Source organism: Coregonus clupeaformis, chromosome 23 (assembly GCF_020615455.1).
Source record: "Coregonus clupeaformis isolate EN_2021a chromosome 23, ASM2061545v1, whole genome shotgun sequence".
Taxonomy (NCBI): domain Eukaryota; kingdom Metazoa; phylum Chordata; class Actinopteri; order Salmoniformes; family Salmonidae; genus Coregonus; species Coregonus clupeaformis.
In genome coordinates this window covers 30,825,696-30,897,784 of record NC_059214.1, presented here as the reverse complement: position 1 = coordinate 30,897,784, position 72,089 = coordinate 30,825,696, and the positions used below count along the sequence as shown (strand labels likewise).

The 72,089-nt window shown below is 44.6% G+C and overlaps 1 protein-coding gene across 4 annotated transcripts; it reads right to left on the bottom strand.

Moving 5' to 3' along the window:
• Positions 1-25,904: 25,904 nt before the first annotated feature.
• LOC121536857 (immunoglobulin superfamily member 3) lies at positions 25,905-43,584 on the bottom strand. Of its 4 annotated transcripts, none has more exons than XM_041844459.2 (13): positions 43,494-43,584; positions 43,045-43,345; positions 42,840-42,956; positions 41,992-42,193; positions 32,846-33,220; positions 32,224-32,640; positions 31,567-31,977; positions 30,298-30,687; positions 28,947-29,321; positions 28,449-28,841; positions 27,493-27,918; positions 26,480-26,908; positions 25,905-26,378 (listed from the first exon to the last, which is right to left on the bottom strand). In XM_041844459.2, exons 4-13 carry the CDS (start codon positions 42,023-42,025, stop codon positions 26,176-26,178), a joined length of 3,453 nt encoding a protein of 1,150 aa, XP_041700393.2. In that variant the 5' UTR covers positions 42,026-42,193; positions 42,840-42,956; positions 43,045-43,345; positions 43,494-43,584; the 3' UTR covers positions 25,905-26,175. The 4 variants fall into 4 exon arrangements, with proteins under 4 accessions (XP_041700393.2, XP_041700394.2, XP_041700391.2 ...); XM_041844460.2 differs by having other exon boundaries at positions 43,222-43,345; XM_041844457.2 differs by lacking the exons at positions 41,992-42,193; positions 42,840-42,956; positions 43,045-43,345; positions 43,494-43,584 and adding an exon at positions 36,415-36,866.
• Positions 43,585-72,089: the final 28,505 nt, after the last annotated feature.

Here is a 72,089-nt window from a genome sequence, read left to right as displayed (position 1 = left end):
CACCTGAGACAGCAATTCCCAGCACCATAAACAAAACACCAAATTATAGAATTTCTCGTGGAAGAATGGTGTCACATCTCTCCAATAGAGTTCCGGACACTTGTTGAATCTATGCCAAGGTGCATTGAAGCTGTTCTGGCTCGTGGTGGCCGAATGCGCTATAAAGACACTTTATGTTGGTGTTTCCTTTATTTTGGCAGTTACCTGTATATGTTACAGTATGTAATAACATATTAGAGATAAAATATGTAGATGTGTTATGCATGCATGTGCGCACTGAAGTTACCTCTGAAACTATACTATCAATGTTGAACAGTAATACCACAGCTGTAATTGAGATGATATTAGAGCGAGAATAGTCCTAACTGTTAGTGAGACAGCGCTAATATGGTTTTTAAAATAGCTACCACTGCAAGGAGGAAGTTGCTATGGCAGCACGGCAACCACGCTTGACAAAATGTGTATATTTAGAAAGTGTGAACCCAAATAGAAACCAACCATTACAATGTATTCCTGACAGAGAGTATGGGAACGTATTTAGGGATATAATGTGTGTGTATGCACTCTATGTGTCTGAGTTAGTGTGTGTGAGAGACAAATAATGACAGTGTGTGTAGTCTACAGTATATGTATGTGGAACTGTGTGTGAGTGAAAGATAATGACAGGGTGTGTGTGTGTGGGTGTGTGTGTGTGTGTCCATGCGTGAGCATCATATCAGGGGCTGGGGTAGTGAGAGATCCAGTGTTTGTCAGCTAATTAGAAACATGTGTTAGTGAGACGGGGGTTTAACGAGCAAGCGTCTCACACACACACATACATACACACACACTGCGAGGATGATGGGAGTTGATGACTGTGGCGGAGCGTCTGTCTGGCAGAGCTGCATGGTGACAGAGAGGAGGGGTGACAGCAGCTAAACTATGCTAATGAAGACATCAGCTCTCTACCTGAGTCTCGGGCAGCTGCCAAAACTCACACGTTACAGAAGAAGCCCGAGACACACACAGAGAACATAATGTCTGCTGCTTGGAGAGGGAGGTTGAGATAGTGTTGGAGTGAGAGGGCTTCAAGACTGTGTCTCTCAGCCAGGTACATGTGTGGAGGCAGAGTGGGAGGAAAATGACAGCCTCTCTCTTTGTGTGATGGTTTGATCTAATTTCATTTGTTTCTTGGCTTGTAGTTTTATTCGTTTACCGCGGGAGGTGACTTGAGGTCGCAGCAGTCAAGCACAGTGAGCCATTGAAAATCTGAAGAAGAAAAGTTCATTGCACATTTCACTCATCACACAAGTAAAGTTTTCTATCCATCATCAGTTATTATGGTAATTCTGAGGGCTCGTGGATATAGGAGGGAAAAAAGCATCACATTTCCTCACTCTAGAATTTCTCGCAGGGCTAAAATGTGATGGTGTTGACTCACAAAGTCAGAAGCTCATGTGGCGAAACATGTTTTACAGAGATGCTTACTTTTCCTCACATGAAGAGAGAGTGGGGGGAGAAGGTGGACATACAAACTGACATGTAAAAGAAAGACCCACACAGAGAAACACACACATAGAAGAGAAGGTTGACATAGAGATAAAGTTGTACATAAAGAGAATAGACAACAATCAGGGAAAAACAAGCATACTAACATACAGATACTGACTGTAGAGAGATGGCAGGAGACGACACAGACAGATAGAGATGAATATGAGGAGGAGCACAGATAAAAGAACACAGATACACACAGACATGCTGTACACAAACATGTAGAAAGACACAGACAGGCATTGTGAGAAGTGGCTTGCTGTTTTTACCCATCCGCAGTAAGAAAATAATGCACTATAGACATTAGACAGCACTGCCATTCCCTCGCCTCGCCTCGCCTCGCCTCTCCTCTCCTCTCCTCTCCTCTCCTCTCCTCTCCTCTCCTCTCCTCTCCTCTCCTCTCCTCTCCTCTCCTCTCCTCGCCTCTCCTATCCTCTCTCTTCTTCCCTCTCCTCTCCTCGCCTCGCCTCGCCTCTTCTCTCTCTTGTTCCCTCGCCTCTCCTCTCTCTTCTTCCCTCTCCTCGCCTCGCCTCTCCTCGCCTCTCCTCTCCTCTCTCTTCTTCCCTCTCCTCGCCTCGCCTCTCCTCGCCTCTCCTCTCCTCTCTCTTCTTCCCTCTCCTCGCCTCACCTCTCCTCGCCTCGCCTCTCCTCTCCTCTCTCTTCTTCCCTCTCCTCGCCTCGCCTCTCCTCTCCTCTCTCTTCTTCACTCTCTCACAAAAGGTGAACAGCAGCAACAGGGTGCAGTGTGGGTAATGACACATCGACTGTGATATTTCTCTCCTCTCTGTCTGTCCCCTTCTTCTCTCGCAGGAGAAAAAAACTTTAGGGCCAAACTGATGGACTGTCAGATGTGAGTTTAGTCTGTAAGAGGTGTTGGATGATGCATTGATAAATTAGGGTCTGCCGTCACTGAGAGTGACTGATCGAATTCTCCCAAAAGGTTTGGGCTGTATTGGCACTTGTGTTGGGAGATAAAACTGACTGAGCTAATGTTTTTGGGTCTGGATGACATTTTCCCTTCCTCTGATCCCGGAGCTAAGAGGTAGATGGAAGCCTAGTCAAAGCCAATATTGGATACGCCAAACAGCGTGCAAACAAACAGAACCAGCTTAACTGCTGCTCTCTCATTGCCATCAGAGTTCAGTCTGGAATCACCACATAGTTCTGCCAAACAGAAAATCCAGCAGTCCAACTGCCAAAAGTTAGAGCTGGTTGCAGAGTTGTGTTGCCTTGGCGATGTTTGTGTCACCCCGTTCCCCAGCGAGTTGTCATCTGTTCCCCATCATGAGAGGCACGTCTTAGTCCCAGTGCATTAGTAGCGTATGTCGCCTCGTCAGTTATTCATAAAGATGTAGAATCTTATTTTGATCATCCTGTTGCATGAGAACTTTCCTGCGATTAAGTGTATTTGCTGTATAAAAAGTCTTCTGAAGTTTGTCATTTCCATTTGGAAATTTCAGACTTGATTTTCCCTTACAAAAAAATTATTAACCCCTACAAAAATGTCCATTCATTTTAATCCACATAATACTTTTAATTTCCAGTTGCTGCAGGATTCTTTTCATGCAGTTGCAAACTGGCTCAAATTAAGATCCTACATCTGTACTGGTTGCATGTCGCTGTCTCTAGTATTTGTTTGATAGGGACGCCCAATAATTTATTAAAGAGACACTAAATAATTCTGCAGGGAACGATGACAGTTATGATAGTGTGTGTGTGTGTGTGTGTGTGTGTGTGTGTGTGTGTGTGTGTGTGTGTGTGTGTGTGTAAGTGTGGGCTCCCAGAGTGCTCTCTAACAGTCACATACAAGCATCAACAGCATGTTGTTTATGCTGTTAAGCCTGTGAGACCAGACTGTGTTTGTCCTTAAAATCTAGATTCTGTGTCGTGTGTATGCAGAACGGGGACAGCAATAGACTTACTTATTTAGCAAAGTGGCCCGTGGAGAATAGAATAGAAAACACAAAAATAAAAACCATTAGAAATGTGGACACTGTACTGCAAAGGGGGCTAACATTACTTACAGATATACAGTATGAATACATGAACACACCAAAACATGTCACCTGTCCAATGACTGGACAAAAGGAGGATTATAGAAGAGGATAAAGCAGAAGAGATTGTATCACTAGAGAGAAGTAGGAATGGGTGAGCGTTCACATCCATCTTCCTCGTGTTTGTGAAAAGAGAGAGCACAGCTTATCAAGTTTATCTGGTTTGAGACGTATTGTTTTATTCATGCAACTCCTGGCACAAACTAAATTGCATACCGCATGTACGATAAAGATCACAAGTCTAATTCTATTCCCACGCATGCAGCAATACAGGGCTTTATGAAATCCATATTCGTGTTTCTCTCTCAGTGGCAACGGACAGCGTCTTTCAAAAATTATTACAGAAGTGGCATCAACAAAAACCCAGCTCATGCACACGCACTCATGCAGGATGGCAGGATGGCAGGCAGGATGGCAGGCAGGCAGGATGGCAGGCAGGATGGCAGGATGGCAGGCAGGCAGGATGGCAGGCAGGCAGGATTGCAGTCGGGCAGGATGACAGGCAAGCAGGCACACAAAAGCTAGCCTTCAGGCAGTGATGCAACAGCAAGGATGAGGAACTGAATACGTCTATTCACAAACAGTGGGTTGCCACAGACAGGAAATACTATACATTTACTATATTTTACTCTGACAGGTGTACGTTAATGAGTCAGTACCAGCTGACTTCAGGATTTAATACAATAGCCCTTCGCTACATTCGACTTGCCCTACTAAAATAGAATATTTAGCCCCATTGATGGACAGAGTTCCTAAGAGCTCCCTTGTCAGTGAAGAGAACAGACTATTACTCCACATTGCACCATTTAGGATGTTTTTGTTTTGGGCTTTTCAGCTTTCTCTAGCAGCAGGCAGTGTCTCGGGGGATCAACGTCAGGACTGAGAGAGAGAGAGAGACAGACAGACTGTACAGTCCTGAGTGTAGGCTGTGTGTTAGAAAGATGGATTCCAGAAAGTAAAAGAGGGGGATGGAGAAAAAGTAATGAGAGAGAGAAGCTGAGCGAGAGACGGAGAGAGGCAGGGAATCACGGAAAATAAACAGGCTATAGATCAATAACAGTCGCTCAAACCTAACTCCTAGATTTAATGCTACACGCTACTCAAACTACTACTAATTGGTGTTGCTTGAAAGTGTGTGTGTGTATGTGTGTATCACAGAGTGAGAGGTTGATGCTCATATGCTCATAATTTCCTTTCCAAATGTAGGATTTTAATAGTGTGTTAAAACACTGCTTACACAGACAGAAGACCATGACAGCCAGGCAGAAAGACCCCCCACCACACACATACACACCACAGTAACACCACCTCTTAACTAGGCTACTATGTGTATGTGTTTGTGTCTATCTGTAACTCTGTAACTGACAGTAGGGGTGTGTGGGTAAAATCACTGGGGAAGCCAAGCCAGAAAAAAAAGCCATATTACAACCTATGTGTTGTGATAATTGCATTGTTTGCTCTATAACCTGTGAGTTCATATGCCTTGTGACCGTGATATATAGGCCTAAGGCCGACACAATAAGAAGACACAGTTGCAGAATAAATTCAACCACACATTTGTTTCATCACAAAACCAGAGAGCAACCTCTGTCCGGTGAAGTCCACAAAGCATATTGCATGTAACAAACAGTTACATGACCTACAGCATGGTCAAGCACGTTAATGTTTCCGAACTTTTCAGACCACGAAACAACTATTGATTTAGAACCATGGATAATTACTGCAAGTCGCAGAGAAAACAGACAGGAGCTGCCTCCACTATTCCAGCACCATTTCAACTTCAACATTTCAACATCCTCAAATCGCCTATGCTTAGTTTAATACAATGACAACTAAAGGATACCAAAAACAATTTAGTCCAATCAATGTAAGCTAAATATGATGTGGCTGTCCGTGGTACTGATTTATGTAGCTGCGTTTATCTAGCTACGTACTGAACTTCCATCCTCTCAGGCCAGGGGCACAATGTATGAATTTATGGTTGGATCAGAATCACCACTATAATCACTGGCCAGTACGGAGAATTATGTAAAACCACAAGTCCAAATCTCCATCCATGGCTAATTTAGGAAAGGGACCATTTTAGCTAGCTAGTGTCGTATCGAGTGAGTGGTGGCAATTATTGCTGATGAACAAAGGAGTCCGCTCATACTGAACGTTGATCATAAGGTTTATTCAGATCACAAGCTTCAGCATAAGTGACAGGTGACATGACACCCGGAGAACGGCGCCTCAGATTGGAATGGCCGTTCTGCCCTTTCTGTAGTCTAGCCCCTATTTATAAACAATGCAAAAAGATGCTCCCTCTTCTGGCCAATCACCAGTCTCCCCTGTCTACAACACACTTCCTGTCTGTTGTATGTGGCGTTACACTAAAACATTCCCTCTTGATACTAAAATCAACAGTCTTTCAGTTCCACTTAAAAAACATTTAACACCATCATAATCTCAATACACTACATTCCCCCCTTTCGAGACAAACTAAAAGTCTCGAAAACAAACAGAATAGGATTATGACAAGTAACAATTTATCTTATTGAGTATCTTTAACATTAAACCAAAAACATTCTCCTCTAGAGTGTAAATACCTTTCTATGAAATATGAACAACTGTTTATGAAGTGTGAATACATTACTATGACATATGAACAAATCTTTATGGAGTGTAAGAGCGAAAAACTGTCCGGCAACCTTCCATCCATCAATCAAGACAGTAAAATTCTCTCACGGTCCCTCTGCCCCAGGCAACCACCTCGGTACTCCTGATAAACTCATAAACCATGTAAATGCATTTGAAACTATGATGCAATTAAATACACATGTAAGCCCCTGCAAACAAAATCCTATCCAAAAACATCCACTCTAAGGCTGGTCAACCCATTGGACCCTAAAGTGGAACTCTCCCTGCCTAAATTCCCTGTCCCTAATCATTCACGAAATAAACAAAAACATCTAAGATCCTCACATGTATTCAATAACATCAAACATCATTCTACAAAAATTAATACCTAAGAATATGACACAATTATGTATTACACATGTCTATATTTCATTGCAGACACTGGAATGTAGTCCACTACACTTCATCTCCCCGTAGTCTCCTCTTCCAATGGATTGTTGATGATGGAATCGGAATCTCTCCACACCTTTCTTGTTTCATCTCCTCCAGTCATATTGTCCCTTCATATTGTCCTTGTTTGAGTATTTCAATCTCCACATGTCCCCCAAATGCTTCTGAAAGAAAAGGAAAGACCAAACAGTATCTTTTGCAAAACACTTTCAAATTGACCATCAATATCAACTAAGAATATAAAAATGATATATAAATGATGTATGAATCACATTAACCTCTTCCCCCCTTGATTCATAAAATCATACCAACATCACCCTAATATTGAAAAAAAAATTAATAAATTGAAAAATCATCAAATAATCAAAAATGATATTTATCCATTCAGTTCCACTTGCCCATCTTCATCCAGATCAGGAACAGTCAACACCGGCATCTGAGTGTTGTCTCCAGGCATCACTCTCCAACCTATCTCAATATCATAGCTTTCTCAAAGGTCAGTAACAAATTACAAACATCACACACAGTGCTATCAAAGCTGCCATTAAATGTAACCCATCACTGCCCCTACTGGCCTACCTGATCTTGCAACCAAGTCTTCTCAAATCTCCCAAACGCATCCCTTATATTCTTCAATGCATATATAACTATCTGAACTATCTGGACTCAAAGTATAACTACACTGCTCAAAAAAATAAAGGGAACACTTAAACAACACAATGTAACTCCAAGTCAATCACACTTCTGTGAAATCAAACTATCCACTTAGGAAGCAACACTGATTGACAATAAATTTCACATGCTGTTGTGCAAATGGAATAGACAACAGGTGGAAATTATAGGCAATTAGCAAGACACCCCCAATAAAGGAGTGGTTTTGCAGTTGGTGACCACAGACCACTTCTCAGTTCCTATGCTTCCTGGCTGAGGTTTTGGTCACTTTTGAATGCTGGCGGTGCTTTCACTCTAGTGGTAGCATGAGACGGAGTCTACAACCCACACAAGTGGCTCAGGTAGTGCAGCTCATCCAGTATGGCACATCAATGCGAGCTGTGGCAAGAAGGTTTGCTGTGTCTGTCAGCGTAGTGTCCAGAGCATGGAGGCGCTACCAGGAGACAGGCCAGTACATCAGGAGACGTGGAGGAGGCCGTAGGAGGGCAACAACCCAGCAGCAGGACAGCTACCGCCGCCTTTGTGCAAGGAGGAGCAGGAGGAGCACTGCCAGAGCCCTGCAAAATGACCTCCAGCAGGCCACAAATGTGCATGTGTCTGCTCAAACGGTCAGAAACAGACTCCATGAGGGTGGTATGAGGGCCCGACGTCCACAGGTGGGGGTTGTGCTTACAGCCCAACACCGTGCAGGACGTTTGGCATTTGCCAGAGAACACCAAGATTGGCAAATTCGCCACTGGCGCCCTGTGCTCTTCACAGATGAAAGCAGGTTTACACTGAGCACATGTGACAGACATGACAGAGTCTGGAGACGCCGTGGAGAACGTTCTGCTGCCTGCAACATTCTCCAGCATGACCGGTTTGGCGGTGTGTCAGTCATGGTGTGGGGTGGCATTTCTTTGGGGGGCCGCACAGCCCTCCATTTGCTCGCCAGAGGTAGCCTGACTGCCATTAGGTACCGAGATGAGATCCTCAGACCCCTTGTTAGACCATATGCTGGTGCGGTTGGCCCTGGGTTCCTCCTAATGCAAGACAATGCTAGACCTCATGTGGCTGGAGTGTGTCAGCAGTTCCTGCAAGAGGAAGGCATTGATGCTATGGACCGCCCGTTCCCCAGACCTGAATCCAATTGAGCACATCTGGGACATCATGTCTCGCTCCATCCACCAACGCCATGTTGCACCACAGACTGTCCAGGAGTTGGTGGATGCTTTAGTCCAGGTCTGGGAGCAGATCCGTCAGGAGACCATCCGCCACCTCATCAGGAGCATGCCCAGGCGTTGTGGGGAGGTCATACAGGTACGTGGAGGCCACACACACTACTGAGCCTCATTTTGACTTGTTTAAAATCACATCAAAGTTGGATCAGCCTGTAGTGTGGTTTTCCACTTTAATTTTGAGGGTGACTCCAAATACAGACCTCCATGGGTTGATACATTTGATTTCCATTGATAATTTTTGTGTGATTTTGTTGTCAGCACATTCAACTATGTAAAGAAAAAAGTTTTTAATAAGATTATTTCATTCATTCAGATCTAGGATGTGTTATTTTAGTGTTCCCTTTATTTTTTTGAGCAGTGTATTATCATCAATAGGATCTTCCCAAATGTTACACCATACCATGGAAAAAGTCCCCCCTTCTCCCTTAGATTCATCCTTCAATGATAGACTTGAAGACTATGACATGTAGCCATGTCTCTTTTCATCCAATTTCAAATATAGCTTCAGATTTCTGTGTCCGGTGCTACCCCTCTTATAATGATAGAAACCTCATATGGAAGCTTCAACGTTGACATGTAACAACATCCTGTCCATCCATAGGGTAAGAATATATATGCTTTATCACCACAAACCTTCCAAATATCTCTAAAATTCCCCATAGTGTGACACTCTGGCTCCGGGACTTTTGTATTTGAGCCAGGGTGTATTTTGTTTTGTTGGGTTTTGGTTTGGTTATGTTGGGTTTTTGTTCCGTTTCGGTCAGTGTACCGTGGACTTCATTGAGTCGTCTTTTGTTTTGTAGTTCGATAACGTTTAATTAATAAAGTCATGTTTCTTGGACACGCTGCGCCTTGGTCATACTTAGACGACATAGACGACCGTGACAGAAAAACCCACCATAATAGGACCAAGCAGCGTGTCAAGCGGCAACAGGACCCAGCTCCAAAGGATTCATGGACATGGGGGGAGATACTGGCTGGAAAGGGTCCTTGGGCACAACCGGGAGAATATCGCCGCCCTCGTGAAGAGCTGGAGGCAGCTAAAGCCGAGAGGAGGCGGTATGAGGAGGCAGCACGGAGTCAAGGCTGGAAGCCCGTGGGTACTACCCAAAAATTTCTTGGGGGGGGGCTTAAAGGGAGTGTGGCGAAGTCAGGTAGGAGACCTGCGCCTACTCCCTGGACTTACCGTGGAGAGCGAGAGTACGGGCAGACACCGTGTTACGCAGTAGAGCGCATGGTGTCTCCTGTACGCAGGCATAGCCCGGTTCGGTACATTCCAGCTCCACGTATCGGCCGGGTTAGAGTGAGCGTTGAGCCAGATGTCATGAAGCCGGCCCAACGCATCCGGCTACCAGTGCGTCTCCTCGGGCCGGGCGTACATGGCACCAGCCTTACGCATGGTGTTCCCGGTTCGCCCACATAGGCCGGTGCGGGTTATTCCACCTCCCCGTACTGGTCGGGCGACGGGGAGCATCAACCCGGGTAAGGTTGGGCAGGCTCAGTGCTCAAGGGGGCCAGTAAGCCTGCACGGTCCGGTATTTCCGGCGCCACCTCCCCGCTCCAGCCCAGTACCACCAGTGCCTACACCACGCACCAAGCCTCCTGTGTGTTCCCCGAGTCCTGTGCGTCCTGTTGCTGCTCTCCGCACTAGGCCTTATGTGCGTCCCCAGGGTCCAGCATGCCCTGTTCCTTCTCCCCGCACTAGGCTTTATGTGCGTTCCCAGGGTCCAGCATGCCCTGTTGCTTCTCCCCGCACTAGCCCTGAGATGCGTGTCCTCAGCCCGGTACCTCCAGTTCCGGCACCACGCACCAGGCCTACGGTGCGCCTCAGACGGCCAGAGTCTGCCGTCTGCCCAACGGGGCCTGAACTGCCCGTCTGCCCAAAGGCGCTTGAACTGGCCGTCTGGACTGAGCCTGCAAAGCCGCCCGTCTGCCATGAGCCTTCAGAGCCGTCCGCCAGACCGGAGCCGCTAGAGCCTTCCGCCAGACAGGATCGCGACCTTCCGCAACAGGATCAGCCAGAGCCTTCCGCCAGCCATGAGCAGCCAGATCCGTCCGCCAGCCATGAGCAGCCAGATCCGTCAGCCAGCCATGAGCAGCCAGATCCTTCAGCCAGCCATGAGCAGCCAGATCCGTCAGCCAGCCATGAGCAGCCAGATCCGTCGGCCAGCCATGAGCAGCCAGATCCGTCAGCCAGCCATGAGCAGCCAGATCCGTCAGCCAGCCATGAGCAGCCAGATCCTTCAGCCAGCCATGAGCCGTCCAGCCAGGATCCGCCAGAGCCGTCCAGCCAGGATCCGCCAGAGCCAGCCAGCCAGGATCCGCCATTGAGTCCGGTGCTGTCCCTTAGCCCGGTGCTGCCCCTTATCCTGGTGCTGCCCCCTTAGTCCGGTGCTGCCCCTTAGTCCGGTGCTGCCCCTTAGTCCGGTGCTGCCCCCTTAGTCCGGTGCCGCCCCTTAATCCAGTGGGGTTTAGTTGGGGGGTGGTCATGTGGAGGAGGCTACGGAAGCGGATAGTGACTAAGGTGGGGTGGGGACCACGACCAGGGCCAGAACCGCCACCGTGGACAGACGCCCACCCAGACCCTCCCCTAGACTGTATGCTGGTGCGCCCGGAGTTCGCACCTTTAGGGGGGGGTACTGTGACACTCTGGCTCCGGGACTTTTGTATTTGAGCCAGGGTGTATTTTGTTTTGTTGGGTTTTGGTTTGGTTATGTTGGGTTTTTGTTCCGTTTCGGTCAGTGTACCGTGGACTTCATTGAGTCGTCTTTTGTTTTGTAGTTCGATAACGTTTAATTAATAAAGTCATGTTTCTTGGACACGCTGCGCCTTGGTCATACTTAGACGACATAGACGACCGTGACACATAGTCACATTGTCAGGCAAAAGCTAATCTTTTAACCATCAAAGTCTTGCTGTTCCTACTAACTGGTACATAAAAAGTAACATATTTCTCATTACTACCCTTAAGGTCATGCATACCCAAAGTTATCATATAGCATCACAATCTGATATTCCCATAAACATACCCCTTACCTCATATGTTTTATTAGAACAAAAACAACTTTTAGCCCTCAATGGTTACACCTCAAATGCTTCAGTTACGCTGTTACCTGATTTTTCTTTACCATTCAACAAATTCACACAAGTTAATTCACTTAACCCAATAACACCTAAACATAGGCTTAAACAAATGTTTTGACAACGACATTATTTTATCTGTTACTGATTATTGTTGCTGATACCACAGTCATGACAACGCATAAGATTGACACATACTTGATAGAGGTCGAGCAACCGTCTCTAACATGTTTGACTGGAATTCTCAACAGACATGGACCCTCAAGATTCCTCACTGATCTTACAGAATGAGTTACTGGAACCAAAGATTCCTACCTGCCTATCTATCTCTAATTTTCACAACAGAAGAATCAAACCCATCCATTTAGTTTCTCTCTTCCCTAACGAGCGGTACTGATCAGATACCTCTCCCTGTCTGTCATTAAAATCAAAGACCTCATCCTGTACCTCCATGATGAATCTATATTCTCTCTACTACTATCTGTTCTCCTATTTTAACCCTATTCATACTATCATTGATAGCACTCTCCATCCGTAACATAAACCCCTGAGTCTTTCTTGCTACCCCCTTTAATTTCAGAAAAGTTGTTGTCGGTGTCATACTTCCTACATTTGCCATTGCCATCGTATCATTAATCCCTTCCAAAGTTACCATTAAAGTAGTTGATTTAGTTGATGTATCAACCTTAATTACTTCTAGTGCGAAAGTTCCCGTTATCCTCTGTGTATTATTTATTGTTGGAGTGACTACTGTAATCTACTCCTCCTGAACTCCCTCAATGACTGTGGAGGCTACAACAGACCTCAACTCTTCCATTATAAACGTTACTTTATGAATTACATAGCCTTTTAACCAATAATTCTTAACCGGAACAAATTCTAATGCTTGCACTAGATAAGTATACTTCTTTTCCATAATTATCTCTCCATGTGGGAGGAACGTCCCCATCCTAACCCCAATAAGTATTTTTCCCCTAAAATTGGTGAGCTATTGGTTCCCTTATAATCAAATGCGATATATTTATGGCTTTAATAACTATCAATGTTGAAAGAGTTAAATTGCTTCTCACTGTTGTTTTAATAGACTGAAGTGTTAATGTCCTTAGTTACTTCTAGTTTCCCCAAAGAAAAGTTGTCTTTGCTTGTACTTCCATCTATCACCACTAGTGTCACTTTTTCCCAACTCTCAGTCCTATCTCTAATCCCTGACTTTCAAACTTTTGATTATAAAAAATACACCTATAATTACCTTGATCTCCCTGCTGGGAACTGTAACTATAGATACTCAATCACCCTCAATCTTCTCTTATCATTCAGCAACACATACTTTCTCAATCCATCTGCTCCTAACAGATCTAAACTCCTACCATATCTTCCCACTAAACTTTAAAATGTCCTTCACTACTGTTCTCTCTCTCTTACTACTAACTTTGAAACTTAGCTTACTGTCTTAGAGTTCCTTCAACCTAGTTCTCCTAACTTATTTTAATCTAATCTTTTCCTCCTAACTTTAAAAACCTTTTCCACTGATTTATTCACAAAATCCCTTTACCACCAAATTTTTAGAATATGTGATTGGGAAAGTCCCCACCTGCTTCTGACTTTTTTACACAGACTTGGCAAATGACTAAACACCTTTTAGCCTAGCCTGAAATCACTTGGTGTAAGAATGTAACCCAGAATAACAGTCACCCCTTTTAACTTTATTTTTCAGACAGATTGTCTAATAGGCAGTCTAATAGATTATCATCCTTCCTATGATATGATCTTTTTAAGCAAATACGATTCCCAAAAACCCTACTTTTTAAAATCTTCTACCAGACAGCCGTTTAGTGTACATCCTATTGTACAATTCAATTTACACAATGCATCTCTTTCCAATAATGCAATAGGTATATGCTCTAATATTAGTATCTTAAGAGTAATTAACTGTTTTACTACCTCAAATCCCTATCCTAATTAGTTAATTGTACATAGTGAGATGTTTAACCTCTTTAGGCTGAACACAGATAAGTTTTTCCACTATTCACCATTATTTCTCATAGTCCTCTGGTTTTACTTCAATTGTTAGCTATTTTCTCTTCTTCTCTAATCGATGCTATCAGCTGACACCCCCCTTCCGGATCTTCTAGGCACTCTAGAATCTTTAGGGTTCACCTGGAGAACAGGTGATCTTGACTGACCCCTGTATCTTCCTTAAAAATGTTCTGTTGTTTCCTCCTGACTTGTTGCACTCACAGGTAAAGTACCCAATCTGTCCACAATTATAACAGTCTTCTGAAAGTTGCTGGAAGTGTAGCTGAAATCTTCCTCCTCCTTCTATTTCTTCTCATCCTCTTCCTCTCCAATTCTGTGTCTGTCCAGAAACTGGCTGTGGATATGGAACATTTGGTACCCCCCTTGGCTGGTACAATTGTATTTGATATTGTTCAGTTGAAGCTGTAACAGTGATTGTTGATTTGGTTCACTCTGATTCTTCATAACCAAAACTTATTTTCTCCTTCTCCTTCTCCAATTCTTGGGATCCTTTTCTCAGCAGTTTCTCCTCTTCTGTATCTTCAGCTGTGTTACTTCTTCTAAACTATTTGCTTTATCCAGGCATGATAAACATCGGTCTATATCTCTATTTCTTCTTTGCTAGTCATTGTAGGATAAAATCCTCTTGAACATAAAGCACCTTTAATCTCCAAATCTTCATCGCTTTCTTCATCTTTGCTTTCATCAGAGATCAAATCTCGTGTATCCTTCTTCCTTCAACTTCCATCAGAGATCAAATCTCTAGTATCCTTCTTCTTTCCTCTCTTGCCAACTTCCTTCTGATCACAGAGTCATATCCACCCATGACCTCTTCATCATCCTCATCTTCTTTAAGTTCCATCCTCCTTAACCTCCCTCTTTTCTTCCAGACATCTCATTTTCTTCCTTCTGGAGTTTTGATTCATCTTCATCGTCGTTTCTGCTTGTCCTCTATCTATTATTCGTTCATCTCCATCTCTGATGCAACAATCACCCTCCTGGATGATCCCTGGAAGCTGAGGATAAACATCCCTAAGCTCTACTCCCCTTAGCCTTATCTCTATAGCTTTGTTTATCTTATCGCTGGAATCTTTTATCAGTTTTTGTTTGAGAATGAAGGGCAACTTTTGTTTCACTTGCCGGATAACCTCGCAATACCCTTAACTAAAGGATTACTATGTTCCACTATATCAACCGGTGTAATAACTTTCATAGCCTTGATGTCGTTTTTCCCCATTGTAACTACTCTTTTATATTCCTTTATCGTGTATTATCTTATTTTAGACTATATAGCCTATGGCTTCCCCCCTGTAATTATTTTTTAAATAAATCAATTAAAAATCATGAATAATTAAAACCAATTTTTATTCCTATATCCTATGTCACCAATGTAACAAATTAGTGTTGGCTATCTTACCACAACCCATCAAATGCAAGTAAATGTAAGTTAGTCAACTTCAAAGCAATCCCAAAAACAAAGCCTGTAACCCCTTGCTCTATAACCCCTTGCCCTATAAGCACCTAATTATCTTAAATTTACAGAATAATGTCACTCCTTGATTCCCAACACATCTGTAATTAACCCAAGTGATGCACATAGCCTCCAAAATGCAATTTTTAATGAAATAGTATTTGCCAAGCCTATGTGAAATTGTCAAAACATCAAAGAAGATTTTGTAAGGGATGATTTTGTGAACTAGCCTGATATCTGATCCTCTGCCTGCGTCACACCTTGTCACGTGACGCACGTCAGCACTTCCTGTATCTCCTCTCTCCTCTGGTTCCTCTCAGATGACAAAAGAACAGAGACACAGGAAAAGATTTTAGTAGTTAATGCAATCACTGAGTTATTTCAAGCATATTCAATATTCCTTCGTTCATATTCGCTTCAAGACTTAATTTAATTCATTACGTATTTTATTTTAATCCGTCATTTAACTCAGGACTAAATAGATCGCTCAAAAACATTTTTATTTAATTTTAATCCGTCATTTAATTTAATTCATTATACTTCGCCAACATATATTTAATTTATAAATTCAATAGGTCACAAAACAAGTTTCATCTTTAACCATCCGCCGTTTAAACTAGAATACTCGTGTCAAAATATATCTTCTCTTTGTTTCCTCGTCTGTGTCTATTTCTCTCCCTGCGACACGCAGGCCCCACAGAGATATGACCCTGTACCCACAATCCCCTTTGTTGTAGTTTTAGCATCCCCTCGTGGTGTAGTTTAGTGCCGTAAACCAAAACGTGTCCTAATCTCGTGCCATAAACTCCCCCTTTCTGTAGTGTAGTGTCGCAAAATTAAACGCATGCGCAAATGCATTCAATGATACGATTCCCGGACAATAGAACGATAGCATTACGCTACAGCTTCACTATTTTATACCCTATACTCACACAATTACACATAACAGAGCTCACATTTGCGTAGAACTTTAAATTCTACACACACATACATATTTTAAGAGGCTTAGTCCATCGCAATGGGACCTCTAAGGATACATTAGCATGTAGCACACAACACAATTAGCCTTAGCCTTAAGCTAACTGCGGCCTACCACGCCCTAAGTAACCTTGCATTGTGCCCAAATCATTATCATATATCTCCGTCTAACTTTATGCTGCCTTGAGCCATGAATATCATATCGAGCGGTTACCCCCAACATATCTCCCGTCGGCTATAAGAGGAGTATAACATAAATACAATCGTTCACGTCATAGTTCCCAGAACCAACCTGACAAAGTCTAATACGTCGCCCAGGATTTGTAGCCCACTCCTGCGAGTCGCCCCCGCTGGGGGTCTTTCCAGATTCACAATGCTCTAAATATGTATACGTATTCCAGCTTTTATTCACTACAAATCCATTGTTCTAGACTTCCTATTATTTACCGTTTACCCATCAACCAAATTTAGAATATTTTTCAGACTCCTAGTCAACAGCAATCACACCACACCAGCCCAAAATTCACACTGTACATACTATCCCATTCCCCTTATGAGCAATCGACACAACTAATGCCCAAATTGGGAGAAATCTCACCTTAGCCGGCTTGAGCAGTAGTCAACTCGACACTCAGAAAAGGAACAAAGAACGATGCAATCAGTACCCGTACTGGCCACCATTTGTCGTATCGAGTGAGTGGTGGCAATTATTGCTGATGAACAAAGGAGTCCGCTCATACTGAACGTTGATCATAAGGTTTATTCAGATCACAAGCTTCAGCATAAGTGACAGGTGACATGACACCCGGAGAACGGCGCCTCAGATTGGAATGGCCGTTCTGCCCTTTCTGTAGTCTAGCCCCTATTTATAAACAATGCAAAAAGATGCTCCCTCTTCTGGCCAATCACCAGTCTCCCCTGTCTACAACACACTTCCTGTCTGTTGTATGTGGCGTTACACTAAAACATTCCCTCTTGATACTAAAATCAACATTCTTTCAGTTCCACTTAAAAAACATTTAACACCATCATAATCTCAATACACTACACTAGCTTGTCACCGGAGGACAACAACAACACAATGAGATGCAACAATGAACGTTTTTTTCTGTCAATGACGGTTGGTGTTTGATGTGATGTGATTGGTGTGAAGCCAAATCCAAACTGGCTACCCTTGACACTTTTTTTTGGACCATTCACTGTTGAGCTCACTCAGTTTAGATCAATGCTGATTGGCTATTAAAAAAAAAATGATCAAGGGAGGCTAAAGCTGGTTTCTCTTGCATTCAATGCTACGGGCGGCAACAATATCATATTCTTTTTGTCTTTTTGACCAGACAGCATAGATGGGCTACACATACAGAGACAGAGGGACGCTGTTTCGCTCGGATGCTTTCTCCAGTGAAATACATTCAGCCTCTTGTGAATTGAAGGAAAATTAAGAATTATTTGTCATTTTTTTCTTGTAATTCTTTTTGGGGAAGCCTGGCTTCCCTTGGCATCTATGAATACACGTCACTGGTCACTGAGTGTGTAGGCTAATTGGCAGGTTGAGAGGCCCATTACATCCAGGCGGAGCAGTCAGCGGTGCTTGTGGAAGCCGCTCAGCCGAGGTGGAGAAAATAGGACTCTGCTTTGTTTTTCAAGCTGCGCCGTTGTTGTTGACCAATCACAGTAGATAACGTAGCCTGCGTGGTGATACGTCAGCACGTGGTACGTCCAACAGCAGGACCAGCTAACTTGCCCACTCTAGCTAGCTAGCTAGCTAACACTATCAGTTTACACAGTCAAGTTTAACAATAACATTGTTTTCTAATCTATTTTTGGATTGAGAATTTCTGTTGCATGTAAATACGTGCATGTAAATGCATTGTTGATTAAATTGAGGCGTTTTGTATTTTTCCTCAAGTTGATGTAGGCTAGTATTGCTTTGGCCTGTTATGTTTTTATGTCAACCAAGTGTATTATTTTTGCAAGCTAATTATTTTTTCATATTTGTTCAACATTTGTATATTATGTAAATACAACTGGATCCAATTTTCATCATCACCTGCACTGTTAAATAAAAACAACCCATTTGCATGTGATCTACTGATTAATCTCCTCTATCTTCCACACAGGAGCAAAGGAAGAGAGTTTGATCAGACCTGACACTCAGTGAGTGAAGAGGGAGCAGAGGATTCTGGATAAACACACACATACACACACAATGACACGCAATTGACTGACAAACTCAGAAAAATGGTCTGTGCATTGTTTGCACAGTCAGCGCTGCCATAGCAACGCGAGTGGGCAGAAGTGTTGAAAGGGAGAGTTAGGAGTGCTTTTCTTTTGAAGAATCTCCCCTTGGTATTCTACTGCACTGTGGACTGATGGGGGGATTTAACAACATCCAGACACACACACATACTGCAGAGCCAGAACATGTATCTGTAGGTTGAAGGTTGTGTGTTCTATTTAAGCAATAAGGCCAGAGGAGGTGTGCTATGTGGCCAATATAACACGGCTAAGGGCTGTTCTTAAGCAAATCAAAATCCGATCAGAATTTATTGGTCACATACACATGGTTAGCAGATGTTAACAGCGCCGGAGAAGATGGCTGCCGTTTTACAGCCCTCTAACCAATTGTACTATTATGTGTGTTTTTCCGCGTTATTTGTAATTTATTTTGTACATAATGTTTCTGCCATCGTCTCTTATAACCAAAAAGAGCTTCTGGATATCAGGACAGCGATTACTCACCTCGTATTGGCCGAAGATTTTTTCTTCAACGAGGCGGCCGCGAAGGATATCATACAGACACCCGACAAGGCCCAAATCCCCGTCATTCACGTGAGGAAGAGACGGAGATATCGTGGACGTAGATCGGGGTGCCTTGTAAGGATCCGATGGCGAGCGAGTAAACTGCCTCTTCCATCAATCCTATTAGCCAACGTTCAATCATTTGAAAATAAATTGGATGACTTAAGATTACGGTTATCCTACCAACGGGACATTAAAAACTGTAATATCTTATGTTTCACCGAGTCGTGGCTGAACGACGACATGGATTTCATACAGCTAGCGGGCTATACGCTACATCGGCAGGATAGAACGGCTGACTCCGGTAAGACAAGGGGTGGCGGTCTGTGTATATTTGTAAACAACAGCTGGTGCACAAAATTAAATACTAAGGAAGTCTCGAGGTTTTGCTCGCCTGAGGTAGAGTATCTTATGATAAGCTGTAGACCACACTATTTACCAAGAGAGTTTTCATCTATATTTTTCATAGCTGTCTATTTACCACCACAAACCAATGCTGGCATTAAGATTGCACTGAATGAGTTGTACAAGGCCATAAATCAACAGGAAAACGCTCATCCAGATGCAGCGCTCCTAGTGGCCGGGGACTTTAATGCAGGGAAACTTAAATCCGTTCTACCTAATTTCTACCAGCATGTTAAATGTGCAACCAGAGGAAAAAAAACTCTAGACCACCTTTACTCCACACACAGAGACGCATACAAAGCTCTCCCTCGCCCTCCATTTGGCAAATCTGACCATAACTCTATCCTCCTGATTCCTGCTTATAAGCAAAAACTAAAGCAGGAAGCACCAGTGACTCGGTTAATAAAAAAGTGGTCAGATGACGCAGATGCTAAGCTACAGGACTGTTTTGCTAGCACAGACTGGAACATGTTCCGGGATTCTTCAGACAGCATTGAGGAGTACACCACATCAGTCACTGGCTTCATCAATAAGTGCATCGATGATGTCATCCCCACAGTGACCGTACGTACATACCCCAACCAGAAGCCATGGATTACAGGAAACATCCGCACTGAGCTAAAGGGTAGAGCTGCCGCTTTCAAGGAACGGGACTCTAACCCGGACGCTTATAAGAAATCCCGCTATGACCTCCAACGAACCATCAAACAGGCAAAGAGTCAATACAGGACTAAGATTGAATCGTACTACACTGGCTCTGACGCTCGTCGGATGTGGCAGGGCTTGAAAACTATTACAGACTACAAAGGGAAGCACAGCCGCGAGCTGCCCAGTGACACAAGCCTACCAGACGAGCTAAACCACTTCTATGCTCGCTTCGAGGCAAGCAACACTGAAGCATGCATGAGAGCACCAGCTGTTCCGGATGACTATGTGATCACGCTCTCCGTAGCCGATGTGAGTAAGACTTTTAAGCAGGTCAACATTCACAAGGACGCAGGTCCAGACGGATTACCAGGACGTGTACTCCGAGCATGTGCTGACCAACTGGCAAGTGTCTTCACTGACATTTTCAACATGTGCCTGACTGAGTCTGTAATACCAACATGTTTCAAGCAGACCACCATAGTCCCCGTGCCCAAGGACTCTAAGATAACCTGCCTAAATGACTACCGACCCATAGCACTGACGTCTGTAGCCATAAAATGCTTTGAAAGGCTGGTCATGGCTCACATCAACAGCATTATCCCAGAAACCCTAGACCCACTCCAATTTGCATACCGCCCCAACAGATCCACAGATGATGCAATCTCTATTGCACTCCACACTGCCCTTTCCCACCTGGACAAGAGGAACACCTACGTGAGAATGCTATTCATTGACTACAGCTCAGCATTCAACACCATAGTGCCCTCTAAGCTCATCACTAAGCTAAGGATCCTGGGACTAAAACACCTCCCTCTGCAACTGGATCCTGGACTTCCTGACGGGCCGCCCCCAGGTGGTAAGGGTAGGTAACAACACATCTGCCACACTGATCCTCAACACGGGGGCCCCTCAGGTGTGCGTGCTCAGTCCCCTCCTGTACTCTCTGTTCACCCATGACTGCATGGCCAGGCACGACTCCAACACCATCATTAAGTTTGCCGACGACACAACAGTGGTAGGCCTGATCACCGACAACGATGAGACAGCCCTTGGTCCCTCAACGTGACCAAGACAAAGGAGATGATTGTGGACTACAGGAAAAAAAAGAGGACTGAGCACGCCCCCATTCTCATCGACGGGGCTGTAGTGGAACAGGTTGAGAGCTTCAAGTTCCTTGGTGTCCACATCACCAACGAACTATCATGGTCCAAACACACCAAGACAGTCGTGAAGAGGGCACGACAAAGCCTATTCCCCCTCAGGAGACTGAAAAGATTTGGCATGGGTCCTCAGATCCTCAAAAAATTCTACAGCTGCACCATCGAGAGCATCCTGACTGGTTGCATCACCGCCTGGTATGGCAACTGCTTGGCCTCCGACCGCAAGGCACTACAGAGGGTAGTGCGTACGGCCCAGTACATCACTGGGGCCAAGCTTCCTGCCATCCAGGACCTCTATACCAGGCGGTGTCAGAGGAAGGCCCTCAAAATTGTCAAAGACTCCAGCCACCCTAGTCATAGACTGTTCTCTCTGCTACCGCACGGCAAGCGGTACCGGAGTGCCAAGTCTAGGTCCAAAAGACTTCTCAACAGCTTCTACCCCCAAGCCATAAGACTCCTGAACAGCTAATCATGGCTACCCGGACTATTTGCACTGCCCCCCCCACCTCATCCTTTTTACGCTGCTGCTACTCTGTTAATTATTTATGCATAGTCACTTTAACTCTACCCACATGTACATATTACCTCAACTACCTCAACTAGCCGGTGCCCCCGCACATTGACTCTGCAACGGTACCCCCCTGTATATATAGCCTCCCTACTGTCACTTTATTTTACTTCTGCTCTTTTTTTTCTCAACACTTTTTTTGTTGTTGTTTTATTTTTAAAAAAATAAAAAAAAATAAATGCACTGTTGGTTAAGGGCTGTAAGTAAGCATTTCACTGTAATGTCTGCACCTGTTGTATTCGGCGCATGTGACCAATACAATTTGATTTGATTTGATTTGATTTATTGTGAGTGTAGCGAAATGCTTGTGCTTCTAGTTCCAACAGTGCAGCAATATCTAGCAAGTAATATCTAACAGTTCCACAACAAAAACCTAATACACACAATCTAAATAAAGGAATGGAATAATAATACATAAATATATGGATGAGCAATGTCATTATCAGAGTGGCATAGGCTTAGATGCAATAGATAGTATAGAATACAGTATATACATATGAGATGAATAATGCAAGATATGTAAACATTATTAAAGTGGCATTATTAAAGTGACTGGTGTTCCATTTCTTAAAGTGGCCAGTGATTTTCAAGTCTGTATGTAGGCAGCAGCCTCTCTGTGCTAGAGATGGCTGTTTAACAGTCTGATGGCCTTGAGATAGAAGCAGTTTTTCAGTCTCTCGGTCCCAGCTTTGATGCACCTGTACTGACCTCGCCTTCTGGATGATGGCGGGGTGAACAGGCAGTGGCTCGGGCGGTAGTTGTCCTTGATTATCTTTTTGGCCTTCCTGTGACATCGGCTGCTGTAGGTGTCCTGGAGGGCAGGTAGTTTGCCCCCGGTGATGCGTTGCGCAGACCGCACTAACCTCTGGAGAGCCCTGCGGTTGTGGGAGGTACTTACCTTGCCGAGGAACTTAAAACTTTCCACCTTCTCCACTGCTGTCCCGTCGATGTGGATAGGGGGAGTGCCTGGACGACACAATGCGGAGTGCCTGGACACAGCCCTTAGCCCTGGTATATTGGCCATATATCACAAACCCCTGAGGTGCCTTATTGCTATTATAAACTGGTTACCAACGTAATTAGAGCAGTAAAAATACATGTTTTGTCATACACCTGGTACACGGTCTGATATATCACGGCTGTCAGCCAATCAGCATTCAGGGCTCGAACCACCCAGTTTATAACGTACATTCTCACCTCTCAACACTTGACAAGTATTCACAGCTTCTTATCATACATTTCTACTCTACATTGTCACATCTTTTCATAGGCTGTACACAGCTTTTTACCGTACCGTTTCCCCTTACACTCTCACCCCGTTTTTTTTTACAGGCTGTCCACAGCTGGTACACCCTCAGTTGATTTGCCAGGAACATCTCCTGTAATGTAGGAACCTGGTGTCCGAGTCCTTTTACTCAAAGGTGCGAGAGCAGTAAGTGATGGAGTCTATTCTCTCCCAAACTCCCCCACAGATGGGCTGTGTTAAACATTGATAGGCTGAATGCAGAGAGGAGAAAGAGAGAGAAAGAAATAGAGAGAGATGAAGGTAGAAAGGAGTGAGAGCAGTCCCATGCTGATACTCTTCCTCCGTAGGTAATGTTCTGTACTGCTGGTATTCCACTGTGCAGGAGCAACATCTGCTAGAAGACTCAGGACTCTCAGAAACACACACAGCATCCCTCTCGGGGTTGTACATGCAATACCACAAACAATGTGTTGACAGCTCTTAGGTATAGTGCAGAATATTATTAAGATGCTCCTAATAATTTATTATTAAGTGATTGGTTTATTCACATATAAATCATAATAGTAGAATAGTGTTACTATTACAAACTACATTTATTATAAATGAATATAAAGACTGATTACAGTAAAGCAACTATCTGTGCCACTGCACACAGTTTCCACTAGAGTGAGCTGTTTCACTGAGATCCAGTGTATACATAACCAGCCAGCCATAACCACAACTTTTGTCATGCCTCACATACATGCACAGCCCACTTCCCAATGGTGAGAGAGATGGAACATTCACTGATGAAAAGCTTGCAATAATGTATATTTGGTAATACACTACCGTGTGCGTGTGTGAATGTTTCCGTTCTCTTCATAGTGTGACTGCTGTGACCTACATAGATGACAGTCAGACTGCAGGACCAGAGATGACTAGGCCTTTCAGAGCTCAGCAGAACTCAGCAGGAACACAGATACTTCCTCTTTACAGGGTAGAGACGTACTTACTTCATGACAAGGAGAGAGGTGTTATAACCCACCACACGAGACAGGGGGATGGAGAAAAAGTAATGAGAGACAGAAGCTGAGCGAGAGACGGAGAGCCCCACACTGACAGAGTTAGAAAACCGAGAAGGTCAATCATGTCACAATGCTTTCTTCAAACTACTCTATATTTATTACAAACCAGATAATGCACCAGCAACTTTACAAATGAAACATGTCTGAGAACAATATTCTATTAATACATCTAAGTCTTCTGGACCTAATCTGTCCAGATAAAATGTTTGTGATATCATGAAGTCTTTCTCAGAGTTCTTTCAGAAGTGCTTCAAACAAGTTAAGAAATAAAACTGATTCATTCTTGAGGCAAAATGTTGCAAATGAGTACAGAACATGGCATAATATCTTTCAACAATTCATAAATATAATATTTGTGAAAAACTCATTCATACAAACGATGATCAGACATGAATCAAGGTTTCAGCGTATCTGCTAGTCAGTGAGTCTAGAGCTTTGAGTCATCAGAGAAAACTAACGTAAAACGACATAAAAAAAATTCTCAAAGTTAAAGCAGTGCTAATGTACACTACCGGTCAAAAGTTTTAGAACACCTACTCATTCAAGGGTTTTTCTTTATTTTTACTATTTTCTACATTGTAGAAAAATAGTGAAGACATCAAAACTATGAAATAACACATATGGAATCATGTAGTAACCAAAAAAGTGTTAAACAAATCAAAATATATTTTATATTTGAGATTCTTCAAATAGCCACCCTTTGCCTTGATGACAGCTTTGCACACTCTTGGCATTCTCTCAACCAGCTTCACCTGGAATACTTTACCAACAGTCCTGAAGGAGTTCCCACATATGTTGAGCACTTGTTGGCTGCTTTTCCTTCACTCTGCCGTCCGACTCATCCCAAACCATCTCAATTTGGTTGAGGTCGGGGGATTGTGGAGGCCAGGTCATCTGATGCAGCACTCCATCACTCTCCTTCTTGGTAAAATAGCCCTTACACAGCCTGAAGGTGTGTGGGGTCATTGTCCTGTTGAAAAACAAATGATAGTCCCACTGAGCCCAAACCAGATGGGATGGCGTATCGCTGCAGAATGCTGTGGTAGCCATACTGGTAAATCACAGAGAGTGTCACCAACAAAGCACCCCCACACCATAACACCTCCTCCTCCATGCTTTACGGTGCAAAATACACATGCGGAGATCATCTGTTCACCCACACCGCGTCTCACAAAGACACAGCGGTTGGAACCAAAAATCTCAAATTTGGACAAATTTCCACCGGTCTAATGTCCATTGCTCGTGTTTCTTGGCCCAAGCAAGTCTCTTCTTCTTATTAGTGTCCTTTAGTAGTGGTTTCTTTGCAGCAATTCGACCATGAAGGCCTGATTCACACAGTCTCCTCTGAACAGTTGATGTTGAGATGTGTCTGTTCCTTGAACTCTGTGAAGCATTTATTTGGGCTGCAATTTCTGAGGCTGGTAACTCTATAATGAACTTATCCTCTGCAGCAGAGGTAATTCTGGGTCTTCCATTCCTGTGGCGGTCCTCATGAGAGCTAGTTTCATCATAGCGCTTGATGGTTTTTGCGACTGTACGTAAAGAAACTTTCAAAGTTCTTGAAATGTTCCGTATTGACTGACCTTCATGTCTTAAAGTAATGATGGACTGTCGTTTCTCTTTGCTTATTTGAGCTGTTCTTTCCATAATAGGGCTATCTTCTGTATACCTCCCCCCTACCTTGTCACAACACAACTGATTGGCTCAAACGCATTAAGAAGGAAAGAAATTCCACAAATTAACTTGAAATGCATTCCCCATGACTACCTCATGAAGCTGGTTGAGAGAATGCCATGACAGTGCAAAGCTGTCATCAAAGCAAAGGGTGGCTATTTAAAGAATCTCAAATATAAATTTGTTTAACACTTTTTTGGTTACTACATGATTCCATGTGTGTTATTTCATAGTTTTGATGTCTTCACTATTATTCTACAATGTATTATTGTTTAAACAAGTAAAAAGCATGCTTGGAACCAAAAATCAATCACATGAACATTTTAAAAAGCGCTCATTCTGCCCTCTCCCCCTATCTCCTTTCCTGTTCTCTCACTTATCCCCCCTTCCCACTCTTATCATCCCTCTCCATCCCACATCTTCTCCTTTTCTCCCTTCATGTCTTCTCCTCACTTATGTACTCTTCCTCCTATCTACTCATCCTCTCTCTGTTTCCCTTCTCTCCTCTCCTCTGTGCTCAGTCTTCTGGGCGTGGCTTCAGTGGGTTTTCCTCCGCCCACAGAGAGTCTGCCTGTTTCTTGTTTCCCGCTAAGCCCCGCCGCATCAGCTTGATTGACAGCACCATGACGAGAATCGCCAGGATACAGACAAGAGGGAGGAAGATGCCTAGAACTGATCCAGGGGCGCATCCTAGATCAGACAGCAACTCAGACTCATCTTCTGGGGAAGGAGAGAACAGAAGAAGGTGAAATAGAACACATTTTGATTCAGTTGTATTTGTACAGTCTGACATCATGGACTCATAAATGATGACATCATACCTATTGGTCGTCGTACAGTGAGGTTGGTTGTTCCTGATTGCTCGGTGGCACTAAATTCCCAGTTGCCGTCATGATTGAGCTTGTACTGGTCCACTTGGCACTGGTAGACTCCACTGTCACCCTGAATAGCTCTCTGCAGACCCAGCAGAAAGGTACCATGAGTGGGTCTGGAGAATATCAGCCTCCCCTTCTGGTCCTGTAGCCCCTGGTTGTCCTGGTTCTCAGGGTACATCAGGACACCATCACGGCCCAGAATCACCAGGGGAACCCTGGGAGAGGAGGAAGAGCCACGCCTCATGTAGAACCAGGTGAGGGCGTAGAGAGAGACGGGGTCAGAAGCACCAGAGGTCAAAGTGCAAGTCAGCTCCACCCCCTCCCCTTGTCTGACCTCCATCTCCAGATCTGTCTTGTTAACACTGAGGTCACTCACTGAGAGAGAGAGAGAGAGAGAGAGAGAGAGAGAGAGAGAGAGAGAGAGAGAGAGAGAGAGACAGACAGACAGACAGACAGACAGACAGACAGACAGACAGACAGACAGACAGACAGACAGACAGACAGACAGACAGAGAGAGAGAGAGAGAGAGAGAGAGAGAGAGCAACTCAAGTCAGAGAAACTGCAAATCAGCACAACAAGATACTCTATAGATGTGATATACATTGCAGATTCATGTCCTTCTGCCGATGCAGCGTTGCCTTGCCTTGTTATCAGGATAACTCGGTGTTGACTAGATGGGAAAAAGCTTTTGTCAGATTTGACTTTTTGTAGCAGGTTAGGAGAACATACACAGCAGGTTAGGAGAATTAACGTAGCAGGTTAGGAGAACTGGGTTAGGGTTAGGAAAAGGGTTAGGATTAGCTAGAATGTAAAAGAAAATCTAGTTTGATGTCAATTTGACAAAAGCTGTAATCCTTCTAGCCATGACCGAATAACTCACCTGTCTCTAGTAGGCGGAGTTCCATGGCTGCAGAAGAGGGCGGGAGCTTGTACCATCGACCATAATCATCATACTTACCTATTGGTTTTACAGTGAGGTCAGCTGTGCCTGATTGGTCTGAAGCGGTCTGTTCCCAGTTGCCGTCATGACTGAGCTTGTACTGGTCCACTTGGCACTGGTAGACTCCACTGTCACCCTGAAGAGCTCTCTGCAGACCCAGCAGAAAGGTACCATGAGTGGGTCTGGAGAATATCAGCCTCCCCTTCTGGTCCTGTAGCCCCTGGTTGTCCTGGTTCTCAGGGTACATCAGGACACCATCACGGCCCAGAATCACCAGGGGAACCCTGGGAGAGGAGGAAGAGCCACGCCTCATGTAGAACCAGGTGAGGGCGTAGAGAGAGGCGGGGTCAGAAGCACCAGAGGTCAAAGTGCAAGTCAGCTCCACCCCCGCCCCCTGTCTGACCTCCATCTCCAGATCTGTTTTGTTAACACTGAGGTCACTCACTGAGAGAGAGAGAGAGAGAGAGAGAGAGAGAGAGAGAGAGAGAGAGAGAGAGAGAGAGAGAGAGAGAGAGAGAGAGAGAGAGAGAGAGGAGAGAGAGAGATAAGGGGGGGGCGGGGGGAGAAAGAAATGGAGAAGGAGAGAGAAAGCAGGGAGAAGGAGAGGGAGAGAGAAATAAATGGAGAAGGAGAGGGAGAGAGATAAAGAAAGGGAGAAGGAGAGAGAGAAAGAGAAAGCAGGGAGAAGGAAAGGGAGAGAGAGAAAGAAAGGGAGAAGGAGAGGGAGAGAGAGAAAGAAAGGGAGAAGGAGAGGGAGAGAAAGAAAGAAAGGGAGAAGGAGAGGGAGAGAAAGAAAGAAAGGGAGAAGGAGAGGGAGAGAGAGAAAGAAAGGGAGAAGGAGAGAGAAAGCAGGGAAAGGGCGAGTAAACAATCATTCAGTAAAAAAGTTCTGACAAACAGCCCAATTCAGCAAACTGTACAAATCAATACAGTTCAGGTCCATATCTTAACTTGCAGTAATCTGAGTAACTCACCTGTCTCTTGTAGGCGGAGTTCCATGGCTGCAGAAGAGGGCGGGAGCTTGTACCATTGGCCGTGAGGATCCTGTAGCCACTCCTCCACCACGCAGTAGTACGTCCCATTGTCCCAGCTACGGGCCTGTCGAATGGTCAGCTCGAAGCTCCGCCCCTCACGTCTTCTCATGCTGATTCGCTGTTGTGTGTCTAATCCCACCCCTAGCGTTATCACAGCATCACGGTCTGAGCTGAGGACTGTCTTATTCCCCTCCCCGTTCTTCTGGGCCAACCAGCTGACAGCGAAGCGGGATGAGTTAGAGGTTGCTTTGGCAACGGAGCATTCCATCTGTATGTCTGTGTTGACACTCTGATCCAGACGGGAGGAGCTAGAGGACAAGGTGAGTACACTCTCTGGAAGAGGGAGAGAGAGAAAGACAGAGAAATAAAGAAAATGTGATGGAGGCTGAGACCCAAACTCTAACCCCAGGTTGACCTGTAGCCTTTGACCTGACCTACCTGGAGTCTGGACCAGCACACCCAGCGGGTTGGAGTTCTGCAGCTTCCTGTGTCTCCCTTGCAGAAACGCTGAGATCACACACTGGTAGCGCCCCGCCTCCCTGTGGCTCGCTTTGATGATACGGAGGTAGTAACGAACATCCCTCTTCCCGGTGGTCGCCCTCAACTGGTAGTTACTCTGGTCGCCACGCCACGTGATGTCACCAGTGTACGACAGGGTCAGGATGTTGTCCGGGGCAGACGGCCCCTCACGCTGCAGGCTCCACGTTACAGTAACCGGGAGGGAGGGCCCTCGAACCCGACACACCAGCTCCACCTCACCCCCCTCTGTCACCTGGACACCACGACTACTCAGGTCCACCTTCAGCAGAGACTCTGCAAGCCAAGGACAATGATGAGATATCACTGATGACAACTATCAGGCCTCTTAGGGCCAAACTCTACCAATGACTGTGAGGATAAGGAGAACATGGTCATCTGCAAAAATATTTAATCTATCTATCTGACGTGAGAGATCAGTGGTCAAGCATTAAGTTATTGATCTCTACATAGATAATGTGGGAGCTGAAAGCCTACCTCATGCTACTTGCTCAGTTGATATTTACCAAAACTGTCTCCAATTTTCTGTTATGTTTGTCCTCCAGGGTGACTTCCACTTCGAATCTCTCCCTCTCCCTTTCCCATAGCCACATGAAGTAGTTTGTGGGTGGGGGTGCTGCAATATTTAGTTTTGCCCTCACTACAGACGGTTATATCGGTCCACTAATACATGATTCGTAAAGGCCCAGTGCACTACTTTTTTATTATGATTTTTCAGGGGGTGCTGCAGCACCCTCACGTCCCATCGCTCTCTCTCTCTCTCTCATTTTTTTTTACCCCCCTTTTTTTCCCTCAATTTGGTGATATCCAATTGGTAGTTACAGTCTTGTCCCATCGCTGCAACTCCCATACGGACTCGAGAGAGGCGAAGGTCGAGAGCGATGCGTCCTCTGAAACACGACCCTGCCAAGCCGCACTGCTTCTTGACACACTGCTCGCTTAACCCGGAAGCCAGCCGCACCAATGTGTTGGCGGAAACACTGTACAACTGGCGACTGAAGTCATCGTGCATGCACCCGGCCCGCCACAAGGACTCGCTAGAGCACGATGAGACAAGGACATCCCGACCGGCCAAACCCTCCCCTAACCCGGACGACGCTGGGCCAATTGTGCGCCGCCTCATGGGTCTCCCGGTCGTGGCCGGCTGCAACACAACCTGGGATCGAACCCGGGTTTGTAGTGATGCCTTTAGCACTGCGATGCAGTACCTTAGACCGCTGCACCACTCGGGAGGCCCAAGAAATGCTCTTACCCACGGGATGGACCTCTACGCTGCAGTTCTGTGTTTGGCTGTGGGTTTTCTTGGCGTTGCCATTGGCTTCCGTGGTCCACTCAGAGACGGTGCACTGATAGGCTCCTGCATCAGAGGGCGTGACCTCACCCAGCTCCAGGGTGAATGTGTCTGCTGTGGGACGGAGTGTACGAAGATTCCGCTTCCCAAACTCTGGCCCCGGTTCTAGCACACCCACCCGGCTCAGGCTGATAACATCACTGAAGGGGCCGGTTGCCATTGAGGCTGATCTGTGTTGCCAGGTGATGGAGAGCTGACCGTTGACTCCGCTCACTCTACAGGTGAGTTGTAGCGTGTCCCCTTCGTCAACACTCACCTGTTGGCTCTCCATGGCAACAGCCAAATCACTTTCTGAGAACAGACAAAAAGAAGGTGCTGAGTGTGTGATGAGTGTTTGTGTTTGTATTGTACATATGTAATAACTGTGTTCAGAGCAAGGTCAATGCACAAACTGAACTTATTGAGGATCTGTTGTTGCTTGATGTAGCAGCCATATGGAAAGCTGATGAAATACCTACAGTATTGTTCTGACTCTGACTCAGTGCTTGATGACTCATCTTGATGACCCAGCTGCTCTTTCTTCATCTGACTATGTTTTCTCTCATAGTCCGGGAGTCTGGTCTTCGCGGTAGTGGCACGGGTCTACTCATTTCTCCTAAGCTGAGATTTTCTATTTTCTCCCTCTCTCACCTGTCCATCTCCTCATTTGAATTCCATGCTGTCACTGTCACTTGTCCACTCAAGTTTAACATTATTGTCAGCTATCGCCCACCAGGTGCCCTTGGAGAGTTCCTCAATGAGCTTGACACCTTGATAAGCTCATTTCCTGATGATGACTCAGCGCTCTTTGTACTTGAACTCACAAGGCAGGCAATAAATAATTATAAAAATAATAATATGCCATTTAGCAGACGCTTTTATCCAAAGTGACTTACAGTCATGTGTGCATACATTTTTACGTATGGGTGGTCCCGTGGATCGAACCCACTACCCTGGCGTTACAAGCGCCATGCTCTACCAATTGAGCTACAGAGGACCACAAGCTTGACCTCATCTTTCCTAGAGGGTTTTACTAATTTTACTGCAACCCCCTCCAGGTCTCTGATCACAGAGCATCTGCTAAATGACTCAAATGTAAATGTAAAAATGTAGCTCTGACTTGGATTGGCTTCTTACTTGCTTACACACCTGTAGCTTTGCATCTGATTTGCTCGGTGTCAGATCACTCACCTGTAGCTGTGATGGTGATAGTCTCGGTGGTGGACTCCTGGCTGGATCCCTGTGTGAAGACCCCATTCCCATCCCTCTCCTGTGGCCAGGCCCTGCAGTGGTACGCTCCCTGGTCCTGGGTTCTGACGGGCCGCAGGGTGAGCAGGTGTGTCTTCTCCCCCGTCCGCACAGCTCTCAGCTCACCCCCTCTCTTTCGCCCACTGTACTCCGGCCCCACAGACAGGACCCCCGTGGGCCCAATCTGGGCCAGCTCCTGGTTGTCCTTGACCCAGGCCACTGAGAAGAACCGACCCACCGGGCCCTTTGCGTCCACAATGCACTGCAAGGATAGCTCCTCCCCCTCCTGGAGCTGTGTTTTGTGCACAGTCATACTCACCACCATAGAACCAGAGCCCTGGTCTGGAGCCACCACTGAGAGAGAGACAGGAAATCACTCACAATTATCTCTTAGACAGACGGGAAACTCATCACTCATAATCAACTCATCTCAGCATTTACTTATAGGAAGTAAGACAAAAGAGTGAATGGGCATAAGTCCTCTTAAGCCATAAATCCTCTTAACCAAGAACAAACACCCAAGTCATTGATGAATGTGTAAACACAATCTGGGCTAAGGCTAAGGATGGGAAGCAAAAAAAACACTGAGGTGTTTCTCACCTATGGCTTTGACCTCCAATGTGGTTGCCTGTGCGTCTTTTTGGGCGATTGGGTACCAGCTCCGGTCTGGGTCTTGGATCCACTCCTGGGCCTGGCAGTAGATCCTCCCCGCATCGGACAGCTCAATCCTGGCCATCTTCAGCCTGTAGGTGGCCTCCTCCAGCTTGTCCAGAACAATGAGCCCTGCCTGGTACCGACCCTCAAACCCCTGACCCGGACTCACCGTCAAATCACGGTCCAGAGAGATGATGGGGCGGGGCGAGGCCTCCCCGTCTCCATGGTGATACCAGGTGATGGACAGGTGGGTGTGCTGGAAGGTGTTGCTGGAGGCGAGACATTGCAGGGTTAGGTCGTCACCCTCTGATAGGCTAAAGGAGACGGGGCCAGTGGAGGAGGTGGTAAGGGTGTCCTTGATCACTATGGAAACAGGATTTGAGGGACGGACATCAACACTACAGTATGGTTCTGGTTGACTGATACAGTATATCTGGTAGACAAATCACTATGTAATAAGTCCAGAGTTAGTTCAAATAATGGCTTGTTAATGATAAAGATACAGCAGCCACAGAAGGCATCGTCATTTAGGCAAAATTAAATGAATAAGTAAGAAAAAAAACATTACCCTTCAATGTGATCTTTGCATTGTACGTCCCGTCATATACGGCTTCTGAGTTTGGGGTGTAGCACTCGTACTCGCCCTCGTCCCCCTCCTCCAGACTCTTCACGTGGAAGAGGACCGAGGTCACTGAAAGGCGCTCCAGAGAGATGCCACTTTCCCTGACGCGGGTACCGTACACCGCCATGGCATAACTTTTGTCATCTGTGCTGATGATCCGGATCTCAAGGGTGGGTTTGTTTGGCTTGTAGATGGAGAATCTGAAGTCCTGATGGGCCAACGGGTTAGAGAAGCCACTCACGTTGCAGGAGATGGAGATAGGGTAGCCAATCACACGATACAGAGGGCCAGACTGCACCTCTACAAGCACCCTGGCCCCGCCTAGATGGAGAACATAAGTAAATACAGGAAGATTATATTCTCAGACAAACTTAAAGACAAGTACAGTGAGGGAAAAAAGTATTTGATCCCCTGCTGATTTTGTACGTTTGCCCACTGACAAAGAAATGATCAGTCTATAATTAAGGGTAGGTTTATTTGAACAGTGAGAGACACAATAACAACAAACAAATCCAGAAAAATGCATGTCAAAAATGTTATAAATTGATTTGCATTTTAATGAGGGAAATAAGTATTTGACCCCCTCTCAATCAGAAAGATTTCTGGCTCCCAGGTGTCTTTTATACAGGTAACGAGCTGAGATTAGGAGCACACTCTTAAAGGGAGTGCTCCTAATCTCAGTTTGTTACCTGTATAAAAGACACCTGTCCACAGAAGCAATCAATCAATCAGATTCCTAACTGTCCACCATGGCCAAGACCAAAGAGATCTCCAAGGATGTCAAGATTGTAGACCTACACAAGGCTGGAATGGGCTACAAGACTATCGCCAAGCAGCTTGGTGAGAAGGTGACAACAGTTGGTGCGATTATTCGCAAATGGAAGAAACACAAAATAACTGTCAATCTCCCTCGGCCTGGGGCTCCATGCAAGATCTCACCTCGTGGAGTTGCAATGATCATGAGAACGTTGAGGAATCAGCCCAGAACTACAGGGGAGGATCTTGTCAAAGATCACCAAGAAAACTATTGGTAACACACTACGTCGTGAAGGACTGAAATCCTGCAGTGCCCGCAAGGTCCCCCTGCTCAAGAAAGCACAAATACAGGCCCGTCTGAAGTTTGCCAATGAACATCTGAATGATTCGGAGGAGAACTGGGTGAAAGTGTTGTGGTCAGATGAGACCAAAACCAGCTCTTTGGCATCAACTCAACTCGTCGTGTTTGGAGGAGGAGGAATGCTGCCTATGACCCCAAGAACACCATCCCCACCGTCAAACATGGAGGTGGAAACATTATTTTTTGTGGGTGTTTTTTTGCTATGGGGACAGGACAACTTCACTGCATCAAAGGGACGATGGACGGGGCCATGTACAGTCAAATCTTGGGTGAGAACCTCCTTCCCTCAGCCAGGGCATTGAAAATGGGTTGTGGATGGGTATTCCAGCATGACAATGACCCAAAACACACGGCCAAGGCAACAAAGGAGTGGCTCAAGAAGAAGCACATTCAGGTCCTGGAGTGGCCTAGCCAGTCTCCAGACCTTAATCCCATAGAAAATCTGTGGAGGGAGCTGAAGGTTCGAGTTGCCAAACGTCAGCCTCGAAACCTTAATCACCAACGAACTATCATGGTCCAAACACACCAAGACAGTCGTGAAGAGGGCACGACAAAGCCTATTCCCCCTCAGGAGACTGAAAAGATTTGGCATGGGTCCTCAGATCCTCAAAAAATTCTACAGCTGCACCATCGAGAACATCCTGACTGGTTGCATCACCGCCTGGTATGGCAACTGCTTGGCCTCCGACCGCAAGGCACTACAGAGGGTAGTGCGTACGGCCCAGTACATCACTGGGGCCAAGCTTCCTGCCATCCAGGACCTCTATACCAGGCGGTGTCAGAGGAAGGCCCTCAAAATTGTCAAAGACTCCAGCCACCCTAGTCATAGACTGTTCTCTCTGCTACCGCACGGCAAGCGGTACCGGAGTGCCAAGTCTAGGTCCAAAAGACTTCTCAACAGCTTCTACCCCCAAGCCATAAGACTCCTGAACAGCTAATCATGGCTACCCGGACTATTTGCACTGCCCCCCCACCCCATCCTTTTTACGCTGCTGCTACTCTGTTAATTATTTATGCATAGTCACTTTAACTCTACCCACATGTACATATTACCTCAACTAGCCGGTGCCCCCGCACATTGACTCTGCAACGGTACCCCCCTGTATATATAGCCTCCCTACTGTTATTTTATTTTACTTCTGCTCTTTTTTTTCTCAACACTTTTTTTGTTGTTGTTTTATTTTTACTTTTTTTGTTAAAAATAAATGCACTGTTGGTTAAGGGCTGTAAGTAAGCATTTCACTGTGATGTCTGCACCTGTTGTATTCGGCGCATGTGACCAATACAATTTGATTTGATTTTATTTTATTTTATTTTATTTGACTTGGAGAAGATCTGCAAAGAGGAGTGGGACAAAATCCCTCCTGAGATGTGTGCAAACCTGGTGGCCAACTACAATAAATGTCTGACCTCTGTGATTGCCAACAAGGGTTTTGCCACCAAGTACTAAGTCATGTTTTGCAGAGGGGTCAAATACTTATTTCCCTCATTAAAATGCAAATCAATTTATAACATTTTTGACATGCGTTTTTCTGGATTTTTTTGTTGTTATTCTGTCTCACACTGTTCAAATAAACCTACCATTAAAATTATAGACTGCTCATGTCTTTGTCAGTGGGCAAACGTACAAAATCAGCAGGGGATCAAATACTTTTTTCCCCTCACTGTATATCTAGCTTCAAATATGACTTCTCTTTTTTAGAATGATTGCAGTCTGCACTCTCCGCCTCTCATCAAAAAACTATGAATACTGCATTCATATCGCAACTGTTATGTCACAATTGTAATGGTTTGAGAACAGACACAGCTCCATCTCTTAGACTAAAACCTGCTGTGGGGGAGGTTTGATTGTGCTTCTAATCAAAATATGTAACTGGGCCTGGCTCCTGCTGTTATATTGCAATCTGGCAGAAATAATTTTCCAGCGTCAGGGTTTGTGTTAGTTTAATTGTTTTCATAGCGCCTGTTTGATCAAATTAAAAACATTATGTGACTCATTCCAAGTAGACATTGTCTGTTTCGCCAACGATATTTCATTCCATTTCACCAATAGCCCAACTACGTAGAGAGGAGCTTTTATAAACACTGATATAGAACTGTGGCCATTTCAACAGTCCACCCGTCATCTGACGAAATGACACTAAAATGCAACTCAATACTTTGTACTTTGCTGATAATTAACAGGTCAAAGAGAACCAAGAATCTGCACAACCTTTTGTTCCTTTATGCAGATCATTTTTTCACCCAGCAAATTAATACAGGAAACTGTATCAAATTTTACATATAACATTATAATGTTCTTAAATGTGTGTGGTATTCTTCTTCATTTTGCCAACCAACAGGTACCCCCATGGGTAGGACTGGAGGTGTGTGTGTGGTGACCTGAAGATGCTCTTACCCCATTGGATGAGTCCACTCAGGAGGAACAGGATATTGGACATGTATGGCTGGAGACACCCCATCCTGCCCCTAACTGACCAACACGCTAGGCCAAACTGCACACCAAACACACAGCTGTATCAACTACACACCAGTTTCAGTTATCTGCTCTCAGACACCTCCGGCTTACACAGTCTGTCTGTCAGTCTGTCTATGGTAATATTTGGGGTGTTATGATATTTCCTTTAATTCTTCCTGCAGACAGACTGAGAGGAAGCGAGAGCTGTGGTTTCCTGTCGACTGAAACAAACCCAACACAGTGTGTCTGTGTGTGTGTGTGTGCGTGTGTGTGTTTGCATATGTGCGCGTTTGTGTGTATGTGTACAAGTTGTGCGTGTATGTGTGCCTTCTGATTCTCATCACGAAGTCTCCGAATAATTGGACATTACAGAGAAGTACAGTGGGGAAAAAAAGTATTTAGTCAGCCACCAATTGTGCAAGTTCTCCCACTTAAAAAGATGAGAGAGGCCTGTAATTTTCATCATAGGTACACGTCAACTATGACAGACAAAATGAGAGAAAGAAAATCACATTGTAGGATTTTTTATGAATTTATTTGCAAATTATGGTGGAAAATAAGTATTTGGTCAATAACAAAAGTTTCTCAATACTTTGTTATATACCCTTTGTTGGCAATGACACAGGTCAAACGTTTTCTGTAAGTCTTCACAAGGTTTTCACACACTGTTGCTGGTATTTTGGCCCATTCCTCCATGCAGATCTCCTCTAGAGCAGTGATGTTTTGGGGCTGTCGCTGGGCAACACAGACTTTCAACTCCCTCCAAAGATTTTCTATGGGGTTGAGATCTGGAGACTGGCTAGGCCACTCCAGGACCTTGAAATGCTTCTTACGAAGCCACTCCTTCGTTGCCCGGGCGGTGTGTTTGGGATCATTGTCATGCTGAAAGACCCAGCCACGTTTCATCTTCAATGCCCTTGCTGATGGAAGGAGGTTTTCACTCAAAATCTCACGATACATGGCCCCATTCATTCTTTCCTTTACACGGATCAGTCGTCCTGGTCCCTTTGCAGAAAAACAGCCCCAAAGCATGATGTTTCCACCCCCATGCTTCACAGTAGGTATGGTGTTCTTTGAATGCAACTCAGCATTCTTTGTCCTCCAAACACGACGAGTTGAGTTTTTACCAAAAAGTTCTATTTTGGTTTCATCTGACCATATGACATTCTCCCAATCCTCTTCTGGATCATCCAAATGCACTCTAGCAAACTTCAGACGGGCCTGGACATGTACTGGCTTAAGCAGGGGGACACGTCTGGCACTGCAGGATTTGAGTCCCTGGCGGCGTAGTGTGTTACTGATTGTAGGCTTTGTTACTTTGGTCCCAGCTCTCTGCAGGTCATTCACTAGGTCCCCCCGTGTGGTTCTGGGATTTTTGCTCACCGTTCTTGTGATCATTTTGACCCCACGGGGTGAGATCTTGCGTGGAGCCCCAGATCGAGGGAGATTATCAGTGGTCTTGTATGTCTTCCATTTCCTAATAATTGCTCCCACAGTTGATTTCTTCAAACCAAGCTGCTTACCTATTGCAGATTCAGTCTTCCCAGCCTGGTGCAGGTCTACAATTTTGTTTCTGGTGTCCTTTGACAGCTCTTTGGTCTTGGCCATAGTGGAGTTTGGAGTGTGACTGTTTGAGGTTGTGGACAGGTGTCTTTTATACTGATAACAAGTTCAAACAGGTGCCATTAATAAATGTAACGAGTGGAGGACAGAGGAGCCTCTTAAAGAAGAAGTTACCGGTCTGTGAGAGCCAGAAATCTTGCTTGTTTGTAGGTGACCAAATACTTATTTTCCACCATAATTTGCAAATAAATTCATTAAAAAATCCTACAATGTGATTTTCTGGATTTTATTTTCTCTATTTGTCTGTCATAGTTGACGTGTACCTATGATGAAAATTACAGGCCTCTCTCATCTTTTTAAGTGGGAGAACTTGCACAATTGGTGGCTGACTAAATACTTGTTTCCCCCACTGTATCTACTCTCACTACACCAGCCTGAGTGATTGTCTTGTGTGTTTGTGTGTTTGTGTGTGTGCACGTGTGCCTGCTTGCGTGCACATGTGTGTGTACAGTAACAGTCCTTCTGTGTTTCCCCTCTTCCCAGGCGGTGCCATGGATGCCCTGTACTGCTACTCTCCCCAGTCAGACAGCTGGTCTATGGTGACCCAGCTGGGCGAAAGGGCGAGCTGCGCCATTGCCGCCTGCAACAACAAACTCTTTATCACCGGTGGCCGTGATGACAAGAACCAGGTAATCTCCACAGTGATGTGCTGGGACCCCGCCACAATCATGATGACTGAGGAGTGCGTGTTACCACTCGGAGTGTCTCACCACGGCAGCGCCACACTCCACAAGTCCAACACACACATACACAGGATAGCACCTGTAGCCGAGCTGGGACTGTGTGTTTGAGAATGAATGTGTGGAGAAAGAGATTGGGGGGTGGGGAGCTGGGACTGTGTGTGGGTGTCAGCTTTTTTACTTGAATGCACTTGTTGTCGCCCTGGATAAGAACATCTACTAAATAACTAAATGGAATGCCGAGTTTCATCTCATACAAAGTTTGGAAGTGTAATATCACATTCAAACGGGTACCACTAAATAAATAAAAAACTACATTTGCATAAATTGAATTTCTGTCCATATAATAGGAGTGTAGCAATCAATCTACTTTGATCACACTGTCAGACCACAGAGGCATCTATTCATGTGCTAAATTCACACCCTACCCACAGGTCTCCCACGTACCCACAGGACTCACACCCTACCCACAGGTTTCCCACCTACCCACAGGACTCCCTACCTACCCACAGGTCTCCCACCTACCCACAGGTCTCATACCCTACCCACAGGATTCATACCCTACCCACAGGATTCATACCCTACCCACAGGTCTCACACCCTACCCACAGGTCACATATCCTACCCACAGGTCACACCCCCTACTCACAGGTCTCACCTCCTACCCACACCCTACCTACAGGTCTCACCTCCTACTCACCTCGTACCCACATCCTACCCACAGGTGAGACTTCATTTTATCATAGCAGGCAGTTTTATTACTCATCACTACACTCTTTTCCAAAAGGTTGGCTGGACCTCTTTAAAGTCACGTAGATCACATCATTACGCTCTTTCCCAAAAGGTTGGCTGGACCTCTTTAAAGTCACGTAGATCACATCATTACGCTCTTTTTGTTTACAAAGCCCTGCTCCATAAGCTTCCGACTTACCTAACATCACTGTTAAGATTTAAAATGGCAAGTTATCAAACTCGTTCACAGGGTTGGTTAACTTTGGAGACTCCTTTGGTGTCTACAGATTTAGGTAAATCGGCCTTTAATTTCCTTGCACCCTATGTTTGGAAAAATCTCCAAAAGACGTTTCAATTGGATGGTTTGAAGTCCCTACGCGCTTAGAAAAAAGGGTTCCAAAAGGGTTCTTCGGCTGTCCCCATAAGAGAACCCTATATGGTTCCAGGTAGAACCCTCTGTGGAAAGGGTTCTATATGGAACACAAATGGGATCTTCAAAGGGTTCTCCTATGGGGACAGCCGAATAACCCTTTTAGGTTCTAGATAGCACCTTTTTTTCTAAGAGTGTAGGGCAATTCAAACAGCTGACATAGGATTTTTATAATAAAGAATGTGTTTGTTTTAATTGACTGTGTTTTGCATCTTAATGTGTATTTAATGTGTATATATTTATGTTTATCTATACTTGCCTGTTGTATGTGCTTGTTTTTGTATTGTGCGGGGCTCATTTGTAAAAGAGACTTTAGTCTCAATGTGACTTCCCTGTTGAAAATATATTAAATATATAATTAAATATTACACCCTACCCACAGGTCTCACACCCACATTCACCCAATTATACCCTCTGTCATTCACAGAGGATTATTATGGTTTCATAACCACCTTGAAACTATGCACTTTTCTTTCTTTCTGTGTCTGTGTCTGTCTCTGTGTCTGTGTCTGTGTCTGTCTCTGTCTCTGTGTCTGTCTCTGTGTCTGTCTCTGTGTCTGTCTCTGTGTCTGTCTCTGTGTCTGTCTCTGTGTCTGTCTCTGTGTCTGTCTCTGTGTCTGTCTCTGTGTCTGTGTCTGTCTCTGTCTCTGTGTCTGTCTCTGTGTCTGTCTCTGTGTCTGTCTCTGTCTCTGTCTCTGTCTCTGTCTCTGTCTCTGTCTCTGTCTCTGTCTCTGTTCTCTGTCTCTGTCTCTGTCTCTGTCTCTGTCTCTGTCTCTGTCTCTGTGTCTGTCTCTGTCTCTGTCTCTGTCTCTGTCTCTGGTTGGGATCTATTTTCTTATAATTAGATGTGATGCCTAGCTTAAAAATAATACATTAATGATTAAACATAATAGGTTTGTGCTGTACTGATATAGATTGTTTAACATAACAAGCTGTGACTAATGTGAGGAACCGTTAGGGAGGAGGCTGAGATAGACTTGTGACACACACACACACACACTGCCTCTTTGTTAAACCGCTCAAGGACATGTGTACTGCAACAATGAAGAAGAGGAAACTATGTCTGAGGGTTGCTGACTTTCGAGACAAGTTTTAAAAAAAAACTAATGCCCGGCAACAGTGAAGCGCCAAGAGGCTGGGACCAGCCTGAGCGGCAACGATAGGTTGAGTAAGTCTAAACCACGCTCAGCCTCTACTCTGATAGGCCTGCCTGGAGCAGGAACTATCTCTGTCAGAGTATCAAAATAAGAACTTTGGGTTGGGACAGTTAGTTCTTTGTTTTGCCCTGCGAGGTGTTACAGTGAACCCGTATATACGAAGATTGCATTTACCATTTATTCGCTTGACTAATTATATTAATAAAAAAGCTGAGAATATATTCAGTGACTTAGTGTTAAATTCTGTTCTGATACCAGATTCGAATTACGCAACTTAACAGTCTCTCTCAAACACACACACACACACACATACACTTATGTATCTCTCTGCACTGCAGAGCATGCAGATTATTTGTCTTGCATGTGTGGTATAGAGATCTATACACCCATGATAACTCAGCCTGTTGAGTGCGCTGGAGGGGCAGGATGTGGTCTGTTTCTCAAAGACAGGCTGAGCCTCAGTGGCCAGTTTACTGAACATTCAGTTAGAACAGGAGGACCCCAGGCACAACCATACAGGACAAACCACATAGCTACACAATACACAGACTATAACACACAATATATGTATTAACTACATTACCTATAGGAACACATCAGATGAACAAGCACTATATGTTTCAAAATATCAAAGATATGTATACCTCTTCATCTCATCTGAAAAATATCTACAAATATAGCTCCCTGATTATGATGCTATAGATGTCAAATGTCATGATAGCGACTTCTGATGTAGTACTAGTAAAGTCAGGTTAGTGTTACTTTATGAGCAAAGAATATAGATCTGACAGATACCACTTTTGTGACTACAGGGGTAGTTAGGGTTAAGAAGAATTCACACATGCTTGCACACAAACACACATGTCTAATTCCTGTGGTTTCATGGTCCTGTCACCTGGGCATTGGTATGAGCTGAATCTGAGCATCATCTGGTGCTTGCTGTGGAGGCCTGGGTCAAACCTGAGGTCCGAAGTTTGGTGTGGCCTGAGACGCAGCTCTGTTCTGGGGCCGGGGTCGGCTTTGGGCCCTTTGTTGGTGGTGGAGGGATGCTTGGCGTGTGGGCTGGGTGAGGGGGGCCAGTCTCATCTCCTCCTCCTCTACAGGGGGACATGAGAAAAGAGAAGACATCTGGGTAAATCAGGGGCAAGGATTCATGGGTAATGGAGTTAAATGTTGGTATATTGTGAGTAGCCTTGTGTTTTATCATAGTTTCATCATAATGTAGATAACGTGTGTGTTTTATCATAGTACTGTTTCATCATAATGTAGATAACGTGTGTGTTTTATCATAGTACTGTTTCATCATAATGTAGATAACGTGTGTGTTTTATCATAGTACTGTTTCATCATAATGTAGATAACGTGTGTGTTTTATCATAGTACTGTTTCATCATAATGTAGATAACGTGTGTTTTATCATAGTACTGTTTCATCATAATGTAGATAACGTGTGTGTTTTATCATAGTACTGTTTCATCATAATGTAGATAACGTGTGTGTTTTATCATAGTACTGTTTCATCATAATGTAGATAACGTGTGTGTTTTATCATAGTACTGTTTCATCATAATGTAGATAACGTGTGTGTTTTATCATAGTACTGTTTCATCATAATGTAGATAACGTATTTGTTTTATCATAGTACTGTTTCATCATAATGTAGATAACGTGTGTGTTTTATCATAGTACTGTTTCATCATAATGTAGATAACGTGTGTGGTTTTGGTCATGTGTGTTCAGTACCTTCTAGGCGACTCCTGCAGACCCACACCAAGGTGATGATGGTGATGATGAGGAGCGGACCACCTCCGCCAGACAGAATCAACACTATCTGCCATAGCTCCATCCCAAACAAGAGCACTGCAGAGGAATCATCATCCATCATCATCATTATAATCATCATCACCATCATCAGATATGTTCATTAAACGTAGTATGTTCCACACACCTGTACATTCAGGGTAAACATCGTCACTCTTCTCCTCACTGGCTTTAATACTCGCTGTACATGCATAACGGTCTTCAGGTTTGAGCGTTGCCTTGGTTACGGTCAAAGTTGCATCTGTCTGTCATTTTTTAAACATTTTTTGTCATTATGCAGACGCTCTTATCCAGAGCGACTTACAGTTAGTCTGTCCTGGCAGTTTGTTTCCGTTACGACTCCACGTCATGTTCACATTCACAGGGTTTCCCCCGTCACACCTCAGCATGACAGATGTTCCATTACAGGTGTGGTTTAGACACAGCCACTGGGAACACAAAACACACACACGTAAAGAGCACATACAGTATCTGCACTAACACTGGCTGTGAGTGTGTGAGTGTGTGTGTGCGTGCGTGTTTCACACACACACACTTGTGTAAACAGGTTATTTAAACGTAGTATGTTCCACACACCTGTACATTCAGGGTAAACATCGTCACTCTTCTCCTCACTGGCTTTAATACTCGCTGTACATGCATAACGATCTTCAGGTTTGAGTGTTGCCTTGGTTACGGTCAGAGTAGCGTCTGTCCTGGCAGTATGTTTCCATTATGTTGCCACACTACGTTCAAAACCACAGGGTTCCCCACGTCACACCGCAGCATGACAGATGTTCCATTACAGTTGTGTGTCAGATGGGGTTTAGACACAGGCGCTGAGAACACAAAACACACACACTGTAAAGTGCATGTATTTTCCCTAACACTGAGTGAGTGAGTTGAGTGTGTGTGTGTGTGTGCGTGCACACTGTATGTGTGTTTTCTATACTGTTTGTGTGTTCTGTACTTACCGAAAACACACAGCCGAGTTACGGTAGACTTCATGTTTTTTCCCAGGTTGTCGTAGATGGTAGCCTGATACGTCCCAGTATTATCCAGCTGTAGGTTCTCCAGTAACAGAGAACCATTCTTTGTGGTCTGGTATTTCTGCCCAGTATCCTTCTTGTTGTCGTAAACGATCTTAGAGTCATGGGTCCACCGTAAGTGGAATGACTGTTCAAGCAACTCCAGGCCCGGGTAGTCATGGTCAATCACCTTGGTCTTCCCGACAGCAGCGTACACACACTCCTCGTCAGCACCTAAACATACAGTGAAATGTACATTTACCATCAGCTACCGCTGGAGATTACTGTTAGTGTCAAATAACCATTAAGCACAACAGGATAAGTTCTACTTAAATAACTAAAATAATTACAATTGTAAAAAAATACTGTAGGCCTACATTCTAAATAATAGAACAAATAGAAACATATGCACATCCAATCAGGTGTAGGACAGAAGAACGTATCAAAGAAAAAATAAATGTCCGCAACTCTGGTATGCTTCCATGGGGATTTAATCAGATGCACAACAAGGACAACGTTTCATCCCGAGTTGGATCTTCGTCAGGTCATACATACTAAACATTACATAAGTATGAATGTTATTAAAACATATTTATTACAACCCAGAATATATGATATGGCGAAACGAACTTGAGCTCGTTTTGCATTGATGATGATTGAGAGGGGTGTCAGTAAGACTAATCTCACAAAGCACCTCACATCTCTTCTATCTAGGTGAGGTGTTGGAGGAGAGATCAACAACTGTAGTTTCAATGGAAACAAGTCTATGACATCAAATCAGTAAAATGGTTATTTCAAATATTTTGTTGACAATTTCTTTGAGATGTAGGCTAGCTGAAAACGATGAAATAAAGACGTTCACACTTGGGTTCTGGTTTTCTCTACAGTGTTTAATGGATCCCTGTGAGCGAAAATAAGAGCATTTGTGTGCTGTTTTTTAGAAAGATTTAATAATATGCCATTTAGCAGACGCTTTTATCCAAAGCGACTTACAGTCATGTGTGCATACATTTTTACGTATGGGTGGTCCCGGGGATCGAACCCACTACCCTGGCGTTACAAGCGCCATGCTCTACCAATTGAGCTACAGAGGACCAATGATGATTTATTTGATTTTGATATGCATATTCAAACATAAAATATTGTGCAGTAATCTTAGTTTTACCCAACATCACCCAGACTAACCGCTAAACCATTAAGACAGACAGAATTAGATCAACTTAAATCTTTAACACACAACAATAAAGATAAAAACTAAAAGGTTAAGTTCTAACTGACCTGCGAACCCCAGAGAGAGGAGGATAAGAGATATCAGCACCACCACAGTCATTCTGAAGGAGTGATTACACCTGCTACAGACTGGGTCTGTGTGTGTTAGCACTCTGTTCATCATTGTTCAGAGCAAGGGGACATCCTGTGTGTGTGTGTGTGTGTGTGTGTGTTTTGTGTGTGTGTGTGCATGTATGTGTGTGTGTCTTGATCATGGCCTACACTTTTAAAACAAAGGGTGATGTCCCCATAGGAGAACCCTAGGAAGACCCCTTTTTGGTTCCAGGTAGAACCCTTTTAGTTCCGTAGAACCCTTTTGAGTTCCATGAAGAGCCATTTCCACAGAGGGTTCTACATGGAACCAAAAAGGGTTATCCTATTGGGACAGTCAAAAATCCCTTCTGGAACCCTTTTTTTCCAAGTGATGGATCGAAATGTACATACTGGGTACCTGGAGGAAAATGGGGGAGGGTCATGCTTTTTCAATTTCAGTCAAAGGGATAATTTACTCTTTTTAAACTCTAGTCCAGGGGAGGGTCATGTAATTTCTAATTGATGACATTTCTATATTTCTCTGTGATTTAGAATTACACTGAACAAAAACATGAACGCAACATGCAACAATTTCAAAGATTTTACTGAGTTACAGTTCATATGAGCCCTTGCGACGAAAACACATACAGTGGGGAAAAAAAGTATTTAGTCAGCCACCAATTGTGCAAGTTCTCCCACTTAAAAAGATGAGAGAGGCCTGTAATTTTCATCATAGGTACACGTCAACTATGACAGACAAATTTAGATTTTTTTTTCCAGAAAATCACATTGTAGGATTTTTTATGAATTTATTTGCAAATTATAGTGGAAAAAAAGTATTTGGTCACCTACAAACAAGCAAGATTTCTGGCTCTCACAGACCTGTAACTTCTTCTTTAAGAGGCTCCTCTGTCCTCCACTCGTTACCTGTATTAATGGCACCTGTTTGAACTTGTTATCAGTATAAAAGACACCTGTCCACAACCTCAAACAGTCACACTCCAAACTCCACTATGGCCAAGACCAAAAAGCTGTCAAAGGACACCAGAAACAAAATTGTAGACCTGCACCAGGCTGGGAAGACTGAATCTGCAATAGGTAAGCAGCTTGGTTTGAAGAAATCAACTGTGGGAGCAATTATTAGGAAATGGAAGACATACAAGACCACTGATAATCTCCCTCGATCTGGGGCTCCACGCAAGATCTCACCCCGTGGGGTCAAAATGATCACAAGAACGGTGAGCAAAAATCCCAGAACCACACGGGGGGACCTAGTGAATGACCTGCAGAGAGCTGGGACCAAAGTAACAAAGCCTACAATCAGTAACACACTACACCGCCAGGGACTCAAATCCTGCAGTGCCAGACGTGTCCCCCTGCTTAAGCCAGTACATGTCCAGGCCCGTCTGAAGTTTGCTAGAGTGCATTTGGATGATCCAGAAGAGGATTGGGAGAATGTCATATGGTCAGATGAAACCAAAATATAACTTTTTGGTAAAAACTCAACTCGTCGTGTTTGGAGGACAAAGAATGCTGAGTTGCATGCAAAGAACACCATACCTACTGTGAAGCATGGGGGTGGAAACATCATGCTTTGGGGCTGTTTTTCTGCAAAGGGACCAGGACGACTGATCCGTGTAAAGGAAAGAATGAATGGGGCCATGTATCGTGAGATTTTGAGTGAAAACCTCCTTCCATCAGCAAGGGCATTGAAGATGAAACGTGGCTGGGTCTTTCAGGATGACAATGATCCCAAACACACCGCCCGGGCAACGAAGGAGTGGCTTCGTAAGAAGCATTTCAAGGTCCTGGAGTGGCCTAGCCAGTCTCCAGATCTCAACCCCATAGAAAATCTTTGGAGGGAGTTGAAAGTCTGTGTTGCCCAGCGACAGCCCCAAAACATCACTGCTCTAGAGGAGATCTGCATGGAGGAATGGGCCAAAATATCAGCAACAGTGTGTGAAAACCTTGTGAAGACTTACAGAAAACGTTTGACCTGTGTCATTGCCAACAAAGGGTATATAACAAAGTATTGAGAAACTTTTATTATTGATCAAATACTTATTTTCCACCATAATTTGCAAATAAATTCATAAAAAATCCTAAAATGTGATTTTCTGGATTTAATTTTCTCATTTTGTCTGTCATAGTTGACGTGTACCTATGATGAAAATTACAGGCCTCTCTCATCTTTTTAAGTGGGAGAACTTGCACAATTGGTGGCTGACTAAATGCTTTTTCCCCCCACTGTATATGTGACATTTTTGAAAAAAATGAAGTAAACATCAGACATCATTATTTGATATCCTCTCTGTCAAATTAGGTGGTTTCGTGAGACTTTCATGCAATAATGAGCCAGTATTTTAGATTTTAAAATAGGGTCATGCGTAAAAAAACGTTTATGTACACAACTAAGAATGGACGGACAAGCAATTTCATTTTCATGGAAGGACAGGCAACGAAAGACAGAGGGCTGCGTGGAAACCGTATTCATCGTAAGGGACAAGAAAAAACAGAGAAAACATGTCCAAACAAAGGTATGTGGAAGAAACGTATATCAACCAAACTAACAACGTTTTGTTGTTCGATGTTGGCTCGCTTGTGTAACTAGCCTGAGCTAAACATATCAGCTAATATGGTGTGTGACCATTCCTCATGTAGTGTAACCTAGACCGGGATATTCAAGCAGATTGTCTATCATCATTGTTACTGTTAGTTATGGGTTAATGGACCTGTATAGATGTTACATTGTTCTAGCTTATTTTTCTTTCTTATTATTAAAGTATTATTTATGCTAGGCTAGTTAGGGACATGAAGAGCTACTTCATACATTCAATGAGATGGGTGTAGAGAATTATACAGGCATCAGTTTATTTTTGTAGCTTAATGAGATATTAGTACCTGACTAGTACCTGAACCCGGGTCTCTGAGGCTGTCAAAAGTGGGATGGCGCCCTGATGAGAACATCATCAAAACTGTTAAGGCTATTGGTGTAATGTGTTGATTGACAAACACAGGGACTGAGATCCTGGTCAGGCAGAAATGATAAAATGTTGCAAACCTGGAGAATGTGTATCTGTGTAGTCTCAGCCCAGGAATGAGCAGGTGGATTATAATAATAATATGGGGAGACAGTAGGGAGAGCTGGATGTGGCTCTTCTGTCTACATTGGGTCCTCTGTATTTCATTCCTATTCAGATTAATTTAAGTTAATGTATGTGCTTTCAGTGGCCTGACTGCATACACACTGGGCAGAAATATATTCACAATGGGGTACTGGCTACTCGACCAGCTGAATTACACATTACCTCACTGATGTGGCCAAACTCTCAGGTACTTTACAAAAAATCTCTCTCTCTCTCTCGCTGTCTGTCTGTCTTTTAGAGGGGCTCCCTAACCCCAGCACACTGCTTTATACCAAAAGTGATGTTAGTGTATTTGGTTGAAAAACGAATTATAATTGTAAATATTGTTTCTGCTGTCCTTTATAATTTCAGCTGATGATCCTTGGAACATACACACCAGGCAGAGCCACAGCCAGTATGCGGGATGGAAGTCCTGGTCTGTCTGTAAGCTGAAGCATGGCGCTAGACCTCAAGCTCCCTAATTCTCAACCCACTATCCCAGGGCCTACGAGTCTCCTCTTCCAGTAAAGAAAGAAAGATACAGCGGTCTGATGACCATGCTGGACTACCTGCCAGCTGCTGCATGTAGTCACTAGTATGTGAAGCTTCCCCAGAGGAATAGGAAAGCCAAAGTGGAAGAATCTTGTGTGTGTTACTTATTACAGTGAGAGTGTTTAGCCAACCTTCATGTAACATCCCTTTGCCATATCAGAGGTCCACATTCATTCCAAATCTGTTGCATTCATTGGTGTAGGCAAACTTGCATTTCAAGGCCTCAACTTGTTGTTCTTTGACAAGACTAAGTCTTGTTCAATGTATGAGTTTTGTTACCTCTTACTCTAAATTACGTGGTCATATGGGTGAAAAGTGTTGTCTGCCCTGTCACACTCCTTTCTGTTTGTTTTGAGCGGAACTCATTGATTGCAGAAGTGGGAACACCTGTTTGTATTGGGTATATATTTTATATAATTTGTATTGCCTGGCAGGTTGGCGTTCCTTTTATAAGAGGACAGCCAGCGTGAGCCTCTCCCTGCCACCTCTTGCATTCTAGGATGACTAGCCAGATGAACCATAGCCCTTGCACCTGACTTTCTGTAGTCTTCACCCAGACACCTAGCCACTGACTCAGCGAGCCAGCATTGGCAGACGCATATGAGAAGCAGATGTGATTAAAGACCACATACCCTTCACAAGGACCAACACCAGACAAACTGCCAGCTCGACAGGACCCGTCAAGTCCTCTGCATTGGTGAGTCTGTGCAAACTGTGTGCGTGATTGAAACGTGGAGGGTAGAGGTTGAAACCGTGATTCATCCCTCAAGAGCACACTTCTCCAGCGTGCCAGTGGCTATCGAAGGTGAGCATTTGCCCACTGAAGTCGGTTACGACGCCGAACTGAAGTCAAGACCTTGTTGAGGACGACGAGTACACAGATGAGCTTCCCTGAGACGGTTTCTGACAGTTGGTGCAGAAATTCTTCGCTTGTGCAAATCCACAGTTTCATCAGCTGTCCGGGTGGCTCGTCTCAGACCATCCCGCAGGTGAAGAAGCCAGAATTGAAGGTCCTGAGCTGGCGTGGTTACATGTGGTCTGTGGTTATAAAACCGGTTGGATGTACTGCCAATTTATCTAAAACGACGTTGGAGGCGGCTTATGGTAGAGAATTTAACATTCAATTCTCTGGCAACAGCTCTGGTGGACATTCCTGCAGTCAGCATGCAAATTGCACTCTCCCTCAAAACTTGAAACATCTGTGGCATTGTGTTGTGTGACAAAACTGCACATTTTAGAGTGGCCTTTTATTGTCCCCAAAACAAGGTGCATGATCATGCTGTTTAATCAGTTTCTTGATATGCCACACCTGCCAGGTGGATGAATTATCTTGGCAAAGGAGAAATGCTCACTGACAGGGATGTAAACAAATTTGTGCGCACATTTTTAGAGAAATAAGGTTTTTGTGCAAATGGGAAAATTGCTGGGATCTTTTATTTCAGCTCATGAAACATGGGACCAACACTTTACACTTTAGTGTAGTTTCCTATTAGGCTATATATCGATGTGTGCCCGATGCCGCCCCGCATCTCTCATTCTCCGCTGGGCGTGCAATATCAAGGCTATTTAGTGTGGTCTCAATCAATTGATCTGGCTATGAAGTGCATGCTCGGAGAAGCACAGAGCAGTTATATTTCTAAAATAGCTGCTGGGATGATCCGGCTATGAAGTGCATGCTTGGAGAAGCACAGAGCAAAGTTAAATGCAACACAATCTCACACTCTATTCGGGTAAATATGTACAAAAAAATATTGCAGCAGATTCCGTGCGTTTTGTGTAGCTTAATTTGTGTGAAAATACACACGTTTTTGTTAGACTTAATTCATAGGAAAATACACCATTTTTTGTGTGACTTCATTCATAGGAAAATACATTTTTGGGGGATACACTTCCGAATAATCTTTTGAAAGTCATTGGAGCAATGCATGATGGGCAATGTTGTTCTACATTGCCATTTTTTGTGTCCATCATTTATTTACATAGAAAACAAACGTTTTTTAATAATGAATTATGTTGGCTTACACTTATGGCACTTCCAAGGCCGTTTTATGATGATGATTAAGGTCGTGTCAATCATGTTATATACTTAGGCTATTGTAATAATAATAATAATAATAATAATATGCCATTTAGCTGACGCTTTTATCCAAAGCGACTTACAGTCATGCGTGCATACATTTTTGTATATGGGTGGTCCCGGGGATCGAACCCACTACCTTGGCGTTACAAGCGCCGTGCTCTACCAGCTGAGCTACAGAGGACCACAATGCATATGCCTGCATTGTAGCCCTACTGCAGAGGTGGGTAGTAACGAGTTACATTTACTCCGTTACATTTACTTGAGTAAGTTTTTGAAAAAATTATACTTCTAGGAGTAGTTTTAAATCACTATACTTTTTACTTTTACTTGAGTAGATTTGTGAAGAAGAAACTGTACTCTTACTCCGCTACATTAGGCTACAATGAGGTCGTAACTTTTCTTTTTACCTCTTTGGTATTCTACGCGTCATTGTCTTTATCCCCCAGCATATGTCTTATTTTAATGTTTTATTTTGACAGAGAGAGAGAGAGACTCCCGCTAAGGCTCTACCACGTGACTGTGTTTCACCAATCAAACGTAGTTGTGCAGTCTCGTCACTTTACCATACTCAATCTCAGTGGCGGGACGGGTTGGCTTTACAGTCATAGCAACACAAAAATGTCAGAATTAGCCGTCGGCAATGCAGACACAGACGAGGAGGAACACCGGCACCCCTGGCCTCATATTGAAAGCATGTTTACCTTAGTAAAAGTGCGAAAGAACAGCTACATTATGCGGTGTCTTCTGTGTCTACCAAAACAAACGGACATTTCAGCATTCAAGAACTCAACATCTAACTTGAGGAAACATGTAGCGGTAAGTTTCCTAAAATCGTTTTTTTTTGCTGTGGATAGGCGAATGTTTGTCTTTTAGGTTACATATGTTTTAAACATTTTCTATATATTGTAATGACCCAGCTGGGTCATAAAGTAAAAGAGAGACGGGCACCAGGTGTACAGGCAGAACACAGGTTTATTCCTAAATGGGCTATTGTTCAGGCCACAACCCACGCCGCTAAACCTCGAACATACACAAATAGAACATGTCAAATCAAGGGTCCCGAACCGAAGAGAAGAGAGATGAGACCGTAACCCCTATTTAATCATTCCCAAAATCCCGCGGGATTACCCATCATACCCCAACCTTTCCATCTGTCCTGGCATATTTAACCCCTGCTAGTACCCATGAGAACGATAACACATCCATGAACACAGAACACAATACAGGGTTCGTTACATAGCCCCCTCCTTTCTAAACCCTAGCCCCTAGGGTTACAAAACAAAATCCTTAAAAGCGACCCGGAGGTCGCATCAGTCTCTTGTGCCTCCCCTTGACTCTCACTGGTGGACCCCCAGAACACTCATCTGCCCCAATGTCATTTCCAGCACCCCCGAAGAGGCAGCCCCGTCCCAGGCTCAGCTTGCATTAGAGTCTCCTCGCTAGACTGTCCCCGTGTGCTCACATCAGAGTCCTCACTTCCATTCCCTACCGTTTTCCTCCCTCTGTGGGGCGCCAATCGGTCCCGGTGGACCACCACCTTCCTGCCCCGTGGGGAACCTCCACCCGGTACGTCACCTCCCCACTCTCTCTATCACCAGGCACGGCCCCCACCCAGGCACTGTCCAGCTTTGGGCACCGCCCCTTCTTGCGCGTGGGGTTGTGAAGCCACACCGTTCTCCCGCTCCAAAGTGCCTCCCCCTAGCGCGTGAGTCATAGTGGCGCTTTTGGCGCATTCCTGCGTTCTCGAGTTGCTCTCTTGCGAAGGTGTGAGCCGCTTCTAACCGGTTCTGCGGTCGACGAACATAGTTCGGGCCAGGCAAAACCCCGTCGTCGTTATCAGGAGGGTGGCCAAACGTCAGTTCGGCTGGGGTGCGCAACTCACGACCTAACATTAGTAGCGCTGGGGAGCACGCAGTCGATTCCTGAACAGCCGACCTACATGCCATGAGAATAAACGGTAAGTGGGTGTCCCAATCTCTCTGGTGTTTTGAGGCAACGATAGCCAGCTGTTGTGCTAATGTTCTGTTAAATCTTTCCACCAGCCCATCACTCTGGGGATGAAGCGGAGTAGTGCGCGTCTTCTCCGCGCCTAACCGTCTACACAACTCTGAGAACACCCGTGACTCAAAGTTTCTCCCCTGGTCGCTGTGTATAGACTGTGGCACCCCGAACCGACTGATTATTCCCCCTACCAATGCATCAGCTACTGTTTCTGCCTCCTGGTCTGGGAGAGCGTAAGCCTCTGGCCACTTGGTGAAGTAGTCCATAGCAGTTAGAATCCACCTGTTACCGCTGTCTGTGATTGGAAACGGTCCAACTATGTCTACCCCCAGTCTCTCCATGGGCTCCCCTCTGGGAATTGTTGTAGGAGGGCGTGTGACTGACCTGGAGGTCCTTTCTTAGCAGCACACTCATCGCACTGCCTGCAAAAGTCCTCCACATCCCTCCTGTGCCTGGCCCAATAGAAGCCTTTACGTACGCGCTTTAACGTTTTGGAGACCCCAAAATGCCCTGCGCCTACTCCCCCGTGAAGCTGCTGTAACACGCTCCCTTGCAGCCTTTTGGGAACCACTACCTGCCACGTCATTTCTCCAGTAGCTGGCTTTTTCCACTCTGAGCACTCCCTCAGCCACTCTAAGGACTGAGAATTTAGCCCAGAGTCCTTTGGTGACTGGTGATAGAGGCTACTTCCCCCCATGCCGGTCGTCTTCTCTCTTCCACCCACCCCAGCACAGGACGCAGCTCTCGTCCTCCTCCTGGCGACGCCTCCACTCCCCGACGTCCACAGCCTCAAGCTCCCGGCACTCTGTCACCCTCAGCTGACTCACCGTGGCGGTGACTCCCTCCTCCATGCACAGTTCCCTCTCTCGCTCCACCCGTTTGGCGCAGTACCCACAGCCGTCCTCAGCACACGGGCGGCGGGACAAGGCGTCTGCATTGCTGTGGCGAAGGCCGGCCCTGTGCTCCACCTGGAAGTCGTAGGGGTTGCAGCTCCTCCAACCAGCGGGCGATCTGACCCTCTGGCTCCTTGAAGGAGAGAAGCCACTGCAGGGCGGAGTGATCCGTCCGCACCACAAAACGGCAGGCCCCCCAGGTAGTACTTGAAATGGCGTACTGCTGCCACGACAGCCAAAAGCTCCCTCCTTGTCACGCAGTAGCGTTTTTCAGCCTTATCAAAAGTTCTGCTGTAATAAGCTACTACGTGCTCCCCGTCAGAACCACGCTGAGCCAGCACGGCCCCCCAAGCCCTCATTGCTTGCATCGGTGTCCAGAATAAACGGACGGTTTGGGTCTGGTGAGGACAGGACAGGGGCCTCCCACCAGGGCACGTTTGAGGGCCTCAAACGCCCGCTGGTGCTCTTCGGTCCACTGAAAGACAGTGTCCTTCTTGAGAAGGTGGTTCAAAGGAGCTGCTATCCCCGCAAACCCCTTTCACAAACCTACGATAGTAGGATGCCAGACCCAGGAAGCTCTTAACCTCTTTTTTTTTCCTTTGGAATTGGCCACCCCCCTCACAGCCTCCACTTTGTCTGGCAACGTGCTGATACCCTCACCACCCAGCTGATGACCCAGGAACGCCAACTCCCTTTGCATGAAATGGCACTTTTCGGGTGTAATTTTAGCCCCGCCCCGAGATCCTCTCCAGCACTCGCCTAAGTGCCCCAGTGCCCCCTCAAACGACGTGCCGTGTACCAATATGTCGTCTAGGTACACGACACACTCGTCTCTCGGAACCCCCGCCAGCACTCTGTCCATGAGCCTCTCAAAGGTGGCAGGAGCATTACAAAGCCCGAAGCACAGCACCTTGAACTGCCAATGGCCCCTATCCGTGGAGAAGGCAGTTTTTCACGTGCCCCAGGCGAGAGGGGCACCTGCCAGTAGCCACTGCGCAGATCAAGGGAAGAGAACCACGAGGACCCTCTGACGTGGTCTAGCGACTCATCGATCCTCGGTATGGGGTAAGAGTCTTTAATGGTGACAGAATTTAGGCCCCTGTAGTCCGCACAAAACCTAAGTTTACCCCCTTTCTTAGGCACCATGACGACCGGGCGCGGACCACGGGCTGTCTGATGGCTCAATGAAATCAGCCCGCAACATGTCAGCAATAGCTGTGGCTGCTGCTTCCCTCTTGGCAAGGGGAATGCGGCGGGGCCGAATTTTAATGGGTTGGTTGTCCCCAGTGTCGATGTCGTGCTGAACCAGGTGCGTTTGCCCTACCTCATCTTCCCCCCAAGCGAAGCTATCTTTAAAGTCAAACAGCAGCTGCTTTAATTGTCTCTGTTGTCCCTCGTCCAGACCTTGACAGTTTTTTTCAGCCACACAGCCTCAACGGCGTCGAGAACTTCCTCCTTCCCCCGTCGGGCTGATGGGGGTGAAGGAGCCAGTGTGTTTTTGGGCTACTGGGATGCCTGTGCTTGCACCATTATGGGGAGTGAAGGTCGTTGCCGCCGGAGACAGCTGCTGGGATGGAACAACGACCAAGGGAGCAGCCGGGACGACCAGTGGAGTTTCGGCAAGCTTGGAGGAAGACGGAGGGACAGCCCTGCCCCCCTGCTGGCCCTCCCGTGGCGACATTCCCACTGTGGGCCCCCCGACAGCCTCAAAGTGCCCGAAGCTAAGTCCAACTGAGCCCCACAGTTTTTCAAAAAGTCCATTCCTAGTATACAGGGTCCTGTACCGCTGCTACCCACACCGGACACCCCACAGTTCTCCCCCCCACAGTCACAGACACCCGACACTTCCCTAACATGGGGGCTAGCTCCCCGTGACAGTCCGTAGCTGGACAAGGTCGGCTCCACCCGCACCCCAACAGGTAGTATGTCTGGTCTCACCAGGGTTACTGTAGAGCCCGTGTCGACCAGGGCCAAACATTCCACCCCTCTACCTTGGCGATGACATTGCAGAAGTCCCCAATGGTGGTACGTCCCACCACAACTACCGGACTAGGAAACACGGTGGCCGCTACACCCTGGGGAAGCGGTCCCCACCCTCTTGCCTGCACTGCTGGGTACATCTTCTGCTTACTGTGGGTTCGGGGCGGAGGAATGGGCCCGCGCTGCCCCCCTGCGCGAGAACCCGCTGTCGTTTCCCTGTTGACTGGAGAATCTGCCACACTCCCGCTGAATGTGGCCAGTCTGGCCACAACCCCAGCAGACAATGGAAGTTGAGCTGACACTGCGATGTTGTCTGGAGCCCTTCTCAATGACAAGCGAAGCGGTCTTGACTAACCCTCCCAACTCGTCGACCCACTCTGGTTTGGTGACCCCCCAGCACCCCGGCCGCCGCTGCTCTCACCTCTGGTTGACTGGCAACCTCCACTCTCACTCCCCTCACCCCAGATCAGCTCCCTCTTCCTGGCTATCTCCACTGCAGCCCGCAGAGATGCTGGGTCCGACATCTGCACATGCTTACCCAGTTCGGTGGAGGAGAGCGCTCTAATGAAACTGTCCCGTGCCAGCTCGTCTTGCACCCCAATCGACATATTTGCATAAGCCCGCCTGGTCAGGCTCAGAATATCACTTGCCAACGCCTTTAATGATTCCCCCTGAAGTCTCTTTTTGTTATTCAGTTCAATCCGCAGCATGTTGGGCTGTGCATCGCTGCAACGGCCCCCCAATGCCTCCACTAGCGCACCGTAGTCGCCCCTCTCGTCGGGGCTAGCGTTAGCAGGCATTCCGACGCCTCCTCTGACAGGCTCAGGGCAAGCTGTAACCCTTTCGTCTCGTCAGACCACCTCCCGGCTCTAGCCAACAACTCGAATTGAGTGAAAAAAACTTCCCATTTACCTTGTCCATTGAACTTTGGAAGTTTAGCCGCTACCGTGGCTAATGGCAATAGGGCGCTGCCATCTCTGTTTACATAAGGAGGTCCAGCCATTTCCGCGCAGCGGTGACGTCGATATCTCCGTCGCCGTGACGTCTGTTCTGGTCGAGCAGTTTGAAGGAAAACCCGCCCGTTCTGCCATCTTGCTGACTGACAATTTAACTCCGCCATGTGGCTCTCCAGCTCTTCTACAGCCGTCCCTCGCCTGACCCTCCCGACCGGGTACACCCGAGCCCCCAACGGCCACTTTGTCCGACTCTTCCTTAACTTTCCGCCTCGCCCGATCATCCTGACCGTAGATGCGAGTCACGCTAAAGCTAACCACGGCCTATACTGAAACAGCTAACTCGCCTAATCTCGATCTATCCCGTCGTTCGAAAGCACTTCTGACACCAATGTAATGACCCAGCTGGGTCATAAAGTAAAGAGAGACGGGCACCAGGTGTACAGGCAGAACACAGGTTTATTCCTAAATGGGCTATTGTTCAGGCCACAACCCACGCCGCTAAACCTCGAACATACACAAATAGAACATGTCAAATCAAGGGTCCCGAACCGAAGAGAAGAGAGATGAGACCGTAACCCCTATTTAATCATTCCCAAAATCCCGCGGGATTACCCATCATACCCCCCAACCTTTCCATCTGTCCTGGCATATTTAACCCCTGCTAGTACCCATGAGAACGATAACACATCCATGAACACAGAACACAATACAGGGTCGTTACAATATATATATATATATATATATATATATATATATATACACATTTGATGTGATAATAAGTCTCTTTTAATGTCTTGATCTCCCTGTAGCCTCACATATTTTTTTTTTGTCCACAGAGGATTCACCCCAACAAACTGGCAAAGTACACAGACTTACTAGAGAACCACAGAAAGCGTAAGTCCTCCTCTTCCAGTGATACTCTTGTGAAAAATGCAAAAATCACAGCCTTTGCTGCCCCAGGGCGGGTAACACAAGCAACGCTTGACAAGCTGATGCTACATTTTGTATGTGAGGCCAACCAACCATTTTCTGTGGTTAAGACGCCATCCTTCAATACTTTGATAGAAACCTTGCAACCTCATACAGTAATGACAAGGAAAACGTTATGCACAAGAATACAAGAAGCTGCAAAACACAAGAAGAGCATAATCATCAAAAAGCTGAGTGCTGTGAACTATGTTGCTAACGTAGCTACTTAGGTGTCACCTGTCACTGGATAGACAACACCTCACTGGAGAGGCACTCCACATTGGCTTGTAGACCTGTCAAAGGCTCGCACACGTTTGATGTCCTTGCTGCTGCATTAGAGGAAATACATTCTGAGTACCACATCAGGGAAAAAGTGACCAGGACGACAGACAGTGGCTCAAACTTCCTTTCGATTATATGGTGAGGAGAAAGAGGAGGAAGCCATCAATGTACAAGAGGAGAGTGACTCCACCCTTGATGATGCAACAGAAGATCAGAGTGAGTCAGAGGTGGAGTATCAAGATGTCTGCAATTCTGGATGACAACACAGGCCTTGAGTACCAACTTCCAAGGCACCAAAAGTGTGCATGCCATCTCCTCAATCTTATATCCACAGTTGATGCCACTGCTGCAGGAGGAGCTGCAAACGAAACCTACAAGAGGCTGTCTCTGTCTGCAAAATGTCATGCTCTTTGGAATAAAACCAGCAGGTCAACCATGGCTCATGAAACAGTGGAACGTGAATGCAAGCTGCAGTTTCTCCGACCCAATCAGACACGCTGGAGCTCCCTGTTCCTCGCTGTAGAAAGGATTGTGCGCATTCACCGAGAGCAAGGAGAACAAGCAACTCGCAATGTCTGCACAGCATTAAAGATAAAGATGTAAGTTGACAAAATGTATATTTTGTTTTTAAAGAATAATAAAAGTAAATAAGCCTTGCTGATTAATGGGTGAATCCACTTGTCTCAAGTAACTAAGTTTTCTTTGCATGGTGGTGTGGCAATTGTGGATGACTTGAATGAAATATATATATATATATATTTTTTGTATTTAACATGTACAATGCATAATAAAGACATTGTACCAGAAATAGCTATAAGTAATTGTTTTATCGTTACATCTTTTATAGGTTCAATCCAGCTGAAAATTGGTTTTGGTCGAGTATGCTGCTGTGATGAAGCCTGTTGCCATGGCCCTTAATATCCTCCAAGGGGAATCATCTGTGCATATGGGCCTCCTGCTGCCAACACTTTACCAGTTGCGGGACAAGCTGAAGAAGTTGGAGTCAACTTGCAAAATGTGTACACCTCTTGTTCACGCCCTGCAGCAAGGGATCCAGAAACGTTTTGGAGACGTCATGAAAGTGCCTGAGCTGATTGCAGCAGCAATACTCCTACCAAGATTCAGAACATCCTGGACCACAGAGGAGAACATCTTAAATGCTGGTAAATATACTTGTTTATCAATTCAAATGTGAACCAGTAGACATTGACCTATATAACTCTGTATAATGTTACTGTCATTTAGGATTATAGTGTGTCAGTGACAAACCACAGGGTGGCAATATAGTTAGTGTGACTTTTTTTGCTGACTTTTCTTGTTAGATATTGGAACTGGAAGTAAACATAATGCCCAATCTACAACTACATCACTCTCCTCTAATGCCTTTTAGAGAACATGCATTCAGCTTAATTTGTGTTCTGGGATACTAGGCCTGCAATATTGTTTTATTTGGCCATCTATCATGGACTGGTGCTTTTTCAGTTGATGTGTACTGCTGCTCTTTTCCTCTGCTCAGTGAGATGTGCAGTGTGGCCTAATCACAGATCAGAGTATTCATTTCTAGGCACACAGAAAAAGGGCTGTTGCTTGCCATGCAATACAAAGGTACTGAGTAGGCCTAATCAACACCTATTGATTATTTTACGTTGACCGCTTCCTTCTGGTGTGCAGTTTTCTGTTCAGCATGCCTGGTATGAAATGTTTGTGTGTTTCCTTCTGTTGTTCTGTCACTATGGAGACACACACACAGTTTATGAGAGTTTATGGGCTGCCTCGTTCTAGTTCTGCCTGGTAAAAAAAGTATAAAGGTTTGGAAATTTGTGTTACTTGTGCTTATTTATTTTTAATTTATTATTATTTTATTTTTTAATACTTGAATTTACCTGAATTATTTTAATTTAAGCTATTTTGTAATTCATTAAAGATGATTATTTTGTATTTTTGTCTAAATCAGACGTTACTCAACAGTTACTCAGTACTTGAGTAGTTTTTTCACCAAGTACTTTTTTACTCTTACTCAAGTAATTATTTGGATGACTACTTTTTACTTTTACTTGAGTCATATTATTCTGAAGTAACAGTACTTTTACTTGAGTACAATTTTTGGCTACTCTACCCACCTCTGCCCTACTGCCTCTGCCCAGAGGCCTAGGCTTTCATGGCAAGGCTGTTAGAGCTCACTTTGCCACCGTATGAGCCACGGTTAGAGTCCTTGTTGCAGCTTTCACTTTCTTCCGCTACATTGGTGGCAGCGTTAGGATCACGTCCAGCTCACATCTAGTGATGTGATCTGGTGGTGGGAAGCATTTTCACCACGTGTTTAAACTCGGCCTACAATAAACCACGCCAGCTTGTTGTCCTAAAACCCCAAAGTTTGTTACCTCTAGTTCTTCTGCCATTCCTATGGCTAAAATTAAAATGGGGAAGAATAGGGTTTTGGGATAAACGGCGAAAATAAGGTCTGAGGTTATTAACACAGGCTTAGGAGGTCTTATACGTTTTGTTTTATGGGATAATATCAGTCAGTTAACATTACCTTTATGAATGATGAAGTCTTTATGGGCTTCATGTGATTTTTTTATTACATAAATGCTTAAAAATTCACAAAACGTTATGTTAGTTGATGAAGATTATCTCAGAGAAAAAAGTATAAGATCTCCTAAGCCTGTGTTTAGCACACACCTTAATTTCTTTGTTTATCCAAAAACTCTATTCATTTTCCCATAGAGGTTTTGTCCAATGAACCATGGCGGAGTTAGTGCCTACAGAAAGACACCATTGCCATTGCGCTCTGTGTCCATTTTTAATGGTGATGGCTCGAAGGCATCCAGCTTTTGTCAAATGAATGTCAGGTTTTACGTTTTGTTGCAGGTTAGAAGAATTTACACAGCAGATTAGGATAATTAACGTAGCAGGTTAAGAGAATTAGGTTAAGGTAATGAAAAGGGTTAGTTTGACAAATTGTAGGTCCCTTCCTTCTAGCCATGTGAATATGTAATGGATCTGGCAAGAAGAAGAAGAATCATCATCATCATCATCATCATAATAATCATAATAATATCCGGCTCACGTTGACGTCTGAAGTCAGCAACTCTACTCTAATTGGTCCTAACAATTTGTTTACGTTTTTTCTAGAGGCATGTGACACACCGCAAGAATACATAATGGATGAGAATGGACCATCAATAAATGGGTAAGATAGCCAGCTAGTTAGTCGGTTTGCAACACATCATATTTCTAGTGTTGCGAAGTAAAGAAATCCAAGCTCAATGTGATGCTTACGATTTCACAAAACGGTCAGCTAACGTTTGCTTGGTTGGCTAACAAATAACTTTAGGGTTAGCTAAAGTGTTTAACAGGGGAACGAGTTAGTAGTGGTTTTATATTATATTTACCTGCACGTATACTTAGCTAGCTAGCTACCTCACTGTATCTGTATTGCAGAGAGAAGAAGTGTCTTGCAAAGTCAAAGTCAGAGCTCCAGCAAGCATTTTAAGACATACATCCAGTGTACCAGCAATGTAACCAAAGTACCAAAACAACATATCACACACAGGACATTTCCTTAATCCCACCTGGCCTATCAGAGGTCAATATGGAGTTACCAGCATATTGCTTACACCTATCCAATACTTCCAGATCCACACAAGTTCCCAGGGGTTGATTTGGGTTTGTGGGATTATTACCAATGGACCAAGACCCTGGACTCTGAGCCCAGGTCCAGATCAAGACTGCATTTATGGGCGTTTGTGTAGTCTTAAGGCCAACACCATAATAACAAGAGTCTATCTCTGCTATAAAGTATAGTAGGCCTTCTTATACTATGGTTAGTAGGGATCTGGCATTCTTGACCTGTCATTTCATGTAGGGCATTGGTCAGCGACACTGTTCCTGGAGAGCCACAGGGTGTGCAGGCTTTTGTCCCAGCTAACAGTCTGGAGAGCTTGACCTCAAGCCTGCTTTCCCCATGGCTCTACAGGACTATGGTTGAATAGTGTGTACCGTCCTACGTATATGCTGAGAGCTGTTGCAGGTAGGCATGCTATATAATGAATATAAAACATAACTACAGGTATAAGGCTACTTATTATAGTCAGGGTTGGATAATGACCACAGGTCATAAGTTACCTTGGCTTTAAGGGAAGGACAATATCTGCACTTGCAATGTCATCGTAAGGTATGACTGATTCCTCAGTGTGTGTGATAGCATTAATAACTATTAAAACCTGAAATGTTAAATTGTATATATGTTGCATGATGTATCTGATCATTTCCATTTGTATCTAATAATATTTCCCTCTCTATGAAGCAATTCAGGAGCCAAGTAGAGAGGAGGCTTGTCAAGAGGAGGCACGTAAGAGTAAAGATGTACAGTATGTTAAGCTAAGTATGTTAAGTACAATTTCACCATTCTGAAATGGCGTCAGCGTCTCTGTACGCAATAGGATCTCCACTTCAAATTCAAAGCACACTGCACAACATGGCCTGATAGTAGCCTTCACACTGGGCGATTTCATAAGCCGATTGTTTACACTCGAGCCCCTGCCTTCCTTCTCTACCTAAATTCTGTATACGATAGCTAAAAAGACATTGGGAGAAGTTAAAGGCCATTATCGTAACGTTGTTGACCCTCGCATACTGTGAGCAAGGGAGCCTTGACCGCCTCAAATGGCATCCTGATGACAAGCAATCTAGAAAACGTATGGGTATGCTGTGGCTTGGGGCAAATTATAGTCACATATATATTAGACATGACTAGTTCTTTGTCCTAATTTTTTAAATATTACACATTCAAATGATTTTAATTAATTCACATGGCTGAATACAATTGATGTCTGAATTGCATATTTTTTTAAACATACATGCAACATACATTTAGGGAACTATTGTTGTTTGGAGTTGGTCGGCAGGTAGCTTAGTGTTTAAGAGCGTTGTGGCAGTAATCGAAAGGTTGCTGGTTCTAATCCCCGAGCCGACTAGGTGAAAAGTCTGTCGATGTGCCCTTGAGCAAGGCACTTAACCCTAATTGCTCCTGTAAGTCGCTCTGGATAAGAGCGTCTGCTAAATGACTAAAATATAAGTTGCCGTTTATGTAGGGCAGGGGTAGGCAACCCTGGTCCTGTTTTTGACGACCTGGAAGACTGTGTTGAATTTAGGCAATCACTGAACTGATCAATTAGCTCAGTTGGTCAGGTGTGGTGTGTAGTTGTAACAAAATTCTGCAGTACCTGTGGCACTCCAGGAACAGGGTTGTCTATCCCTGATGTAGGGGATGGATGATCTTTGAGATTGTTCAGTTCTTGCTTTGACAGGTGTGTTTTTCCTCCAGAGGTTGTGATAAGAGGTTCCTGTTGTCAGACTGAAGGAGATGATGGACAGAGGTTGAGCGTTGAGTGTGCTGATGTGTATCTGCTGTATCATGGCCCAAGGATATTCCAACATGCTCGCTTCTGTATTCACTGTGCAGTCATGGTTGAGGTGAGATAGGAGTGCCATGCCGGGGCGCCGTACTGTAGTACAGGCCTACAGTTGGTCCCCAGGCCGGGTCTGTTGACGCTGAAACACTAGAGGCGGTGCAGCACAAGTATATATATACAGTATATATATTATGCCATTTAGCTAACTCTTTTATCCGAAGCATCTGTGCATACATTTTCCGTATGGGTGGCCCCAGTGGGAATCAAACCCACGATCCTGGCATTGAATGCGCCATGCTCTACCAACTGAGCCACAGAGAACCACAAAGAGCTTCTGGTTCCCATTTTTCACCAATGACTCCACCTGCTGGTCCACCTAGACATCCTGGCTCCAGGGTCCCAGCAGTTAAATATCAGATGTTGTTTGCAGAGTGTGTCCATTTAGGTACAGGGCTTCCAAAGGGAGTGGGTTGATTGTAAATCAAACCTGCATGACTTTGCACTTGTTTGGGTTGAACTGCACATCTGTTCTATAACATGTTTAAGGCTGAAGAGCTGCCCCACCCTTATGCATTCTGCAATGTCATCAATGTATATCCACCTGTGATCGAACTTCTGAAGTTTGCTGTCGACGAGGGCCAGGAAGAAGGTCCAAGAAGGGTCTAAAGCCTTGTTCACACTGCAGGCTATAATGCTCAAATCATTCATTTATTTGTATCCGTTTTTGAATACTGACTGTCCAAACAGCAAGTTACAAGTGACCAAATCGTATTTGTCTGTGTTCCGACAGCAGTAATTTCTGACATAGCTACGCTAGTTGTCATAGTAACAATGGGTGTGTGCACCGTGGTGTAGGCTGATTGGTGGTGGTGCTCGTGCTTCTTATCACTCAGAAGTTATGTAGCAAGCTAAGGTGACAGCAATGCCTGCAATGGATGTTTCCCAGTTGCTTTGAATGTTCAAAATCATATTGTAAGAACACTTTTAAAGTTTTAAAGGATCATATGATCCAACTTTCAAAACTAGTCCTTTTGGCTAGCCAAGGCAGTCAACTAGCTAGCTAGGTAGCTGTTTAGCGTTCTAGCACACTCACTAATTTGTTTGTAAACAATTAACAAGCTAGTTAGCTACCACATGTTCTTGTCAAACTGTCAGCAGAGTAGCTAGCAAGCAACAAGATGTGCCAAATAAGTCTAAAAACTACTTCAGGGCAAATAAATTAGATTTGACCATTCAGACACAAGTCACATGGCCAGGAATCAGATTTGTATTTCTTAAAATCACTTACGAAGGTGGTTTGAAATGTGGCTTGAAATATCAGATTCCATGTGAATTTTGGCTGTTCAGACTGCAGGAAAAAGAACACATTGGAATTGGATATGCCACAAAATTGGATTTGAGTCACGTCAAAACTGCTAATGTGAAAACGGCATAAGAAGCCACTCCACAGGTCAGCTGTTGCAACTTGCCACAATGAGAGGGTGCCTTAATACCTCACTCTCTGCTTCGTTGGAGGTGAAGCTACAGACCCAGGGGATAAGGGACTCTGACTCCTAGCTGAATCAGGCACTTTGTTACCACTGTATGGTCAACTTTGTTGAAGGCGTTGTCAAAATATTTTGTTATTATAGTGCAGATGGTCTTGCTTGCATCAGTGGATTTTACGTAATGTCTAGGAGGCTGACCAAGGCATCTGTCGTCGACCTGCCCTTCTGCATTCAAACTGTCTTGGGTCAAGCTTGTGGCCGATGTCTTCCATTATCCAATCGGTGGAGTGGGTTAATTCACACTGTTGATAAAATGGGGTAAGGAGACAAACTGATTGAAGCTTAAGTCATGTTGATGTATGATCCGGTCTGTAGCAGCTGAGTTATAAATGCTTTTAAAAACATAGTTTGATTGTGATGTGGGGACACAAAGGATGATGACAGTACTATAGACTGACTTGAGGAGTTTAGAGTGGTAGATTGGGGTTTCACAATTGAACGTGTCATAAATTAGTGTGTATACAGTTTATTTGGCGTCTGTTGTCAGAAAGTGTAGACTAAATTCCTCGTAGGGTGAACAGTGATGGGTGTAATAAGGAGCTACAGGACCAAATGTCATCACAGTCTGGTCAGGCATAGATAGCGGAAGGTTATGCTAAAACAAACTCAGATTGAGGAATTCATTCAAACAGAGCACACAACACCCATGTGCATAACACTCTTCACCTCTGCACCCTGATAGTTGATGTGTGGTGAAAGTTCTGTGACAATCAATCTGGAGAAAGGTGTCTGGAGCCAATGTGGAAAGAATTTCTCTTTAACTTCAAACTTTTTTCTTATTTTTTTTTGCTATAACAAAGCTGGACTGTAGAATGTATTTTTGGATTTCAAGGTCTTTATACTGTAATTGCGAATAAAATGTATCAAATGCATGTGTCAAAAATAAAAGTGTAAAGTTGCTTATGTTTTTCACTTTGGATGTACCGGAGTTAAAAGTATTATCAATGTAATGGATAAGAAATGGAAAAGTAAAAAAAGAACAACAAGCATGTTTACCAAAGTAATTTTTTTGCATTGCCAGAATGATTCCATTAATAGGCCTACACTCTTTCACTGAATCAAATATAGAACCCCAGGGGTTCTTCTTAACTGAACCTAAATGTGTTCCATATAGAACCCTGTATGGTGCAATTTAGTAATTATTGGCTACTAATAAAAATACTATTTCTAGCTAAGAATATAATATAATAAACATATTTAATAATGGATAAAACAAAGAATACCAGCATAGTATAGAACGTTTTTGATTCACAAAGACTTATTGTCTGCTCATCACCTGGCTAATACCATCTCTATGGTGAAGCATGGTGGTTGTCGCATCATGCTGTGGGGATGTTTTTCAGCAGCAGGGACTAGGAGACTAGTCAGGATCGAGGGAAAGATGAACGGAGCAAAGTACAGAGAGATCCTTAATGAAAACATGCTCCAGAGCGCTCAGGTCCTCAGACTGGGGCGAAGGTTCACCTTCCAACAGGACAATGACCCTGAGCACACAGCCAAGACAACGCAGGAGTGGCTTCGGGACAAGTATCTGAATGTCCTTGAGTGGCCTAGCCAGAGCCCGGACTTGAACCTGATCAAACATCTCTGGAGAGACCTGAAAATAGCTGTGCAGTGACGCTCCCCATCCAACCTGACAGAGCTTGAGAGGATCTGCAGAGAAGATTGGGAGAAACTCCCCAAATACAGGTGTGCCACGCTTGTAGCGTCATACCCAAGAAGACTTGAGGCTGTAATCTCTGCCAAAGGTGCTTCAACAAAGTACTGAGTAAAGGGTCTGAATACTTATGTAAATGTGATATTTCATTTTTTAAATATAAATTTGCAAAGAATTCTAAAAACCTGTTTTTGCATTGTCATTATGGGGTATTGTGTGTAGATTGATGAGGGGAAAAAACTATTTATCCATTTTAGAATAAGGCTGTAACGTAACAAAATGTGGAAAAAGTCAAGGGGTCTGAATACTTTTCGAATGCACTGTAATTGTCTAACCTCATAACCGTGTTGCCCATGGTGGGCACGCCCCCAAAAGGTCAATTTGCTCCAAACTTTGATGGTTTGTAAATCATGAATAGATTGACATATCATAATGTAGCTGCACATGAAGGTTCACTAAGGGACCCTTATTATATAATGTCAGTCACACATTTCAAGTTTGAATATGAATGACTGAAAAACACATTTTAAAAAGTGCACCTCTAAAATGATTTTATTGGGGTTCCAATTAATGTACATACCCTTTTACAAGTCAATTACAGTAAAATTGGCGAAGATATTGATTAAGAAGAAATCGATTAGGCCTTCTGCTGCTAAGTCACATTAAATGTATGTCATTGGCCTCAACTGACCTGGGCCCTGTTCAGGAGGGGACAACGTTACAGAGCATTCATATGAAAATGTTTTATCTAGAGGGAATCGTGTCAGGTTCACTTATTGCATAGGATTATTATAATAATACTAAGATTTCCAAGTTTGCAGCATAACTGACTAGACCTATGTATTCTTCTTTCAATATGAGGTTATGGGTTATTTTGAGGTCTGAATAATCAAATATTCAATAATCCTGTGTCAATACTTTCAATGATGAAGTGTGAGTGATTTCTAAAGGTAGGCAAAGTTATTTTCAACTAACCTGTTTCATCTCCAGCAGATGGTAGGGAGACACTGGGTGTGTTCCTCTGCCCAGGTTTTGCTGACCCCTGCCAGATCTTACAACACTTGGATATGTATTTTACATATCAGCTCACCACATCATGTTATAGCAATCTGTCAGTCGACGACACAGTCGATGACGTGGCACGCATTGGTTGACACATGCAACGTATGATGCCGGGTTCAGAACAACTGGGAACTCGTAAATCTCAGACTTCAGTGCATTCAAGACAACTGGGAACTCTGAAAGAAAACTAGCTTCGAGTGGGAAAGTCATTTTGAACGGTCATCCAATTTGGAATTCTAAGTTCCAGTTGCTGGAAAGCACCATGAGCAGGGGAACGCGACCACTGTGTCATCAGGTGCACCTACCTTTAACAGTGAACTGTGCAGATGGATCTGTTTACCCTCTTTGATCCCATAGAAAGACAAACAACAGACACCCCCGAATAGTGTACAATAATTAACTTGAAAGAAATCTGTGAATGGACACAGTTAAACATTTTTTTTGAAGGAATCTCAGTGTAACATCATGATTAATGTGTTGGATCGCAGCTAACTTCTCTGCATTATTCTTTTGCCACGCTGTCATCAGATCTTTGAGGATGAATTATTGATCATCAGTATTTGGCCAAATCATTAAATAAGTTCATTGAACTTATTTACGGCCCTGCAACTTTGACATCACAGCCTAAATACTGTCCATATGAAGTCAATGAGAATAATCCTTGTCAGGGACAATGTAAGGATATTTAGTTGTATGGTTGTGGCGTAGCTCCATTTACTCCTTTGTACTTCTTTACAAGTACAGCCATATACAAATACATATTTGGACCGTAGGCCAGACAGTAGGCCGCAGAGACATTGAATATGTGTGACTTGTGTTCTATCTTTCCATACTGTATGTATTATTTAGTGTATTTGTATGTAGACTTCATGAAATCAATTTCCATATACAAAAGACATTAGGAATACCTGCTCTTTCCATGACATAGACTGACCTGGTGAAACCAGGTGAAAGTTATGAGCCCTTATTTATGTCACTTGTTAAATCCACTTCAATTAGTGTAGACGAAGGGGAGGAGACAGGTTAAAGAAGGATCTTTAAGCCTTGACACAATTGAGACATGGACTGTGTATGTGTGCCATTCAGAGGGTGAATGGGCAAGACAATATATTTAAGTGCCTTTGAACGGGGTATGGTAGTAGGTGCCAGGCACACCGGTCAAGAACTGCAACGCTGCTGAGTTTTTCACACTCAACAGTTTCCTGTGTGTATCAAGAATGGTCAGCCACCCAATGGACATCCAGCCAACTTGACACAACTGTGGGAAGCATTGGAGTCAACATGCGCCAGCATCTCTGTGGAATGCTTTCAACACCTTGTAGAGTCCATGCCCTGACAAATTGAGGCTGTTCTGAGGGGAAAAGGAGGTGCAACTCAACATTAACCCTCTGAATGGCACACATACACAATCCATGTCTCTACTGTCTCAAGGCTTAAAAATACTTCTTTAACCTGTCTCCTCCCCTTCATCTACACTGACTGAAGTGGATTTAACAAGTGACATCAATAAGGGATCATAGCTTTCACTTGGATTCTCCTGGTCAGTCTATGTCATGAAAAGAGCAGGTGTCCTTAATGTTTTGTACACTCAGTGTTTACTCTACCTGATGGATATAAAAGGAATGGAGTGGTGTTAGGAAAATGGTGGAAAATTCCTCGAGACCTTCTTGCCTCAATCCAACACTTTCAAATGCATGAGGGGGGAGTGAACAAGTGCACACTTCTGGATGAAGGGTAGAGAATCAGGACATGTATACATTTCATATTCCGGTCACATAATACCTTGCTCCATTTTCTTCTGATACCTCCTCTTTTGGCCCACATAGTTACCGCTCCGCCATTCTCCCTCCTAGTTAACATAATGACAAAGAATATACACTATATCACTTGCTGATATCCTTACATTGAATAATTAAAGGCAGACTTAGTGTTATGAAGTTGCAATGATCGCGATGCAAGACTTTGCACTCACACAGTCACACAAATGATCTGAGCATGTGCACCGGTTCGATTCACGCTGCTACAACGTGGTAGTTACGGGACCAAAACAACAGAGAAGTTAAGCCTTGCGCTACAACGCTCTTAGTTGTAATGAAAATTGACCCACTTCTACTGTTTACTTTGTGCATCTCCATCATCGAGCTGAATCTACCTTTAAAGGCAGAGACAGAGCAACAAAACATTTGCATATTCACATATAAGTTAAAAACCCTTTAGGATATGTTTAAACTAAAACAAAAGATAACTTCAAACATTTGATTAATATGGCAGTCAGTACGCGTAAGTGTATCATACCTGTTTGATACATGATGTTTCAAAATGGATATCTTCTCCTGAATATTAGGGACAATCGATAGTGACAATAGATAAAGTACTCATGGTTGGCTGAGCAACTAGTTAGGTGTTGAGAAGAGAATGCTGGAAAGGATGGCAGCAGCCCAATTCTGATTGTTTCTCACCCCATTGTCTTCTGACAATTGCTACAATTAATCAATAAGGCCTGATGGGGTGTGGTATATGGCCAATATACCACAGCTAAGGGCTGTTATTATGCACGTCGCAACGCGGAGTGCCTGGAAACAGCCCTTAGCCCTGGTATATTGGCCATATATCACAAACCCCCGGTGCCTTATTGCTTTTATAAACTGGTTACCAACGTAATTAGAGCAGTAAAAATACATGTTTTGTCATACCCGTGGTATATGGTCTGATATACCATGGCTGTCATCCTATCTCCATTCAGGGCTCGAACCACCCAGTTTATTACTTGCTATTAACTATGGAGGGCAGACAAAGGCATCACACTATCTGTTGAAGACAGTGTTCTCCTAGAGTCGAGATCCAACGCAACATTTCACTCTATGCAATGGTTTTTACTACTATTTCACTTCACTAATTCCGTTTTTTTCATTGATGATAAAAGCAAGAAATGTCCAATTGCTTATGAATATGTTTTGTACAACACCCCTCAATACAGATGGGAATGCCAGATTGAATTAGTGAAGCGAAACAGTAGTGAAACGTAGTATGATTCAGTTTGAATTTCGAGGCTAGCCTTTTCCCTTACTTATGCACTCATTCAATCATTCAAAACCATTAGATTGATGTTATTAGAAAGCTACACTGTAACCTTCACTTGTCAGCCACAGTTGAAACAACCACTTCAAAGAAGTAGCAAACCATTTGTACCAATTCAATGATTTTTAAACACAGTGGGAGCTAGAAGGCAGGATAATTGAAAAATAGGGGTCTAGAAATAGACCCCCATTAACAAATGACTTTGTTTGGCACTTGAACACAATTTTTTACTTTCAGTCACAAAGTACATAGTGTATTTCTTACTTGGAAGCCCGCTGGTCCTCTCTTGACCTCTCTTCCTCAACCTCCAGTCCTGCCACTGCGATTTCCGCCCCCCTCCTCTCTCTGCTCTCCTCCTGGGCTCTCCACCTCCTCTCACTGCTCTCCTCCTGCCTCCTCTCTCAGCATCTCTCCTGCTGTCCCCTCTCTCAGCATCTCTCCTGCTGTCTCCTCTCTCAGCATCTCTCCTGCTGTCTCCTCTCTCAGCATCTCTCCTGCTGTCTCCTCTCTCTGCATTTCTCCTGCTGTCTCCTCTCTCTGCATCTCTCCTGCTGTCTCCTCTCTCAGCATCTCTCCTGCTGTCTCCTCTCTCAGCATCTCTCCTGCTGTCTCCTCTCTCAGCATCTCTCCTGCTGTCTCCTCTCTCAGCATCTCTCCTGCTGTCTCCTCTCTCAGCATCTCTCCTGCTGTCTCCTCTCTCAGCATCTCTCCTGCTGTCTCCTCTCTCTGCATCTCTCCTGCTGTCTCCTCTCTCTGCATCTCTCCTGCTGTCTCCTCTCTCTGCATCTCTCCTGCTGTCTCCTCTCTCTGCATCTCTCCTGCTGTCTCCTCTCTCTGCATCTCTCCTGCTGTCTCCTCTCTCTGCATCTCTCCTGCTGTCTCCTCTCTCTGCATCTCTCCTGCTGTCTCCTCTCTCAGCATCTCTCCTGCTGTCTCCTCTCTCAGCATCTCTCCTGCTGTCTCCTCTCTCTGCTCACCTCCTGCCTCGTCTCTCTACATTTTTCCTGCCACCTCATCTCTCATCCTCGGAAACAGGGGTCCATCCTGTGGAAACAATATTGATATGTTATGTAATACTGTAGATTTAATAAGTTCACTGTGTAATCTTCAATACTTCAGTGGTTACGAACACTGGCCTCCAGGTACCTTTGGGTAGTGTGTATGGAACGTGAAGTAGCAATGGTTAATTCTTTAAGTAACTGTATGGATATAAAGCCATCAAGTCCCCATATAATGCAGATTTAAATGAGCATATCACCCCAAC

What these genes read in the sequence shown, in the direction of transcription:
- LOC121536857 (XM_041844457.2), bottom strand. Translation starts at nt 36,478, where the DNA reads ATGGGGTGTCTCCAGCCATACATGTCCAATATCCTGTTCCTCCTGAGT. An exon ending in ATTGGAGGTCAAAGCCATAG is followed by an intron (nt 31,978 to 32,223) that starts GTGAGAAACACC and finishes TCTCTCTCTCAG; the next exon opens with TGGTGGCTCCAGACCAGGGC. An exon ending in TATCACCATCACAGCTACAG is followed by an intron (nt 30,688 to 31,566) that starts GTGAGTGATCTG and finishes GTCTGTTCTCAG; the next exon opens with AAAGTGATTTGGCTGTTGCC.